Raw genomic sequence first — 72,089 nt, 5'->3', positions numbered from 1 at the left:
AGAAAAGGGGCGGGCCGCCACCACCGCCACCGCTGATCCGCTTCCACGACCTAGGGTTTGGACCGCAGCATCTACGCCCAACGCCGAGCCTCCACCACGACCAATGCAACTAGATCTGGCTACGGGGGGAGGAGGGGTAGGGGATGGGGAGGTAGGCGGCGGAGGGGCTGGTGCCAACGGCAGAGGGGCGGCTGACAGCGAGGTGGAGCCCGTCAGACTAGGGTTGGAGGCGGCGGGGTCGGGTGCCTATGCGTGTAGAGAGAAGCAAACTGAGAAATAGAGACAGAGACGATGGGATATGAGAACTAGAATGATGCGCGGTGGCTCTTTGACGTGTCCGTGGTAGCAGCTGTGCCAAACGATTAAATGACGGTCGACCAGAAACAAGTCAATCTCCTACGACTAAAAAAGAATAAAGCATGGACATTTTTTAGTACACATTTGTTTTGGATCTGTCTCTCTATTTTAGTGCGACAAAAGCTTCGCCTCACCTTTCTGCCGCCCGTGCGAAAAAAATTCTTTCGCACGACAATCGTCCTATCACCTTGTCGGTCCGCCCCCAGCGATCCCCGCATATTTTCACCTCGCTTCCCCCATGCGATAGCTGGCCTGGAAAAGGAAACCGCCATCTTGTCGCTCCCCCAGCGATTCATCCGTGAGACCCGCTCCTGTGACCCATCTCCTCCAATCACTCTCTATCTCCTCCTAGGATCCCGCTCCAATCACACAGGGCCGCCGCCGCGCACGCCGCTACCAATCCCCGCACCCTGCGGCCGCACACGCCGCCGCTCCCCGTCACCGCACCCCGTGTCCCTGCCGTAACACCATCCCCATTGCTCCTCGCCCAGGTCCAAATCCCATGGCTTGCCTTGCCGTGGATCCTGGTGGAACTAAGCGGCAGCAGCGGAGGACGCACATGGTGCGTGCTTGGTGGCCTCCATCTCGCCATGCTTCTCGATGTCGGCGGTGAAGCGGAAGTGTCACTTAGGGTTCTTGACGATGCTACAGAAGCAGTGCCAGCGATGGAGCCTCCTTGCAGGAGTTCTTGGCCTACAAGCCCACGAACCACATCTCCAAGTGGCTCTCCATCCTCCTCTCCGTCCTGTAGGTTCTCTGGGTCCTCCCTCCGCTCCGCCTCGGGTCATCCGATCAAGCACCAATCAGGCGTGCTCGTGTGGTATATGACTGACTTGTAGCTGAGCCTTTTTCAACATCGTTGTATGTATTAGGCATTTTATATTTAGATCTATTTATGTGTGAACAAATGATTGTTGTGGAGTCTAGAAAATTAAACAACAATTATTTCTTGGATCTGCTTTGGTTAAACACTATGAACATCTAATTTTTTTTAGATTGACATAATGAATTTGATGTTGATAATAAATCATTGATAAAAATGTACTGTACATTTTTTAAATATTTGTTAATTATTTTGGAGTCAGACATTCTTGTTTCCAGTTATGTACTATGCAATGATTCAATGGTTCGTCTCATCCATATTATATTCCTACTACGTAGAACCAAAGAGAGTGGTTTCATTAGACATTCTTTACTAGACTATACTTGTGCTCTATATTTTTTCTTTTAGTATTGTAAAGTATTTTCTGTGGCATTTACGCCTACAGTTTCCTTTCTTTTTTTTGAACTGCCCGCAGCTTCCTTTCATGCTTGTCATGTTCTTAAGGTAATTATAAATTGAATCACTAATGGTGTTATTAGGCATCCCAATGTAGTATTGCTCATTGAATTATCAAAGAAAAAATTATGGTGAGGGAGTTATCATATGATTTTAAGTAGCATGTTTGATGTGCATGGTCGGACTATTATTAATGGGCGTGTTGAACAGGTAGCAATTAAAACTGGTGAAGATGTTGAGATCTTAGGTTTGACACAGGTTAGATCTTAATTTTTTAATGCCTGAGATCGAATTTATGATACTATTAAATTGTTGCATGTTTATCCTACTTTCTAATGTTTGAAGTATGAGATCTTAATTTTTTTAATTGAATGAGTTGTTGGTCTATCAAATTCAGCATGTTAGTAGTTAACAGGGACCAAGATGCCTTAAATTCTAGAGCTGCCCCGGTCACTGTTTTGGTTAATGGTCATGGCCCTCATGGTGCAAGTGCAAGACATGGAGCTCCAACTTAGTATACAACCTACTTTTTTCTTGACTGTATAGTTTTTTGGGTGATTTATTTGTAAATGTTATAATAACTAAGCACAAGACCAGTGCTATTATTAGTACCAACTTAGTATACAACCCACTTTTTCCTTGAATATTTATTTTTTGGGTGATTTATTTGTAAATGAAACCCATAGCTAAGCACAAGAGCAGAAAGTTCTAATTTTCTATTTTTCATTTTTGTGATTTAGTACCCACTGCAACGACATGTTGTGATGAAATTTATTCTTGGTCGTATAGTGGTCCCGGAAGACTACAGTTACAATGGTGGAGATGTTCAAAAAGATACTAGACCGTGGAGGTCCGTGAAGACCACAGTTACCTGCAAAAGAGATGTTCAAAAATATACTAGACCATGGAGAGATAATGATGGTGAAAGGAGATTGTGCCAGGTTTTTTGTTGATCCAGTGTCATACATGCAACTTGTGTGCAGGCTGGTAACACCATTGGTCTTCTTCTTCATGGTCTTAAGCATGGTGATGTCGAGCGTGGCCAAGTTAGCATTCCTGACTTTTTTTAATAAACAACATTCCTAACTTCAAAGTGCTATGAGAAGTTTTAGAAATATCCATTTGTTTGGAAACTGCCTTGCATCATGGTACATGGTTGCGTGATCACCAAAAAATCTGTACAATTCTTTTATTCGTAATCTTTAGTCTTTGTTACACAATTTCTAGGTCTCCAATATCGAGATTGAACAATCTCTAATGTTGATGCACTATCATTTTGTACTGTTTCAGGTGGTGTGCAAACCTGGTAGTCTTAAGACATAAAAAAAGTTTGAGGTAGAAATATACGTCCTGAGAAAAGGACGAAGGTGGCCAGCACACTTCCATGTATGTTGTAGTTTATAGATGGAATTTTCGAAAAGTCAAAACGTCTTGTAGTTTGGAATGGAAGTTGTTGCTTATCACATGTAACATATAGTTTTTCTTGATTGATGGAGCACACATGTAGCACCGATAACATATGGAAAATTATTTGACGATGTGAAAGTTTCTAAACTGATTTGTGTTAGTTGATGCATATATTATTCAAAAGAGGACATTATGATTTCATTTATTGTAATCTTCTATATTTGTTCACATAAAAAATATGAACTATTATATTATATTCTAATTATTCATGCTTTGTGAGAACTCATATAATATTGATGATTAGCTAGGGTGTTGCGAATATCATGTTCAAAATATTGTTTTTTAATAGTATATCACACATTTAATTGTGACATTGTTTTTCCTGTCACCCGCTAGGATCTTGTGCCATCATCATCATCGTGGGCGGTCCTCGCCGTCATCGCCATCGCCATTGACGTCCTTCATCTTCCACGCTAGCCGATCCATCCACTGTCGGCCATCGCGTGCTTTAGATCCGTGTGAGGTGCGCTGCAGGAACCGCTGCACCAACAGGCAGGGCGCCACCAGACACCCAACTCGGCATTGGTTTGGCTCGATCAGGAGGCGCCATGAGTGTTGGTGCGTGTCCTGATCCTATTCATCCCGTTTCTCAGGTCTTTTCCTAATGCAGTTGTTTAACCGAATCGAATCTTCTAATTAGATTGTTTTTGGAATTGTGAGTTGATAAGGTTCTGAAAGCCATACCCTTCCCTTACGCCATCACCACCTTTAAGTTCGCATCTGGATCACTCATGTGGCTGCTCAATCTGCATATCAAACTGAGACTCCCTCAAACAAGTACTGTGTATAAACAAAAATTAAGATTACTCACCTTTGTTGTGGCCTGCAGCTATAAAGATATTAGATATTAGTACAAGATAACTAGACGCTCTAATTGACTAAACTGCACCGATGTAAAACTCGTTCACTCATATAACTGATGCGATGAATTATTATTTATTTGCTGATGCAGTATGCAAAGCTCCTGCCTTTGGCTTTGATCCACATGCTTGGAAATGAAAACAACAAGAAAATTCTCGTTCATAAAGAGGTGAGCTTTTTGCTCTTATAATGTTCCCTAACTATAGATTCACAACAGTTCAGCATGATATATGTTGTGCACACTGACCCCAGCACGACCGATTCTTCCTCATCTGCAAGGACCAATTCCAGTTGGAAGCCCGCCGACCAATTCCTTGACACTAGGACATCACCTCCCTGGAAAGCTAAACCCTCTTCAGGTATTATCCCCTCCCTTCAATGTTTATTCCCATGTAAATTTAGATCGGTGAATTATTTTTGGTAATATCAAGTTTCTTTCCATAGAAGGGCGGCCCTGGTGCAAGTGGTAGAGTCTTACCGCCTGTGATCGGAAGGTCCCAGGTTCAAGTCGCGGTCTCCTCATATTGCACAGGTGAGGGTAAGGCTTGCCACTAACACCCTTTCCTAGACCCCGCACAGAGTGGGAGCTCTCTATACTAGGTACACCCTAGTTTCTTTCCACAATTTTGTGGGATCTATCAGGTTCAATTTTGTTTCTATCAATTTTTGTCATGCCATGGCAACACCTGCAAACATGCATCCATGTTGTAATTCTTCTGATGCTCTCACAGTTCACCAAATTCACCATTAATCCTCAATTAACCTGTTGTTTAGCTGCATCTTGAATTGATTAAATTTGGCTATGTTCAATTGCAATATGGCTCAGTTGTGCCATTGGATTATAAATAAATTGGAAGCTATTTTGGTGAGCATAATCTTTTTTATGATTTCACTAAATTATGGTAGTTGTGTAGCGGTGTGTTGCCATGATATATATATTAGAATAGTAGCTTAATTAGATGATTTCATATGTATCTCAATATGTGCCCTCTGAAAATTATATGTGTGGTTAACCCCATGACCAGGCTAGATGAAATTTCAACATATTTTGCTCATACTGACCAAAATATCATATATTCATACATGTGAGATTGAGCCTGGCCGTAAAGTTTAATTTTTTGGTGTTCATTGTTAGTATCCACAAAGTCAGAGCGCCAGACTATCTCTAAATAATTTTTACCTAATTGCTAAATTTACTGATCTGTTGTGGTCACTGATCGGAAATATGGCGTGGCCCTATAGGGTGAGGCTAAGATTCATGGATTTCCTTGGCTGGTTTGGCCAAGGTTTATTCTTACTGCAAAAGCCATGTGATTGTCTTTTCCCACCTTGCAAGCTTCATAAGTATCATACTTCAACAAAAGTTAATATGTGGACTTAATAAGCAGGTTTATCGGTCTAAAAAAATAAGTTTGTCTTTGGCCAAGCTCTTTACCAATCATGTGTTTATTTCTGTATAACTTGGATTAAAATACTTAAGAGAGATCAAATTTGGCATTGGATCATATGCAGGGGATGTTTGCTTCATATGCAAGAAGAAGGGTCGCCCCTATAGTTTTTGTTTTTAAGACTTAAATGGCCTAATAACAATAATCCTCCTATAATATGGCAATGCTGATCAGAGGGTGTGCTGAGGTAAGTTCCTTTTTATATAGTTTTATAATTGTAATACATTCAAAGCTTATTTGTTTATGGGAAGCTACATGGTAATATAGGCACAAACAACTTCTGAAGTTCTTCGTAGAGCCACTGCGGGCCTGGCAAGTCCTAATACAATGGACTAAAGAAGGGTCATGATACCTCGATTATCTTCTCCTGTCATTGTTACAGCTGCAGACACATCATTGGTGATCTTTTTTCTCTGCCATTGCTTCTATGTGCTGTCATATGCTATGCTCAAAATGTTCTTGAAGGTATTTGTTAGATTCCATGCTTTTACACTTGTATGCTATCATTTAAGTCCCCTAATATATACTGGTTGCAGAATGAACAAAATATTTTTCTTGTAGTCTTATTAGAGGGTGGAGGTATGCATAGTGCACGACAGTTTAGGGTACCTGAGGCATTACACTGTGCTGCAGTTGTCTTTCAAATTGTTGATGTCACATTTACATCCATTACAGCTTATTCTCTTTGGAGCGTCAATGCGTGAGTGAAAATGGAATTAGCAAGTTATGGATAAATGTTGCAATTAGCAAGTTATTTAAACTACCAATGTATACCAAATAATCATTTGTCATACTTTTTCTTAATTGTTTTTGTTGGACTGCAGATTTCAGGGTCAACCGGGCAAGTGATATGTGGGTGACTGGTAGTAGCTCAAATTATAATTACTTTTTTTAACTAAAAGTATTGAGCTTTGGAGGAAGAAGGCTTGAAGGGGGTGTTGTTGAAACCAACAAGTAATTGTATCATGAACTTGCTTCTGACAATTTGAGCAACACACTTTACTAAGCGATTCATTTTTGCTGGACGTGACTCTTTGCTTTTTTGGTAAATTGATTTTTATGGTATATCAATTAATTATTTTTCCAATAATGATATCAATTAATTATTGGACCACCGACCTGACTCAGATCATGTTTATTGATATTGTCAAGATTGTTTTGCCGTTACTATTGTCATGGAAATTTCTTCTTGCCAATATAAAATATTATCTTAGCCGCATCACGGAAAGGTCTATATAGTAGAGTTTGTGAGCTTACGACGCCGTGCTCTCAGTGACTGTTAATTTTACAAACTTTATTTTTTGGATTAAATGTCACTTTAACGTCGTATTTAATTTCATAGTATTGTTATCTTATCGTGCGATCCATGTGTTTTTTATTACAAGGATTTAGCTATCCCATAGCAATGCATGGGCACGAACCTAGTTACCATTTAAAAAAATTGGAACAACTTTTTGAAAAAAAACTCAATCTGCGAGGGAAAGATAGTACCTAGAATTGTATTAAAAAAGACCCGTAGCCGAGAAAACCTCTGAATCTCTGCCACACCCTTACACATCAGCACCGTAGCCTATGTGAGAATAACTAGGACCGGAGTGGGGCCTTAGACCCGTGCTTTGCATGGGATAGACGATGAGATTTTTTAACCTCATCCTGAAAATTACTGTAACATCCCTGATGTTATAAAGTACTTAAAAGGTGATCATGTCATCATTATGCATAATCATCATGTATCAACTCATGAATGCATTTCATGTTTAATTTATAGCATGTAAATGTTGTTATGAAGTGTGTTATATGTTACATGAAATAATAGTGATTAAGAAACTTTGTGAATTTTAATGTGGGAATCTATTAAACAATTCAAATTCTTCCTTAATAAAAGTTTAATAATTTTTGTTGCAATGCTTGGTGTGAATATTGTTTTATGATATGTGTTGACTTGTATGGATGAATCAATTTCAAAACATTTGTGTTTAATTAGATTTCCGAAAACCCGAATTTCCAGCATTTAAAGTTTACCCTGGAAAACCTAATTCAAAATCTAAGCACATTTTGGGGTTGAGCCTAAAAGCAAAAGTGTAGAGCTTGTCGAGTTGTACAAAGTTGGTTTTTGGAGTTTTCAAAGTTGTTTTATGAAATTTGAAGTAATTTGAAAAGGCGTGATTCTTTAAATATTCCCTTTTTGAATTTAAACTTGCATTTTAAAATGTAGACTGAATTTGGGAATGGTTATAAAAGCAAAGTTGTAGAACTTTAAATTTTGAGCAACTTTTGTTTTTGGAGATTTTTGAGTTGTTATGAAAATTTGGGAGTAATTTGGGATTTAAAGCGAGTGGCAGTTCTGTAATTTCGGTGAACAGTACCCGCGGGCGACACCTCCTCGTCGGCGTGCTTCGATCAGCTTCTGGGCGCGACTGTGGCCGCCCTCGGTGTCGCGCTGGCACGGAGAGGACTCCTACGTGGTTTCCTCTTGCTTCCTAGCTGTCATATATAGCTTGCGCCATCACCGTTCTCCTCCTTTTCATTTCCTTTGTTCGCCGTCGCCGTCGTCCATTCTTGCCGACGCACACCACCTCCACCGCTCATCCTCTGGCCGAATTGAGCGCGCTGAAGCTTCGTCACATCCATGCGCAGCAATTTGACTCGCTCCCGCCGTCCAACGTCGTCGGAGTCATCAGCGAGCCGTTTTCTTCCTCGCGGCCGTCCGTCATGGCCGTCGAGCTCGCCTCCGCCGTGGCCGGCCTACTCCGACTGCTCTCACTCATTTCTCTCTCTTGTTTTGCGCTTACCTCTGTGCCATGATGCTCACAAGCAAACCAGGACACGTCGGAACGCAGCTTGCCGCCATGTCCGCCGCTGTAGATCACCGGTGCACGTGGGCAGCCCTTCACCGGCCATCTCCGGCAACAATTCGTCCACACACGGGTGTGCACAGGTCCTTGCTTGCTCCAGCACCTCTCCTTCACCGCCTGCGAGCATCATCCGTCCGAAAATCGAGCTTCTCCGGCGTCCTCTGTTCTTTAAAATCGCGACCAGGGACTTCGTCTTAGAATTCGAGATTTGTGAGGGGCTTTTCTGTGAACCGCAGACTCATATGAATAGTGCCTTTAGGACCTGTTTGCTTTGAAATCGGCTGGAACTTTGAAAATTCATAGTAATTCATAGGAAATTCGTATAATAGCAAATGAGGACTTTTTGGAATCCTTGTAAAATTGTCTATGCAGTAGATCTATAATATAGCATGTTTTAGTTTAAAGTTTTAGCTGCAAAAATAGATTTGTGCAGTAAGGTTGTAATGCTAGTTGAATTTGTTATTTTCCATAACTACAAATCTAGGGCTCCAAATGAAGTGAAATTTTTGTGGCATGCTACTCATGTGATAGTTGATGTGTGGTAAAAATTTCATGAGCATTGGATGAAGTATGAGTGAGTTTTTGGTTTATCTCGCTCTCACATGATTTCTTGCAATAGCAAATTGTCATTTTCATAGAGGCAGCTATACTTATGCAAATGGTATGAAATTTGTACAGTAGACTATTGAGAGGATATGTGAGCTACTGTAATTTTTGTAGAAGTTATTGTGTATTTTTGGTATATGTTCATAAATACACCTTGATGTCTAAATAAATGAAGAAATGCTTTAAGAAAATTTATTTAGAGGTGAGCACCATGCTTTCTGGTATTCTTTAGTCATGTGTGAAATGTTGGTGAAGTTGGTTTTGCCCAATTATGTGTTTGCAACATAAGTTAATAATTATTTTCTTGCCGATGTGGTTTATGGACAGATCTGGTAACTTAGCAAAGTTCTTCATGATAATGTGCTTTGTTGTGAAACTTGTTTATACAAAAGTTGTAGATAATTCATGTATCTATCTGCTGTTAAAATTTGGTGGTATTTGGCCTTGTGGTTTGTGAGTTATGCCTGTTTAAAGTTGGGTTTCAGAAATGGCTGCTCTCTGTTATTTGGGGACCAGTTTCTATAAATGGGTATAATTGACTTAGTTAACTTGAGAATCATGCTAAGATGATTAAAGATGAGTTGTAGAAAATTTCATAAGCTTTCCAGAATGTCTTGTTGCATGGCTATTGGATTTGTATAACTCTAGTTATGATCCAAACATGAAGCTGTTGTTTCCAGTCCTGAAATAGACATATGTTAGTTAAATAGTAAACCTTGATGACTTAGGTTTTGTTTGAAATTTTGATTGAGTGATGACCTTGGGTCATTAGCATAAGATGATTCTTGGTACTTAAAGTAAGTAGTTGGGTTTATAAAAAAGGTTTAGTTAGTTTTGACTTGTAACTGTACCGTGAAGGAAAGTTGTATTCAAGTTAGTTAATCTTTTATGCTTTCACCAATGCACCTCCATGCATCATGTCATACAATCCATCATGCTAAAGCATGCATTATTTATTTACGTGTAGTGCATACGTGAGTGAGAAGGTTCGCGTTGACTAATCTTCGGATGAGTGTCATCATTCAATGGTGCTCGCGTTGATCAAGTGTTGGAGAAGGTTCATCCATCAATGGTGATGCTGTCAAGTCTAACTCCGTAATCTCTCTGTGGAACTAACCTTTTCTGCCGACCAAGGCAAGCCTCGGATGCATTTAAACCCTACCTTGTGTTTTACAAATTGATTTCGCTTTTGCTTTCATATACTGCATTAAGTGATTAGGAGTTAAGTGAAAACCTAATTGATGCATGACCAACCTTGTTTTGTTCCATATCTACCTTGTTACCAGTTTTAATTCGTAAATACCTAGTTATGCTTAGTCATGCTTAGATAAATAAAGGTCGGGTGATTACCTATCACCTGCGAGTTTTAAATAGAACTTTGGTTACTTATGTTATCATGTGATATGGGAATTTGGAGTAATAAATCTAGACCGGGCGGACTCGGTGTGTGTGAGCCACAAGACCTGGTAATGTCTTGTGAGTAGGTTCTTTCCACCAGTGTCGATTAAGGCCATACCGTTGTTGAATTGCATGAGGTGAGAATTTGTAGTACTAACCACATACTCCGGTAAGCCTGAACTTGGCAATTCTATTACGAGAATGGCTACTCGTGCACTGGGAGTGGAGAGATGGCGGGAATAGCATGTACCCACGTGGCAATGGGCTGGATTGGTGGAGTACTATATTCTTGGGTGGCGCAGACCCGTTCTTGTTTTAGAGGATCCGAGGGTAGGTTGATATATGTGAGTCGGGGACCTGCATATGTCGTGTGGTCTAGAATCCCCAGCTGGGTTTAATCGGTTCGAATCATCGTTGCTCCTTGGTTATGGAGACTCAACTCACTGTTCATCATCATAGTAATAAATAACTGGAACTTGAGGATGGTCTATGAAGGTGTTGGTTATGAAGTTTCATGATCTCATTATGGATCATGTCAGCTTTGTATATGATCTTATGAAGTTTTAAATGTTGACAAAAAGAATTTCGTTAAAGAGCTTTTACGCAAAAGAACTTTGATTATTGCTAAAGCCATACCTTGAATCCCTGAGCCTACATTCCTGAGTTCTATCAATTTTTATTTCGGTTAAGTCTTGTTGAGTACTTTTGTACTCAGGGTTCGTTGACCCTTGTTGCAGGTGAGCCTCATGAGCAGGTCTGTTTTGGGCCGTGTTGCATGACGGTTGTTCGATCCGATGCTGACCAGTAAATGTGTGGCCCTTGGGCAGGGCAGTATTATTGTGTGTTTTGTATTATGTTATAATGCCACTCCGCTGCTACCGTTTGTATTATTAATCGAACTTAGTTTGAAAGGTTTGAAATAAATGTTTTGTAAACTAAGTTATTGTAAGACTTCCGCTATATTACTCTGATGTATGTATTTGAATAAACTGTTGTAATACTGCAATGACTCTGTAATGTGATCCTGCTCGGAAATCGTGGATGATTCGGGGTTCCATGGGGACACCCGACAGTCTTCTTAAGTTACTAGGAACATATGCATAGTCGTCAGAGGTCGTTGGACAGTGACAGGTGCATGTGGGTCCTATAATTTAGGAGGTTCTGCCACAATTACTCCCACGGGGAATCAAACTGGCCCGAGAAATGCTACTCAAGGCCGTTAACCAACTCATCAATAGCCCTTTTGCTAGGACAAATTTTAGACAATATCATTATTATTCTTCAATAAGTTGCAAATACAAGTTTGAATTATTTCTATCGGTGTTTGATGACCAGCAACCCATCATGAGGATACCTGGGACACTGTCAGAGGGCTTTGGCATACGCAGAACTCGACGGTAAACACAAAGAGGCGATCAATTTATACTGGTTCACACCCTCTTGTCAAGTAATAGCCTTTACGTCTGGTCGACGTGTAGCCTTTTGCGTTGGATGGATTGTATGATTGTTAGGGTTACACGGGGCTACACCATACCTCTTTTTATATAGGGGAGAGGGTAAGGGCATGTTTCTAGTCCTAGTCGATTATAAGAGAAGAGTCCTAGTCCTATTACAGAATCTAGCTTTCATAGTAAGCCAACTAAGTCGACCTGGAGTAGCTTGAAGTCCATGTCACCTTGTCTCGCATCCTTCAATAGATCATGGGCCATCCTAGGGCCCATCCAAGTAGTACCCCTATGGGGAACCCCTAGGACCCTGTTCCATCAAGCCTCCAAGTGTGTCATGGTTGAACTTGGAAGTCTTCTTGTTCCTCCTGATCTTGCCGAGTAGGAACAATCGTTGTCCAAGTACTTTCATGAGTGAAGCCATGAAGTGCTCTACAAAGCCTCCAAGTGATGTGCACTTCTCAAAGAAGTGCACTCACTAAATGTAGCCCCTGAGCCTCTTGTTGTTTACAAAACAAAGAGTTAGAGGGTTTAAAAGAAAAAAACATCCATAGAGGATATGTGTCCGAGTACTTGTACTCGAGATAAGGATCTAAAAAGAAATATACTTTGAGGATGAGAGTGTCAGCAAAAATTATTGTCCTGTCTGCTTGTACAGGAGCAGGTAAGACATGTCAAAGTCACATGAAAGGCTTTAGTACAGTTGGTCCAAAGATGCTCAGAATATTCATGGGAATATGCCATCAAAGGTGCTACCGAGTGTACTGTGACATCACATGTGCTGGAAAAAGGCCGCCTATACACTAAAAAGGTGTAGTGAGACACACTGTACCAACCTGTGTAAGCATTAGTAGCTTGTCCATATATTCTGCATGAACCTGGTCTATAGATAGCACCGAGATGCCTATAAAAACCCTCCTGGCAAGCACTTGAACCTCAATTGTAGAAGTGGCAAAGTAGCTTAAAAGTTTTGAAGCTTGCAAATATGGTGGTGAGTGAAGTAAACCAGCCCTCGAGAGTACTCGGTTGGTATAACCAAGAGTTGTCATGACTAGAACAATTCTTGTAAGAGGGTTTAGAGGTAGGCTAAACTCGTAGTTGTACATAGTAGAGGAGTCTGTAACTACAACTAGAAGAAGTGTTGTGATGGCTGGTAGGGTGGCACATCCAGCAGTCCCATACTAGTTCTTCTAGGTGTCTATCGATGTTTGTCCATGAAGGGTCATACCCAGACCTGAATGTGTACAAATGGCATCGGCTAGGTGGCAAGATGTGCGAATAGCTCATCCTACATACTAGCCTGCATGCTTCCTCTTACAGTAGCTATGCTACCAAGGGTAGTCAGCCAACAAATGTTCGTAGCCAGACAATCTCCTACAACTAAAAAGAACAAAGCATGGACACTTTTTTGTGTGACATTCTAACATGGGTCCATCGTTCTGCCTACTGCGTTCCCGCATCCTCGCTCTGATGCGTGGCTGTGCGGAATTTTTTTCCATATCCCCCTCACCCCCGATGCCTCCCACCCCACACTCGACTCTCCCACTCCCCCAACGCCTCCCCTCCCATGCGTGCGACTCATCCTCCTGTCATCTCTCCCCCATGGACGAGGCACCAGCCCACCAGGCGAGAGCGCCAGCCAAGGATGCGAAGCCACCGACCGCCGGCCACCAAGGCATAGGGCCCGCATGCACTCTCTCTTGTGGCGACCACAGACCATCGTGGCAACCCTACACCTAGGTGCCTAGGTTTTCATCGGGCCCTTCACCATGTCTTTGCTGGACCCTTCGTCGGACGACGAGCACCAATAGGTACGCCCACCCCTTCCCTGCTCTCCCTTCTATGTGAAGCCGAGGACCCAAACCCTAACTTAAGCTATTTGGTGTACTCAGATCTGATCTAATATCAAGCCTACCAAATTCGATTTTGTTACAAAAGTTATCAAGCGTGCATATGTCCACCTGTGTCCTTTTACTGGATCCGCCCCTACTATTGGTCTTGGTTTTGTTGATTTGCTCTGTAGTGATGGAGGGTTTAGGGAGGAACTAACTTGCTAATCCAGCATAAGCAATTGGACAGTTTGGTAAATCTACTGGCAGAGGCAAGCAGGTAATGTTGCTATGAACCTTTCGCTCAGTTTAATAATAGCAAAATTGCTGGTAATTTTGTCTCGTCGATATGTGATGCTCATAATTTCTATCGGTGTATTACTAATTATAGCTATAGTGATATAGTATCTGTAACAGTTAGGTTTGTCTATTGGTTCATAATTTCATATGGTATGATAACTCTTCTCAGGTTCTACCGCAAAGCATATAATAAACAGTTCTCAGGTGTAACTACTGAGCAGGAGCCTAAATCGTCGACTAATACTCCTGAGTGGGTGGCATCTGTTCTTAATGCTTCATTCGAGATAGCCAGAATTGTTCAAGGACCTGGTGTCCTGCATCCATGGACTAGTTGCTGTATTGGTCAGTTTGCTTATTTCCCCTTTCTTTTTTTTCATTATGGATTTTTGAACTATGACTCCTTTAGTGCTGTGAGTTGCTACTTGTATTTTTAATTGATCACAAAACTACTTACTGCAATGCAGGCCATACTTTTGATTCACGATTGAAGGCTCCTCACTTAAGCACCTCACCGTGCCCTACTGGATATCCTCCTGGTATTGATTTTTTTCTTCCATCTCCTTCTTAGAGTTATGTTTCATGAACTCTATTTTATTTGTTTAAGACACAGTTAGTTGGCCATGTCAATACTAACTGCAAACGAGTATAATATTTGCAGCTTTGTTTTCAAGTTAATTTGAGCTTAGGAAAAAAAATAGAGCACTGGAAGTTTGATAAATTGCATATAAAATATGTCCTAATTGTTTGTGTGGTTTTCGTTAAGCACATTCCCATAGATGTTGTTATGTTATTAAATAAATTATATCATGCTTGAACTATCCTATTTCAACAAAAATTACATGGATCATGCTTCTTACTATTACTGCATCGGCTATGTGATATGACATTATAAGCAAGGCATTTCGGTTCTAACCAATACTCTATGTTTGTTCTTTGAATAATATTTGGAGTGTAGGTGGTGCCATTGGCAGCATATTCACTAAATGATGATCTAAAGGGATAGTAAATTTGCTCAATATAAGACAATGCACCATACTACCATGACACATGCTGGACTCATCCTTTCCATTCAGCTCTCATCCTGCGACAAGTATCAGGTAAAATGCATAGTTGTTAATTGCTATCTATTTCAAGGAGAAAACTCAGAAGTCTAAGTTGCATAGTGCAAAATTACTTCAGTTAAAATATTAAGTGTTCATGCATGAGAATGACTTGTTCTGTATTTTTTCCTGGATGGTGGAACCCTCCAGCCTATTCAAGAATATATTGTGAAATTCAAAGAGCTCTTCTTCCATGGTTTCAATCTGACGCGGGTTTTGGTCCGTTTGTGTGTCAGTGGGGTTGCATAGCTGGTGAAGGTGCTGAGCAAGGTGTGCAACTGTTGGCGTGACTGGGAACCAAGCACTGCGGGCCTCTGTAGCTAGCCTCCATGAACAAGAACGTAGAGTTGTGCTGGTTCCTGATCAAGACTTGCGATGTTGATGCGACCGATTCAGATGGTAGTACGGCGCTAGTAGAGGTGTTTTTTTTCTTTCTATGACAATAGTAAGGCATGAATGCTCCTCCAGTGCATCATGCAGAGATTTTATTTGCCTAAGAAATATCGACTGAAGCTAGCTGGCTGTGCTCATGTACTGACACAAAATTGTGTAATATTTCTATATACCTGTATGATTTTGCAAATTGTGATGAAGCAGATGCCGGTGAACTTTTAGTAGCATTATTTTTATGTTTCCCTTAAGCACTAGGCACTAGGTTGTTATGATCAATTTACCATTATTCTTGATTCATGAAAGATGTGGTTTTGCTTGATGGTAGATAATGGTAACATTGTTATTAGTTGTAGAAACACATTTACAATTTTTGTGTCGGGCAAGCTTCTTTTCTGCCAAATGTACATTGAAACTGGAGATGAATGCAATCCAATAGCTATATTTTGTTGCCTCTTGTGAGTTTGGATAGTGCCTGCACCAAAAATTTTGAAAGGATATGCATTGATTTATCAAATGAGAATAGGTTGTAGTTTTCTGTTGTTACATTTTGAAAGGATATGCATTGATTTTTCTATAGTTACATTTTGAAAGGATAAGCATTGCTTTTGTCTTGCTCATCTTCTTTTTAGTACAAGCCTGAGTCTTGTACCCTGCAAGCACACAAAGGAGACAAAATTAAGAATCATTATCGTGTAAGTATATGATCTATATACCTTTTTAGCCTTGCCTATATTTTCCACAATGATTTTTCTAATTACCTTTTTAGCCTGAGTCATGTACCCTGCAAGCACACAAAGGAGGGGAGGCATTGAGGGAGTAGGAGAGTCGAGAGCAGGGTAGGAGGCATCGGGGGTGAGGGGGATGCTGAAATTTTTTTCGCACAGACGGCAGACGGACTGACCCGAAGATAATTGTCGCACCAAAAAATTGTCCACTCTTTAGTTTTTTTAGTTGTGAGAGATTGCCTTTATCAGAAATTATGCATCATAAGTTGTAGTTTTGACATATGTGTATGTTGCTGTGCTTTGGAGTTATATAATATGAAATATTTTGCTAATTACTAATCTGGTATATTTTGTACTTGAGTCTACCCATGTTAATAAGCTGCAGCATGATTCCATTTTGAGGATGGCTAGGTTTGATGATATTAACCATTTCAAAAATTTATTGAACTAACTTTGTGGTGTTGTTACCTTCCATTGTGGTGGCTTCACTGTTGGGAGTAGTGTCATTCCCTCATGCCTTTTCCTCCATTGACAGGAAGCACGACTTCACTGGCATCGACCTCCATTGGTGGCTTTGCACTGACTGTACCGTTTTCTCCCCTTCCATGGATGCGCCCTCAATGTGTGTTCAATTTTTTTCATGTGTTTGTATGAATTATCATAGGATTAGCCTCTTGAATGTTTCTTTTCTATAAATATTCTAAAAATTCATATATACCTACCTATTTGTCCTATCATTGTTTGGTTCTGAATGTGCTAAAAATTCAAGTAGCGCCAGATTGCCTGACTACTTATTTACAAATTCATAGAGCACAAAAACTTGATCTACACAGAGAAAAAATGACTATAGGGAATTTAGTTCATGGTTGAATAAAAAAATAATCACCGACGCATAGTGCAAGCTGATATAATTAGGCTACCTACCATTTGTACATATAATGAATTGGCTTGCCATTTTTAGAGTAGGAGCATTCTGAACTGGCTTGCCATGCAACATTGCTATGGCTTTGACTAGCCATTGGTTACACCTTGCTGGCAAAGAGGCCAAAAGTGAAAGAAAGGTCAATCCTAACTTCTGAATGTTAATTTTATTTATGTTTGATCTCATATGTACCAAAGAAATAACAAAATGACATATTGAGATCTCAACATCATTATCAAGCTCTGTTATTTCTACCTATGAGCATATTGCTGTTGTGATCATATCTGAGTATGCTACTGCTGTCAGCATGCTGTTTTTTTGTTCATCTCTGAGATCATGTCATATTCAATTTTTGTCATCCTCCATAGGATGTTGCTTCTGTGATCATATTTTAGATAACAATATATTTTTGTTATCTACTAGGATCCTTGTCAATTTCTACCTATTATGAAGTAATTAATCCGGTCCATGCTTTCAAGCCAAACCCAAAGACCAATTTGCAGGAGAACTAGAGAATAGAAGAATAGTAGATTTCTGCTCTCACCACCCAAAGAGCCTACACGTGTTTTCCTAGCCTTGTAGAACTGGTAATTTGTCATATGCAACTCTCTAGAATGTATGAGCTATGAAGGTTGGATTTTTTTATCAGAGGTGAGACCTTACTTCTCATAGGTACATGTACTCTCTGAATGCCATTTTTTGCTATGAAGATAGCAACACGTTTGGGGCTAATGCAAAAAAAGTTTCATGCAATGTCTTGTCATATTAGTAAAACAATAAACTTTCAGAGCTCAATTCAGTGAAAATAGCTTTGACAAAACACAATTAGCTAAGTACTTCAAATTTGATAGAATTAACTTTGGACTTAATGTGGCCGTAGCATTAGCACGGGCAATATACTAAAGAGCTAAAACGAAACTGCTGCTACTGATTCAGCCTCAAACCTCGCTCCTGTGATTTAAAAAGGAAGGATCACTCCCGTGAATCATCCGCACGGCTACGCATCCACCGTGCCCCATCGTCAGCCCTCACCGCGCCGCCGCCGCATGCGCCCATCTGGCTCCCACACCCACTCAGCAGCTGGCCATGCCGCCACCTATGCCCACCCGTGCGATCTCCTCCCTGCTCTCCTCCAATCCTCCCCAGCAGCACCCCTCCGCTGATCTACCTCACCAACACCTGCGACCCCCATGTGACCAGGGAGCCAGACTGTCGCCACCCTAGGACTGCTGCCACGCCATCGCTCTCCGGCTCCTAGTTCTCGCCGACGATCCGACATCCACATCGGTGTCCGTATCTGCGTCCCTGATCCGGCTCGCCCGCATCTGCCTCACCAGATCTTCATTCGGGCCCTTCACCGGCGACGAAGACCCAGTAGCTACTGAAGCTGGGAGGGTGCCCACACGTCCCTCCCCCCAATCCGTCTCATGTCTTCGTTGGTCCTACTATGCTGCCAAATCCTCCGCTCCTGCCACACTTCCACCTCCCTCCCATCCTGCGAGGAGCACCACCAGGTGTGCCAATCCCTTCTCTTCCCTTCCTACTCTGTGAAACCGAGCACCCAAACCCTATCTAACTTCGATCTAATTAAATGTGTTTACATGTATTATGCCTGCTAACTTCAATCCCTTTCGAAGGTTATCATGAGGATTCAAGTATTGTGTACATTTCTTTGCACTGCTTCTCAAGAGGATTGTTTCTGTTTATCACTTGACATAGGGTTCCTAGGTTGACCTTTCTAGATGTGTGATTCTTTTTAACTACTAATTTTTGTTGTGTTTTTGAGGGATTAACCCATAGCAAGTTATGTCCTTCTGATAAGGTACTCTATCAGCTTCAATTACTGCATGCTTAGATGCTAAATGAAACTATCCTGCTATGAAAATAATTGTATAACTATCATCATTCACTTCATCACTTGATCAGAGTTGTAGGGCATAACATCTAAGCACTTGGGTTTACTGTATGAGATCAATGTTGATGTTCAAGGCATCACAAACATTTTAGTTTACCATTTTTGTTGTCTAAAATGGTTTTACTAGTAGACTTACAGTGCATTAGTCTATATTATTCTGTATATTACCATACCCATTCAGCCCAACTTAGAAACTGGTTTCTAAAACTGATCATTACCTAATGCACTGAATACAAAATAATATTGACCTAAATGATTTTTTATCAATTTAGTATATTTGTCTAGAGCAAACCTACCTATGTAATAGTTCCTGCTACTAAGTAATAGTTCTAAATTTAGTATACTAGTGCATTAGCTGAAAATATTTTTCTCATGCAGTTACTAAATCCATTCAACCCTACGACTAAGTAACAGTTCCATGACCTGTCTATGGTTGATTGCCGCTGCCAGAGGTAGGTTGCAAGGGCAGCGGCTGTGGCGTGGCAGAAGGATGGACCGGTGGCTGCGCTGCCTTTTGTAGCGACGACGGTAGGATTAGGCACGAGTACTCCGAGTTCTATATATCGCTAATCATGAATCTTGTCACATACACTTAAGTGGATATCTTATTGTACAGTATATGTCTACATGGAATAGACCAAAAGCCACATATATTTATACGGTGAGTATAACACTTTGTTTTACGTTTTTGTGGAAGATTTTTCAAGAGACGCAGTATTACTCATGCGATAGGTACTAATATTGACATATATACTCGTGCTTGTGTACAGGATGGTATGGAGATGCGACGGAACTTATTCATGGATTTATTGATGCATGAAAGAAATGGGTATCGGAGATTTGTTTCTGCCGATATAAAACATTATCTTAGGCGCATCACGGAAAGGTCTATAAAGTAGAGTTTGTAAGCCTGTGACGCCGCACTCTCTGTGACTATTAATTTCACAAACTTTGCTTTTTAGATTAACTGTAACTTTAACATTGATATTTAATTTTTATAGTATTGTTATCTTATCGTGTGATCCATGTGTTTTTAGTATAAATTGTTAGCTATCCCATAGCAACGCACAAGCATGCTACCTAGTCTACCCAAGGTTCTAGAATAGGACAGACTGCACTTCTGTTATCTACCCAGATGCATTACTCTTCTCTCGTGGATCCAGGTGCATTGGGTACAAAAGTACTACCGAAAAGCACTTAGAGTATGAGTACTCTATTTTATCCGAGTAGGTGTTATCTTTGTTATGGACTGAAAAAATCTTGTATCCAAAACTTGTAGCTCTCTAAATAAATAGTCGCATATTATTCTGAGTGGTTTTGAATCTTCTAAAGTGTGCAACTTTGTATCCATTTAACTATTGTTGAATAAAAAATCTTCATTTGGGTACTGCAATGTTTAGTGCATGTTGTTAGACAATTGTCTGAGTACTGCGTTAATCATCCGAGTACTTCATGATGTGGCCATGTAAATAACAGTCGTAGTGTGGCTAGTACCCGTAAAGGAAAAATCCAAAGGATAAGTCTGAACATAATGTGACATGTGGGAAATCCTAAAAAGGCGTGCAACCATCATTTCAACTGCACAACCACATTAAAATGGAAGGAAAACTGAAACGCCATGCCCGTTGGCGTGATTATCAGGCCACATCATGGTAAAAAACCTATAAAAAGGGAACCGTTCCTATGCAGCATCTACCACTGCACCATTTGCATTCTGCCTAAGCCCCCAAGCCACTGTGAGCATTGTCAATCTCGCATCTTGAAACCCTAGATCTGTAAAAAAGCTTTGCTTGATGGGTAAGGGCAAGAATACGAGCGCCACCACCTAAGAAGACTACTGAGAAGAGGGTGCTAGAGGTACGGAAGATGGCCGCCGCCGCCCAGATCTGGCCGGCACCAAGCATGGAGCCAAAGCACCTCTAGAAACTCCGCGAGCAGGGATATTTGCCAGATCAGAAGCTTGGTGAATGGAAAGCACCCGGTGAGCACCGTATTCCTAATCTTGAGCTGAGGGAGATTGTGCTCTTTGTACCGTTCATCTAGCATGGGCTAGGGTTGCTAGCTTGTCCCTTTTTGCTTGGGGTTTTGCATTATTATGGCATAACCCTAAATCATCTAAACCCTAACTCTATTTTTCATCTTTCCATTTTTGTTCATCTTTGCAAAACTTTTCTTGGCATCCCCTATCTATCACTCTATTTTGCTACTTTTTCAAACTAAAACCACACCCGAATGTCATAAGCCCATGTGTTTTGGGGTACTGGTATTCAATTTCATGTGGGGAGGAAGAATGAGTATGTCCACTATACCCTTGTGTATTCTGTGAAGAACTAGAGGGCCGAGTGGTTTTATGCGGGGAGCATGTGGCCCCCTAGAAGTGCATAGCAACACCACACCAGTGCCCAACAACCGTTGGGATAAGGAGACACTGAGTGTGATGGGACTTGAGGGTATTCGTCCTTTCCTCAAACAAATCCGAGCCATGAAGGACCAAGGCCTTAGTGGAGTTGGAGTAGTTGCTAGCATCATTAGGCGCCGGGTACAGCCACTGCAAGAGAGGATTCACTATGGGTTCGAGTACACTGGCCCAGAGGACCCAGCCTAGGTAACCACTGATGAGCTGACGGAGGGTGAAGTTCTAGAGAGAATTCATAACGTGCTTGCATCGGTACAAGTGATACCATATGAGTACCAAGAGCATGATCATCAGAATCCGCTAGCCGCTGTAAGTATATTGACATTGTGATTTGTAAATATCTTAATACGGTGGAAAATTGACCCCTGTGTGTTGATTGCAGGAGTTGGGGTAGAATTTTAATAATTTGCCTGCCCGTCCTCCACGTCCTGATTCTAGAAGAGTTGGCAGAAGCAGAGCGGCATCTGGCAGAGTAGCCAGAGGGAGCACCGCCTCCGCCATCACTATGGATCAGGAAGCAAGGGGAAAGTCTGAAGAGACCCCGAACATCATCATAGTCTGGGCAATCCCGAGTGCCAGGCAGGGAGCCACTGGCAGGGAAACGGTCGTTGTAGGCCGATGTTGCTAGTCGGGAGTGGGACAGTGCCCAAAAGGCCCCGTTGAGCCTACACACTGAGACTAGGTAAAAGATGTCTGAACTATCTTTGAGTAGTCTAAATGTTACCTTGTGCTAAATTCGATTCATGAACAACAACTATAGATGAGGTTGTAGAGGAACAACCAGAAGAGGTGGAGGAAGACACCTCATTTCCTATTAGGCCGTAAGTATTTTTCCAAGTAAAATTCTATTGTTGAATTCTTCACATAGGTATACTTGATAAAGTTTATTTGCTTTTGGTAGGATGCCACCACCAGACCTGTTGAGCACCCGAGGTGCCAACTCAGGGTGATGGGATCCCGCTTGGACAAGGTGCTAGCAGTGTGAGTCATCAGGAGGACTCAGTGCTGTCAGCATCTGTATCAAGCCTAGAGCTGGGTGGATCACTTAGTGGTATATCACTAGGAAAGCCCACCTTGTAGAAGAAATCAGTGCCAAGTAAGTGTTGAAGTTTCCTCTGTATGTTACTTCATTCCCTAGGGTATCACATGACTGCTGCTCATATCAAGGTAAAAAGGGCCCTGAAGTACTTGGGCAGCAGAATGAAGAGCCCTAGGTTAAAGAGAGCCTGCGTACCGATGATGATCGAGTGGAAGAAGGCCAGACAAGCGGGTCCGATGTCTCTACCTAGGTTCACTAAAATGCCCTTGAGCGTAGGGGCCAACATCCGCATAAGGTGAGGCAGGAGCAACCTACGTAGCCGGGTACCACAGAGAGTGTGGAGGTGCCACAGTCACAGGTAGCGGTGCCTATGGGTGATGAAGCACACCATCCACCAGGGCTGGAGCCTACAGAGGCTATTGCTGAAGAAGTATGGAGCGTGAGGGCTGACCCAAGCATTGCTACACTAAGTGCTCCTGCCCCGAAAGTGTCGACGATGAGCGCCCAACAAGCGAAGGATGATGACATCGTCTCAGTTACTAGACCAGGTACCCTAGCTCCAGGCTTATAGTCTGGAGTTCACTTGGTTGATGAAGTCATGGTGCGAGCTACTAAACTAGGCTTCCATCTTCGATGGCTAGTTGAGGGTAAGTAAGCGCATTTTGTCATTTCCTGCTATAAATAACTTCCAAATTCTCATTCCAGAAACAGTCATATGCTCAGGGCGTGGAGCTAAAAGCCTCTATTGAGGTCCAAAAGATCTAGGTAGAGCTCATCAAACTAATTGAGGAGCAGGCCATGAGGGAGGCCGAGTAGGAGTCTATGCAGAAGTGCCATGAAGAGACCCTCTATATCCTTCGTTCTCAGATTAGTGAAGCTGAGCGACAAAAAGCATCTGCCGGAACAAGGAAAAATGATGCCTTTGACTCTTTGTTGAAGATGATAGAGAAGGGCGAGCTCTTTGATACAAAGCTGGAAGGTAAAAGACTATTTGACTTCTCTGTAGTTCATGACATGTAGTAGTCGGTGATGATGATGATGATCATTTATGGTCCCTTTTTTGTTTGCAGAAGAGCAGATTAGAACCCGGTGGTTGGAAGGTGAGGTGAAGGAGCTGAATGAAGCCCTAAGAACCCAGCACAACCAATCTGAAGAGTTAACTGAATGAGAGAGTGAAGAACTTGCTCAAGCTAAACTGATAAAGTGGGGAGCTGATCATGATCTGATGTAGGCTATGAAGTCAGTGACTGATATGAAGGCCAAGCTGGAGAGAGCACAGTCAGAGCGAAACACGCTCTAGGAAGCTGTGAAGCCACTCGCCCTCCTCTTTCGCAAGCCATAAGATGGTGAAAAGAGGTGGGTGGATATAGTGAAAGACATCCCCAACTGCTTCGAGGGTTATGTGCGTGGAGCCACCAAGGTTTGCGTCGGAATGTACTCGGTACACTCCGAGTGCTATACCCGGCTGTGGATCTCCATCAGGTGGCCATAGAATATGATGATGAAGGCCATCTTGCTACTGTGGAGAGAGCTAAGGAGGAACTTGACGGACTCACCACCACCATAACCAATGAATTAGACCTTAGGATGGAGAAGCCTGATGAATAGGTTATGTAAGTTTTAAGAAAACTTGTTAAGCATGTGTGCCGGGTAGGAACATTGTAAGAAACAATGTTCTTTTGCTTGTGCAGGCTGCTAATTTAATGAAAACTTAGCCTGTAAGTAATACGTCTTGTTAGGGTACTTAAACGCCAAAGATGGGTTTTCAACTTGGTTAGACGTGGTAATCTTTTAAGTAAGACTGTAGTCTGCTTAGGCTGTAAATTTGTCTTGTGGAGTCCTTTAGAAGGGCGTGTAAGACTGAATAGCCGAGTAAAGAGTGATCAACATAGTTGCTATGATTAGAATCATGTTAGATTCTTCCGTCGATGTTAAGTGCTTGAAATCACTTGTTTCAAGGAAACCTTATAATGACTATTTGTTGTTAGGATCCCGTCCCGTAGCCAATGAATCAGGTTACCTGCATCAGAAAATCACCCTACCTAGGACGACATGCAATAGTTTAGACTAAATGTCAGTAGTTAGCTCCTAGCCTAGGAGATGTAAGCCATCTGGGTTGGAGGCGTATCTCGTATATTATAGCCTAGTACTCGGTATACAAAATAAAAACTGTGTGTCGAGTAAATTTATCATCTTTTGGAGATGTGTAGCTGTGCAATTAGTCTGATGTATATCTCATATATGATGTAAAAAAGGCTACAACAAAAAGAGAACTGGAATAGTTGTGTATCTAGTATAAAAGTAAAAAAGATAAATTCGTCTAGCGAAGAACATTGACTCTGTATTATTATCAAAGAATCTTAAGTACAGACGCTAGAACACTAGATTTACTTAAACAAGAAAATTACTTAAGCATAAAATCTCCATAGCTGATCGATGTTCTAGGAGTTAGGAATAGGATCACCATCCTCTATGATTAACTCGAAGGAGCCTGGTCGAGTAACTTTGGAGACGATAAAGGGGCCTTCCTAGGGGCTGAGTAGCTTGTGTCGTTCTAAGGTATTCTGGATACGTTTGAGGACTAAATCTCCAACTTGAAAGGTACGGGGGTGCACATTCTTATCATAGTGACATCGTAGGCCTTGTAGGTACCTGGCAGATTGGAAGAGTGTGTTAAGCTTGATTTCTTTGGCACTATCAATTTCTAGCCGCCGAGTTTCGTCCGCTTCACTCTCATTGTACTGTTTAACCCTGGGAGAGTTCCATATCAAATCTGCTAGTAGAATGGCTTTTGAGCCATAAACAAGAACAAATGGGGAGTACTCTGTTGCTCTGCTTTGTTGAGTGCATAGTCCCCAAACTACCTTGGGTAACTCGTATATCCACTTACCATCATAGTCTTTAAGTTTGTCGAACAGCCTAGGCTTTAGCCTAGCTAGAAGTAGTCAGTTAGCCCGCTCCACTTGGCTGTTTGCTTAAGGATGAGCTATAGAAGCATAGGCAATGCTGATGCCACAATCTTGAGCCCAACTTTTGAACTCAATGGCAGTAAATGGTGAGCCGAGATCTGTAATGATCTGATTCGGCATACCGAACCGATACATAATGTCTTGCATGAACTCGACTACCTTTATAGCGTTGAACTTTACAAGTGGCTTGTACTTTATCCACTTAGTGATCTTATCAATAGCCATGAAGATGTGCTCGAAACCACCCAGTGCTTGTTTGAGAGGTCCAACCATGTCAAGCCCCCAGCATGAAAAAGGCCATGATGGAGGGATGCAGATAAGGTTGTGAGCCTGAAATGTGGGCTTGCTTGGTGAAAAACTGACAGCCCTTGTAGTGTCGTACTAATTCTTCTGTGTCTTTTAATGTTGTAGGCCAATAGTACCTAGACCTGAAAGCCTTGCCAACTAAAGTCCTAGAGGCTGCGTGATTACCACAATACCAGAGTGAATTTCCACTAAGATCTTCTGCCCTTCTTTAGGTGTAATGCATTTGAGGAGAACACCAGATGATGCGCCCCGCTGGTAGAGCCTGTCTCCAACTAAGACATAATTCTTGCTACTATGCATGATTTGCTTGGCTTCTACCTTATCATCGGGCAACTTATGGTCTCGGATGTAATCAATAAATACTTGTGTCCATACTGGGTTAACCACTAGTACTTGGACATAAAGAGTCGCACTACCGGTGGATGTGGAGGCTTCTTGTTTGATTGAAGGAACTTGGAGTTCCTGAACAAATACATCAGGGGGTACCTAGGCTCTGTCTGATCCCAATGTGGCCAAAACATCAGCCGCAACATTGAGATCTTGCATAACATAGAGGATTTCTAGACCTTGGAAGTGTTTCTCAAGTTTGCGGACTTCTGTGCAATAAGCGTCCATGGTTTCCTTGGTATAGTTCCAATTCTTGTTCACCTAGTTGATGACCACCTGAGGAGTCACCATAGATGAGCAAACGCTTGATGCCAAGTGAGACTGCTACTCAGAGGTCATGAAGGAGGGCCTCGTACTCGGCTTCATTGTTGGTAGCAGGCCAAAGTATTTGTAGGACATATTTAAGCTGCTTTCCATCTGGAGATATAAGGAGAACGCCAGCGCCTGCGCCTCCTAGTTTGAGGGAACCATCGAAATACATCTTCTAATGGTTGAGGATAACTTCAGGAGTATGTTGCTAGGCTTCGGTCCACTCTGACAATGAAATCAGCCAAGACTTGAGATTTGATAGCCTTGTAGGAGATAAACTCCATGTTCTAAGCTCTGAGTTTGACTGACCACTTGGATATGTGTCTTGTTGCATCCCAATTGCATAGGACATCGCCAAGTGGGAAGTCGGATACCACTATTACCTTGTGTTCATCAAAGTAGTGGTGTAGCTTGCGTGAAGTGATCAAGAGGGAATAGAGGAGCTTTTGCACATGTGAGTATTTGGCCTTGGATTCGGATAGCACCTCACTAATATAATAGATAGGTCATTGTACCTTATATACATGCCCTTCTTTGGCCTGCTCCATGACTATTGTCCATGCTAACTACCATAGTAGTAGCTGCAATGTAGAGTAGGAGTGGTTCATGTCTCTCGGGTGGAGTAAGTATTGGAGAGGTGGACAAGTACTTTTTGAGTTTCTGGAAGGCTTCAGTCAGCTTCAGTTGTCCACTCGAACTTGCCTGATTTTTTCAACAACTTGAAGAAAGGTACACCTTTTTCCCTGATTCACGAGACAAAACAGTTGAGGGTAGCCATGCACCCTATCAATTTCTGAACATCTTTGACGTAGTGAGGTTGAGTCATCTAGGTGATTGCTTGAATCTGTTTTGTTCTAGCTTTGATACCCCGATGGCTCACAAGGAAACCCAATAGTTGTCCGGAAGGAACTCCAAACACACATTTTGTTGGGTTAAGCTACCACTTGTACTTATGAAGACTGCCAAAGGTTTTGCTTCAAGTCTATGAATAGAGTAGAGGGGTTCTTGGTCTTGACGACAACATCATCCATGTAGGCTTCTACATTATGACCGATCTGTTCGCTTAGGCACGCCTAGATAGCCCGCTAATATGTTGCACCGGCATTTTTTAACCCAAAGGACATGGTCATGTAATAGTAGGCACCAAATGGAGTGATGAAGGATGTCTTGCTCTGATCTTATTTATGGAGGGCAATTTGATGGTATCCTGAGTAGCAATCAAGGAAGGATAGAAGAGCTGACCCAGTCATAGAGTCTATGATTTGATCAATGCGAGGTAAGTCGAAGGGATCCTTCGGGCAATGTTTTATTGAGATCTATGTAGTCCACTGCACATGTGCCACTCTTTCAACTTTTTTTTGGATGAGTACAGGATTGGCTAGCCAGTCAGGGTGAAAGATTTCCCTAATGAACCTAGCCTCCAAAAGCTTGGTGATTTCCTTTTTGATTGTTGCTTTATTATCTTGTGAAAACCGTCAGTAGACGTTGCTTGACCGACTTTGAGCCTAGGATTTAAATCCAATTTGTCCTCAGCCAACTCCCTCAGAACACCTGGCATATTCCATGTGAAGATATCTTTGTTTTCCTAGAGAAAGTTGGTGAGTGTGAGTTTCTATTCTTTAGAGAGGTGGATACTAATGATAGCCATCTTAGAGGGATCACCAGTACCCTAGATCAATCTCGATGGTATCCGTCTTAGAGGGTGGTGCAATGATTCCTGCCTTCTTAGTCGAAATCTCCATGTCTTCTAGCTTGGTCTGCTATGCAATGTTAGCAATCTCCTGTGCTTCATAGGCTTGCTATGTTCTGGCTGCGATCTAGACGACTTCCGTGTCGCAGTCATATGAGCGCTTGAGGTCGCCTTGAAAGGAGAGTACACCATTGGGACCTAGCATCTTGAGCAAGAGGTACGGGTAATGTGGTATGGCCATAAACTTGGCCAAAGCAGGTCGACCGAAAATAGCATGGTAAGATGATTCAAAGTCAGCCACCTCGAACTTGATGAACTCCATTCAGAAATTATTTTGGGTGCCAAACGTTACCGGGAGTGTGATCTGTCCGAGTGGCATGGTAGCCTTGTTGGGCACTATCCCATAGAAAGAGATGTCAGTGGGGGTGAGTAGGCTGGTAAAGTCTAGGCCTATCTTCTTTAGTGTGTCTACAAATATTATGTTTAATCCTGTGCCACCATCGATTAGGACCTTGGGGACTGTCATGCTGGTGATTGTTGGACCCAAGATAAGTGGATAATGGTCGGCGTTAGTCATGCTAGTCCATTGATCTTTTTCTGGAAAACTAGATCAGGTACTCGGACCAATTAAGGTACTTTGGTGTTGAGGGCTCTCCTGCCATGATGTCCCGATGAGCCAACTTTTCATAGCTCTCGTTTGATGAAGTCGGTAGACTATGAAGATTACTGTGAATTGGCCTTAGACTATTGAAAGCCAGGGTCAGCGTTGTCATCTCCATCTTTGTTGCTATTAGCTTTACCCTTGCCCTTGTTGCTTTTGGCGTAGAAACCCAATTCTTGGAGTTGTCTGTACTCAGCTGTCGTGTGCTTGGCATTCTCATGGAAAGGGCAGGGTAAATTCTTGAGGTCTTCGAACTTCTTGTTATTCTTGTTAGACTTCTTGGACCTATCCATGGAAGCAAGGGTGTTGTCGGGTCCTCTCTTTCTAGCGGATTGCCCACCCTAATTGCTTTTGGGATCGTAACCTTTGTCTTGTTGGCCACATAGGAATAGTTTGCAAGTACGTTCTTTAGATACAATCATCCTCTGTACTGTACGCTTAAATTCCTCAGCGGTCTCTGGATTATCGTCGCAAAACTTTTCAAACTGCCACTTGTATTTGATCCCATTGGCAAAGTGATCTATCACCTCCCTATCTGTAATATCAAAGACTTGGGCTCGTATTTTAGTAAAGCAGTGATAATATTGCTGGAAGGTTTTGTTTGGTTTTTGTTTGCAAGTTCTAAGCTCATTCTGGGTACTTGGGTGGGTGAGGACGCCATAAAAATTTTCACAGAATTTGCGTTGAAGCTGTCCCCAAGTATCTATGGAGCGGGCTCATAGTTTATCAAACCAGGCGAGAGGCACAGTGTCGAGTGCCATGGGAAAATATGACACTTTGATGTCATCGTTGCCACCTGCCAACTCGATGGCTGAGAGTAGATGCGCAACCATTGGTTGGGTTATATCTTCTTGTCGTACTTGGTATGGTTGGATGGCTTAAATTTATAGGGAAGCCGAACAGAGAGTAGTCTGTCAGAAAAACATGGGAACCTATCTGATGGGATGCTGGCTTATCTATACTTGGACTCACCCCTACCTTCCCTATTGCCATATTGGTGCCCATGATAGGCCGACTGTGCGACACCCTGATTCCTGTTCTGGTTACCCTATAGCCCTAGACAGGAGTGGGCTGGTACTCACTATTCTCCTCCTTGGTTGCCCTGTGGTCCTAGACAAGAGTGGGCTGGTGCCCGTGCCTCTGGTCCTCGAGAAGGGTTAGCTTGGGATATTGCCTTTGCAGCCTGCATCTGAAGGACTGTGGATTCCAAAATGACTTTGAGTCATTGCTGATCTGGAGTAGGGTTTTCTATGGCTGCCATCTCTTCTACCAGGGCATAGACATTGGCGTAGGGCATAGTAAAGACCTTGTGGCTAGCTACTTCCATGAACTCAGGCTTAAGGTTGCGTGATGCATAGGCTCTGACGACATCATGGTCTTGGCGCTATCATTCTGCTTTATCCCATAGATGTTGTTCATATGCTGCTTCTGTAGCCAAGCATCATCTTTCAACATCTCGACAAGCCGATTGATACCACTTCCACTCCTCCCTACAGTGTTGTGTGCGGTTGTGCCAAGCCTATCGAGCTTTGTTCTTCCTTTCCCTAGCCGTCTTCTGCTCACCCGTCTCTCCGTTGGGTGGCATAGTGTCCGGGGAGATGTCAGACAAGGTTTTCTCTCCATCGTGGATATCTAGAGGGTTAGGCTAGGGATCTAAGGTGGTTGCCCAGCCATAAATACCTCTCTAGAGTGACTTGTGGCCAAGTGAGTTCTAGATTCTATAGTCATCACAATGTCCAAGATCTCTATAGAACCGTGATCATTGTTGTCTGCTGGAAGAGTTCTGCCATCCTGATAAGGAAAGAGTTCCACCATGCTAACTAGATGAGATGGACCAGTTAAAGAAGTGCTAGGTCAAGCACCCATCCAATGGATGATGCCTCCTTTAGGTGTGATGGATAAAACCAAACCTCTATGGGCACCCATAAGAGGGATCTCCGGCTCCGACTGCATAAGGTAACTGATCGTATCTTGATGGATTGAGGATGAATTCTTGAGTCCGAGTGGAAAATGAACTGGGTCTTCATGTTGGACTTTAGATAGGATCTCTAGCTCGGACAAAGGTAACATGTCCAAGCAGGAGTCATGGTTGATGGTGACCTCCTGAGCTCGAGTTGAATTAGAAATTGAGAGGTGCAAAAACTTCTCGGCAAGTTGATCCATCATGGTCGTCGAGACGTCTGGTAAGGCTTGAGGCATCAGCATTGATGAGGACATCAACACCAACGATACATCCACACCGACACGAGTACCAGTTTCTAGTCCTATTACTCACGCCCGTGCTCGTCACATTAATCATCAAGTAAGTTCACTCTTGAGTTCCTGTCCATCATATTTAGACCATGGAGACGTGTGCACTCTTGTTTTGGTTAGGAACCAGGGAGAGGACCGAAAGGGACAATGATTCGTGGAGGCTGAATTCGGACTCTAGGACAGCTCCAACTTGTGATGGTCACCACGGTCGCATACGGACTCAGATTGGGGCGTTTAAGTACTTCATGGAATCCTTATGAAGTCTATTTTCATATGGATCTAGAATCAAGTCCATATCTATTTTGAGGCAGCCACAATGACTGAATTACGACTAAGAGCTTGTCTGTCCAAAGGTGCTGCGTCACCTTAGTTTGGTCCAATGGGCCGTGTATCAAGTTGGGTCCATTAGGGATGCGTCCTAGGGTTGGAGAATGACCCCAACACCCCCCTGGTCGTCCTTCCACCTTCATATACTCCTTAGCCACCACCAAGAATAGGCGGGTTTTGTTTAGATCAAGTTTAGCTCTCGCTACTTGCTTGTAAGCATGCGTGCTGGATTAGCCGCCCGTCTTCTTGTCTTCGGAACCCCACCTTAATTGAGATTGAGTTTGAAACTTTCATCTACATCTAGTAATTCAGTACTTGCTATACTTGTTCTTGCTAGTTCTTTGATTGCTTGCAGGACGAGTGCCCTATTGGCCGGGTGACGCGCTCCACAAGATCATGGTAGCCATTGGAGGTGGTGTATCGGTTGCTAAGGCGCAGCTTGGAAGGCTGTAGTCGGGCCGTGAACGTCGTCTCCACCCATCAATAAAGTTATCCCACACCTCTCATCAAAAGATTAGGAACAAACCCTAGCGGGATCATATCAGTTGGTATTAGAGAAGGGTTTATCGGTGAGAGTCTTCCAATCCTTCATTGTTCTAATTTTTTCTATAGTCCAGAAAAGCCAAAAAAAATATAGTAGATTAGTTTTACCGTGATCCTATAAACCCTTTGAGCCTTTGCTAGCACTGCTTAGTTAGGGCTTGTTGAGTCGTCGGCTACATCGGTTGTGTCAAGTTGCTGGTCTTAGTTTTTGTCCTTTAGAGTTTTGAGTTCTTGTCACGTTCTAGTCACAGCCGTGTGCTAACATATAAACCTTCTGTTGGCTGAATCCGAATAATCCTTGTGTTCAAGACCGAGTAGGAATATGAGTTTGAGATCGAATCCCATGTGGTGTTGAGTTCGAGTTGGAATCAGTTTTTAGTCCGAATTGACAGCTGCCTAGTTGCTGTTGTGAGACCGAATCTGAGTACATCTTTGTGCAGCAGTAGTCCTACTTATACTCAAACTCTCCATGACCTACATATACGTTTTGGCTCGGTTTTTTACTCTAGAGAGAGAGAGAGAAAGTTTTGGCTCGGTTTTTAGTCCGGAATACCCCTATCCTTCGGAAAAAGTTTATGTGGTGTGTGACTCCTATGAAGTATTTTTGTTTATATAATCAGTTTTGAGGATCCCCAGAAAAAAGAAAAAAAAAGAAGAGAAAAAAGAGAAAAAAATAGGAAAAAAAGGGGAAAAAGGGGGGCTGTTCGTTGTGTTTCTCCATTGTTTTCGGTGGTGTGTTGTGACCTCCTTTGTGGCCAGGCTCGTGTCTCTAGCATGGTCTAGGCTAGGACCAGCATAGTACCACCGTTGAACGATTATTCAGCTTGCTTTTGTGACTAACGTGGTGCTAGTACTTCCTTGCTTCAGCCCACCTATAGCTCCACATATTTCGACTATAGCTTGACAGGTGTTGTTGTTGCGGCACCGATACACTTCATTCCACGGTTGCAGACTTGTTGGTTGTCGTTCCCTCCTATTGAGCAAGGTAAGAATTAGTAAGAGCTTTTGTAATAGGTTGAGAGTGAGTGCCTTGCATTAGCTACATCCTAATAGCTGTAGGGCTTTTATTTCTTCATCTGTTTTCTTATTGCCCTTGTCTTTTAAACCATGTCAGGATCAGAGGATGTTAACAAGAGGCCACAATCTCCTCGCACCAAGGGCATCATTCAACATTTTACAAGGCAAGTGCAGCTGCATACAGAAGGACTTGATCAAGATTTATAGGTGACCAATGACAAGATTCGGCAATTGGAGGCCACCCAACTTGCCTCCACCACCAAGCTTACAGGATTGGAGGCATCTGTTGCCCGTATGGACAGAAGCCTTGCTACTCTTCTGAAGCATTTTGATGACTTCCACACGAAAGACAAAGAGGAGCATAACGAAGACAACAAGGACGAAGAGCGACTCGAAGATAATTATGATGATGATTATACTGCTAATACTGAACATGATGCTCATGACACTCGTGACCGGCGTCGCCTACGCCATAATCATAGAGGTATGGGTGGTCACCGCCGACGTGAGCTATCCAATAATAATGATGCTTTCAGTAAGATAAAATTTAAGATACCTCCTTTTGATGGTAAATATGATCCTGATGCATACATTACTTAGGAAATTACCATTGATCAAAAGTTTGCATGTCATGAATTTCCTGAGAATACACGTGTTAGGGCTGCTACTAGTGAGTTTACTGATTTTGCTACTGTTTGGTGGATAGAACATGGCAAGAAAAATCCTAATAACATACCATGAACTTGGAATGCTTTGAAACAAATCATGAGGGCCAGATTTGTTCCTTCTTACTATGCACATGATTTGTTAAATAAATTGCAACAACTGAGATAGGGTGCTAAAAGTGTAGAAGAATATTATCAAGAATTGCAAATGGGTATGTTGTGTTGTAATTTAGATAAGGATGAGGAACCTGCTATGGCAAGATTTTTGGGTGGGTTAAATCGTGAAATCCGGGACATCCTTGATTATAAAGAATACACTAACGTAACCCGTTTGTTTCATCTTGCTTGTAAAGCTAAAAGGGAAGTGTAGGGGCGATGTGCCAGTGCCAAGAATAATATTTTTGTAGGGAAAACTAATTCATGGTAGCCCCACATGACTACTACTCCAACTACACGTGCTCCTATGCCAACATCCAGTGACAAACCTCGTGCTACTTCTGCAAATTTAGTGGCAAAGACGACCTAGAAGCCTGCTGCGAGTGCTTCATCCATGGCATCTATAGGTAGAACAAGAGACATTCAGTGTCACCGGTGCAAGGGATATGGACATGTGATGCGTGACTATCCAAGCAAGTGTGTTATGGTCATCAAAGATGATGGTGGGTATTCCTCTGCTAGTGATTTTGATGAAGATACACTTGCTTTGCTTGCTGCTGACCATGTAGGAAGTGAGGAACAACCAGAAGAGCAGATTGGTGCAGAGGATGCAGATCATTATGAGAGCCTCCTTATGCAGCATGTGCTTAGCGCACAAATGGAGAAGGTGGAGCAAAATCAGCGGCATACACTGTTCCAAACAAAGTGTGTCATTAAAGAGTGTTCGTGCTGTTTGATAATTGATGGAGGTAGCTACAACAACTTAGCTAGCAGCGATATGGTAGAGAAGCTTGCACTTACAACCAAACTGCATCCACATCCATATCACATTCGATGGCTCAACAATAGTGGTAAGGTTAAGGTAACGAGATTGGTACGAATTCATTTTGCTATTGGATCATATCATGATGTTGTTGAGTGTGATGTTGTGCCTATGGAAGCTTGTCATATTCTGCTAGGTAGACCATGGCAATTTGATACAGATTGTATGCATCATGGTAGATCAAATATGTATTCTCTCATACACCATGATAAGAAAATTGTTTTGCTTCCTATGTCTCCTGAAGCTATTGTGCGTGATGATGTTGCTAAAGCTAAGAAAACTAAATCTGAGATCGATAAAAATGTTAAATCTGTTAGTAGTAACAAAGATGAGATAAGATTGAAAGGACATTGCTTGCTTGCTACTAAATCTGATATTAATGAATTGGTTGCTTCCACTTCTGTTGCATATGTTTTGGTATGCAAGGGTGCTTTGATTTTAGTTCATGATATGCAGCATTCTTTGCCCCCTGCTGTTGCTAACATTTTGCAGGAGTTTTTAGATGTTTTTCCAAGTGAGATACTAGCGGGGCTGCCACCAATACGAGGGATTGAGCACCAAATTGATCTTATTCCTGGTGCATCTTTGCCAAACCATGCGCCATACAGGACTAATCCAGAAGAAACAAAGGAAATTCAATGACAAGTGCAAGAACTACTGAACAAAGGTTATGTGCATGAGTCCCTTAGTCCTTGTGCTGTTCCTGTCATTTTAGTGCCTAAGAAAGATGGAACATGGCGTATGTGTGTTGATTGTAGAGCTATTAATAATATCACCATTCGATATCGACACCCTATTCCACGATTGGATGATATGCTTGATGAACTGAGTGGTGCTAATGTGTTTTCCAAAGTTGATTTGCGAAGTGGGTACCACCAGATTCGTATGAAATTGGGAGATGAATGGAAAACTGCTTTCAAAACTAAATTTGGTTTATATGAGTGGTTAGTCATGCCTTTTGGGTTAACTAATGCACCTAGTACCTTCATGAGGTTAATGAACGAGGTTCTGCATGCTTTCATTGGAAAATTTGTTGTAGTCTACTTTGATGATATATTGATTTACAGCAAATCTATGGATGAACATCTTGATCACTTACGTGTTGTTTTTAATGCTTTACGAAATGCACGTTTATTTGGTAACCTTGAGAAGTGCACCTTTTGCATCGATCGAGTGTCTTTTCTTGGCTATGTTGTGACTCCATAGGGAATTGAGGTTGATCAAGCCAAGGTAGAAGCTATACAGGGATGGCCTGTACCAAAGACTATCACACAAGTGCAGAGTTTCCTAGGACTTGCTGGTTTCTATCGCTGATTTGTGAAGGACTTTAGTACCATTGCTGCACCTTTGAATGAGCTTACAAAGAAGGGAGTGCCTTTTAGTTGGGGCAAAGTACAAGAGAACTCTTTCAATATGCTAAAAGATAAGTTGACACATGCACCTCTCCTCCAACTTCCTGATTTTAATAAGACTTTTAAGCTTGAATGTGATGCTAGCAGAATTGGACTGGGTGGTGTTTTGTTACAAGAAGGCCAACCTATTGCGTATTTTAGTGAAAAATTGAGCGGGACTGTTCTAAATTATTCTACATATGATAAGGAATTGTATGCTCTTGTTTGCACATTAGAAACATGGCAGCATTACTTGTGGCCCAAAGAGTTTGTTATTCATTCTGATCATGAGTCTTTGAAGCATATTCGTAGTCAAGGGAAATTGAACTTAGAGATTTAGTTTGGTTGCACTTGAGAAAGGATAGGTTTCCTGATTTCAGAAAGTCTAAATTGATGCCTAAGGCTGATGGACCATTTAAAGTGTTAGAGAAAATTAATGATAATGCATATAAACTCGATCTGCCTGTAGAATTTGGGGTTAGTCCCACATTTAACATTGTAGATTTGAAGCCATATTTGGGAGAAGAAGACGAGCTTGAGTCGAGGATGACTCAAATGCAAGAAGGGGAGGATGATGAGGACATCAACACCAACGATACATCCACACCGACACGAGTACCAGTTTCTAGTCCTATTACTCGCGCCCGTGCTCATCACATTAATCATCAAGTAAGTTCACTCTTGAGTTCCTGTCCATCATATTTAGACCATGGAGACGCGTGCACTCTTGTTTTGGTTAGGAACCAGGGAGAGGACCGAAAGGGACAAGGATTCGCGGAGGCTGAATTCAGACTCCAAGACAACTCCAACTTGCGATGGTCACCACGGTTGTATACGGACTCGGATTGGGGCATTCAAGTACTTCATGGAATCCTTATGAAGTCTATTTTCATATGGATCTAGAATCAAGTCCATATCTTTTTTGAGGTGGCCGCAATGACTGAATTACGACTGAGAGCTTATCTGTCCAAAGGTGCTGTGTCACCTTAGTTTGGTCCAATGGGCCGTGTATCAAGTTGGGTCCATTAGGGACGCGTCCTAGGGTTGGAGAATGACCCCAACACCCCCCTGGTCATCCTTCCACCTTCATATACTCCTTAGCCACCACCAAGAATAGGTGGGTTTTGTTTAGATCAAGTTTAGCTCTCGCTACTTGCTTATAAGCGCGCGTGCTGGATCAACCGCCCGTCTTCTTGTCTTCGGAACCCCACCTTAATTGAGATTGAGTTTGAAACTTTCATCTACATCTAGTAATTCAGTACTTGCTATACTTGTTCTTGCTAGTTCTTCGATTGCTTGTAGGACGAGTGCCTATTGGCCGGGTGACGCGCTCCACAAGATCGTGGTAGCATTGGAGGTGGTGCATCGGTTGCTAAGGCGCAGCTTGGAAGGCTGTAGTTGGGCCATGAACGTCGTCTCCACCCATCAATCGAGTTATCCCACACCTCTCATCAAAAGATCAGGAACAAACCCTAGCGGGATCATATCAAGCATCTCTATGAGACAACTTTGGAGCTTGTCATTGTCATCAGCCTTGTAGATCTAGGAGCCAAAGATGAAAGTGACTCCCATCGAGAAAATCATGTTATCGAGGTCCACCGAGCTCTTGATCGTGAAGTCACCGAAAGCCCCTACCTGGCGCGCTAGCTGTCGTTGTTTGATGACCGACAACCCATCATGGGGTACTCAGGATGGTGTTTGGAGGGCTTCAGTGTACGCAGAACTCGACGGTAAACGTAAAGAAACGAACGATTTATATTGGTTCGGGCCCTCTTATCGAGTAATAGCCTTTACGTCCAGTCGACGTGTAGCCTTTTGCGTTGGATTGATTGTATGATTGTTAGGGTTATAAGGGGGTGCATCATACCTCTCTTTATATAGGGGAGATGTAAGGGCACGTTTCTAGTCCTAGTCGGTTACAAGAAAAGAGTCCTAGTCCTATTACGGAATCTAGTTTCATAGTAAGCCAACTAAGTCGACTTGGAATAGCTTGAAGTCCACGCCACCTTGCCATCCCAGGGCCCATCCAAGTTGTACCCCCGTGGGGAACCCCTAGAACCCTGGTCCATCAATTTCTAACGAACATTTTAATTTTTTTTATCTATTTTCAACTAGTATGATGAAATATATGTCCTTTGATATATTTTGTGTGATTTTTAATTGAATTTGAGGCCATTTAGTTCAAATTTGAGTTAGTTTCAGTAAGCATGTTTAAATTTATTTTAACTACAAAAAAAATAGTAAATTTGTTCAAAAATTGTTGAAACCCTTTTACAACAATTTATACGTAATCTGTTACATTAAATTATGGAGGCACAAAGAAGCATGGGGGAAAGAGCTCGGCGATAGTGCGGAGGAGCGCAGGGAGAAATAAGATGACACCGATGGATCATGGGTAGAGCGTAAGAAGGACAACCACCGATGCGAGGAAAAGGAGCTTGTCGACAATGTAGATAAGCGTGAGAGAAAGAGCTTGATGGTGGCGTGGAGGGTGAGTTTGAGGAGGAGGAGGCCAGTGGTGGTGTGGAGGACGAGCCATGGGAGGAGAAAGGAGGAGGTCGGTAAGATGGGAGAGAAGAGATTAAGAGAAACACAGGGCTTGGTTGAGGAATTAGTGTTAGGCCCTGTTTGGCACAACTTCCTCAATAACTTCATGAGCTGTTGTGAGTTGTTTGGTAAATTAAACGTGTAGGAGAAGACGATGGGAAGAAAGAGAATGAAAAGAAAGTAAGGGGATTATAGTAATTTTATTCTTTTGGTCCACTGTGTGAAGTTGTTTTGCCAAATGGGTCATGAAAATAGCTCAACTTCACCAAGAAAGCTACTCATGAAGATATAAATCCAAAAAATGACTTTAGTGGTGAAGTTGAGCTATGTCAAAGGGGCCTTATTTTTACCAAAATGCTCCCTATAGGGCATGTGGAATGATGGATGGACCAGACCACTCCGCGCCCGCCTATGCTAGGCGCCGCACGCCCCAGCCCGCGCCCCCCTGGAGTCGCTGCTCCTACCGTGGTTGTTGTGCTCCATCCACTGACGAGATGCCTGTGCCGGACCTTCATGCCATCGTGAGCTCCATGCGCCGCCGTGAGCCCTAGCCCAAAGTCGTGCTGCCTGCCGTGGCTACGCTCCATCCACCGGTGAGATACCCGCGTCGAACCTCTATGCCACCGTTGACCTCCGCGCCACCACGAGCTATATGCGCCATCGCCAACCTCCGTGTCGCTGCGAGCTCCATGCGCCGTTGCTGACCTCCGCACGGTCACCTACCTCCATGCCAACGCAAGCTCCATGTGTTGCCACTGACCTCCACGCCGGCGTCGACCTCTGCAACGACGAACCTCCATTCATCCAGACATCAAGGTGACATTATGCTCAAAGCACATGTTGCAAGCATATGCTTCGAGTGTTTCAGATGTTTCAGAGGTATGTTGCAAGTGTTTTATACCGATGTTGGATGCAAAAGTAGATCGGGATGTTGGACATGTTCCAATCGCTATACACGTATGTGAAAGGATCAAGATGCCCAAGAGGGGGTGAATTGGGCTAATTCTAAAATTCTTTGCAATAATTAAACCCAACACTTAGCCCACTTCACCCCTTGTGCCTAGAATGTGATTCTATTGATCTACCACATAAAAGTTTAGCACCCTAAGTTTCAATCCTACTTTAGCACGGTAATTCTAAGAAAGTAAAGACAAGAAATGAATTTCTCAAAGTAAAGAGAGGAGAAGAAACACGACGATGTTTTGTCGAGGTATCGAAGAGTCGCCACTCCCTACTAGTCATCGTTGGAACACCCGCACAAGGGTGTAGCTCCCCCTTAATCCGCGCAAGGATCAAGTGCTCTCTACGGGCTGATTTTTCGACACTCCATCATGGTGAATCACCCACAACAGCTCACAACTTGAGTTGGGTCATCCACAAGCTCCGCTAGATGATCACCAAACTCTCGATCACCACCAAGCCGTCTAGGTGATGGCAATCACCAAGAGTAACAAGCACGAACTCTCACTTGACCACAACAAGCCTAATGAGAAGGGTGGATACACACTTGTTACTCTCCTTGCACTAATGAGGCCTTAATCTTGTATTATCAAATCTCAATCACCTCACTAGGCTCTTGCTCTCCAAAGCACTCTCAAGGATGTTTCTTAGCTTATCAAATGGGCAAGAGACCTCCCTTGGATGAATAGAGGAAGTATTTATACCCGCTCATTCAAAACAAACCATTAGGAGGTTGCGTCAGCGTTCTGCGGGGTGACCGAACGCTCTGGTCAAGATGACCGGACGCTCCTATCAATTATCCTCGCCACAGAGCCGTTAAGTTGTGTCCGGACTCTGACCTACGTCCGGTCAAGAAAACTGCTCTCTAGAACCTTACTGATGTTGACCGGACGCTGGCACCCAGAGTCCGGTCACTTTGTTGTTCAGCGTCTGGTCAGTAACCGAAACCTGACCAGCGTCCGGTCAGCACTGACCGGACGCATCCGATCAGCACTGACCAGACGCGTCCGATCAGGATTCTCCTTCTCTGGGACCTTATTGGAGTTGACCGTACTTTGACACCCAGCGTCCGGTCACATTTCACTCAGCGTCCGGTCGTAACCAGATGGCTTCTCCTTAATCAAATGAATTGATCGAACTCTACAGCCAGTGTCCGGTCACAACTGGACCAGCGTCCGGTTAACATTTGACCATCCATTTACTTCCAACTCGAAATCATATGTGAACGAAGTTTGCTTCAATTGATCTTAGGGCTACTCATGAGCTATTTAGTGCTAGATGTGATAAGTGTGCACCACACCTAACCCACTAGACTCACCTAGGTCAAGCTACTGATGCATACCTCCCTTAATAGTACGACCAAAGGAAAAACAAGGTTCTAAACAACTCTAAGTGTCTCTTCAACACCAAACGACACCTAGAACTAGTCCATCCTTAACCTTGTTGTCCATCCTTTGAAAACTGAAATGATTTCCATCATAGAGACATGACAACCATGATTGTCCAATCAATTACCATTACCATGACTTAACCTAATTGCCTCTTCAAAACACACGTTAGTCATAGTAATCTAGTATTGTCATTAATCACCGAAACTCAACTAGGAGCCTAGATGCTTTTCATTATGTTTCAAGTGTATGTTCCAAATGTTTAATTTGTTTTTTGATGTATGTTCCAAGCATTTTATTTAGATGTTGTAAAAGTAGATCTGGATGTTGCATATATATGCAAGTGTTATACGTAAGTTGCAAGTGCTTTTATCTGGATATTGCAATGTTTGCGATGGATATACACATGTTTTTAAGTTTTTTTTTCTAATGTTTTGCAAGTGTTTCAGACGTATATTGTAGGTGTTTCGGCTGTTTCGAACGTATGTCATAAGTGTTTTATTTGAATGTTTTAAAAGTAAATCAAATATTACACATGTTGAATATGACCCACTTATCACAGCCACTTGCTGCAGCTATTTGGGCGCTGGGCGAACGGTCCTCGTGCACGGTTGGGCGGTGCGGGAGACATGCGGGCGGTGTGGCCAAGCAGACACGAGAAACAGGGTGCGGGAAAATGGTTCAGCCGTCCGGAAGCTAGCATCTATGTTACTCCCTCCATCCCAAATTGTAAGTCATTCCAAGAATCTTGGAGAGTCAAAGTTTTTCAAGTTTGACCAAATTTATATAACAAAATAATAGTATTTATCATACCAAGTAAGTATCATTAGATTCTTCATTAGTTATATTTTCATATTATACCTATTTGATGTCATCAATCTTTGTGTTTCTCTCTATAATTTTAGTCAAACTTGAAAAAGTTTGACTTTCCAAGATTCTTGGAATGACTTACAATTTGAGATGGAGGGAGTATTTTTTACCAACCTTCCACTTCAAATGTAAACAATGCATGGGAGAAGGGAAAGGCAGAGTTTGAGTCTATTTCTCTGATTTTTATTTTATACACGGTAAGTTGAGGAGAATTCCAAACAGGCTCTGGCTCTTTCCTTGTACCCCGATGGCCCAACAAGGCCCAATGGCCCAATATTTCTGCACCTTGACAGTTTCTGTTTCTCCCCCACGCGCATCGCTCTCCTTCCGTCGGCCGGCTTCTGCTTCTCCCTCCAAAATCCCAACCAAACCTAGCGGGCGGCGGCCTGTACTCCCTCATCCCTCCGGCGTGCGCAGGGCCAGGCAAGGGCTCTGGGCGCGGGCGTCTGAAGAGCGCCGGCTAGGAGGACCACGGCTGGGCAGCGGCAGCCGGTACGCTGCGCCTGCGCTGCCCGTGGCGGGCGGGACCGCAGCCGGCAGCGCGACTAGGCGCCTGCGCCTCGGGGTTGCGGCTGCCTTGGCTGCTGAGCGAGTGTAGGACAGAGCCTATGCTGGCAGCAGCACTTCAGCAATCTGCAGAGGCACTGAGGAAGGAGAAGGTCTGACCTATTAGGGTCTTCAGCAAGCCACCAACAGTGAACCAAATTTGTAAGATAGTTTGGTCAATTGGCTTTCCATTTGAATGTATTATTGATTGCAATTTGTGAATGTTTGTGAAAACACTGGAACTACTATACTATATGGCAAGTGAGCATTACTTTACTTGTGAAACACGGGCAGCAAGCCACCCCTGTGCACGGCTCCAGTCTCTCTGGCGTGGTCGCCGGTCCAGTCGGCGCCTCTCAGATGGCCCGCGGGTTGTGGTTCCTCTCCCGCGCGGTGGGTAGGCTGCGGCCGCTGCTTGTCCAGGGGCCGATGAGGGGCTTCTCTGCCTCCGCACCGGAGCAGCTCCATGTCTGCGTCGTTGGCAGCGGCCCCGCCGGGTTCTACACCGCCGACAGGGTAGGGGGTTTCACGACTCGTGGTCCGTTTTTATGTTGTTGATCGCATGGTTCTTGCTTTGAAGGCCTTTGTGTTGGCTGTGCTCATCCATCCTCCATGAGTATTTGCTTCTTAGTAGTTGATGATTCCTTTAATATTTAGCCATGATGTGTGCTGCATTCCAGTTTTAGTGTGTGTAGGAATTTCAGTAGTAATACTCTTAGTTCCATATGCTCTGGTGGAATATTAGTTTACCAATCTGCAAAATTCTGTATAAGGTTCAAATGCTAAAATAACGATAAGGTCATGGGATTCAGATTTATATGATCTCACTTGAACCATATTTCCTACCCACTACTTTTAAGGCATTTCTGTTGGATATGTGTTCTTCAGAGTTATTTTTATTAATATTTATTATGTGTTTTTCTGCGTTGTTGATTGGGTGCTCCTTTTGTGGATTAAGCAGATGTTGAAGGGTCATGAAGGAGCACAGGTTGATATAATTGATAGGCTACCCACACCATTTGGCCTAGTCCGTTCTGGAGTGGCTCCAGATCATCCAGAAACAAAGGTGGGCATTTACCATTGTTGTTGTCTAATTTTGGAACTGAAAATCAATCAACTTTTTATCTTTCAACAACTGCAACTAAGTGAAAAATACTGGTTTAGAGTTAGTGACGTGTTTCTATTTAGTCACTTAGTGTTGTGTAATCTGATTATAGAAAAATATTGTTTCATTCATGAAATGCAAAGACCTTTTGCTAATCAATTAACTAGTGCTTGGGGCATGCTAGGAACAGCCTTGTCATTATTTGATTGTGCCTTACTTTCCAATCTTTTGTGCTTATGACACTACATAAGCTGTTCATAAATTTGCCTACTTAATTTTACCTTCAACTTTCCAACAGATTGTGGTGAATCAATTTTCTCGTGTAGCTGCAAATGGACGCTGTTCATTCTTTGGGAATGTAACTCTGGGAAGGGATATATCTCTGTCAGAGCTTCACAAAACATATCATGCTGTAAGTTTTAACCTCAGATCAAATTTCCGTTACCCATGAGGATATCACAGTATCACCTTTCTCATTTCTGTTATGTAATTTTTATCCATAACTTACATAAGTAAATGGTTGAGATTTTATTTATTGATCAACAGGTTGTTCTTGCTTATGGTGCAGAAAGTGATAGGTCACTTGGTATTCCTGGAGAGGTATGACTTTTGACTACTATTGTCAATCTTTATGCCACAGCTCGTGGTGGTTATTCAAATATTGCTTATGGTTCAATAACATCATTCTAACTGTAATCTTATTGCTATTCGCTATATTTAATCAAATATTGCAGTAGCAAGGGTTTAGTAGTGAGCAAGGTGGATGTGGCGTTTACAATGCTAGCATCTTAATTGTCTACATTCTTGTGATTATCTCACTTTTAGATGGATCTGTTTACTTCTAGTATCATCATTGTATTATAGGACCTGAAAGGAATTCATTCAGCTCGAGAGTTTGTCTGGTGGTACAATGGACATCCAGACATGTGCGACTTGTGTCCTGATTTGAAAAACACAGAATCTGCTGTTGTCCTTGGTCAGGTATTTTCGTTTTTCGATTTTGCTCATATGTAATAGCATTCAAACAGAGTACCAACATCTTGGGGCCAAGAGAACTTTGTCACAATGACACTTTTATTTAACCTTGATATACAGTTGATCTATAATTTCATTTGAATTTGTGCTGCTCATATACCTTAATTTTCATTACTTTTTCTTGAAATACTTTTATGAACACAAGTTGCTGTAACACGATTAATTGCAGGGAAATGTTGCTCTGGATGTTGCTCGTATTCTTTTACGCTGTAAAGCTGAGTTGGCTACTACAGACATTACTGATTATGCATTGGATGCTCTACGTGGAAGCACGATAAGGTATCTTTTCACTTTAATAATGAACCAGACTGACATTTTACTTTATGGTTTACTGATAGATAACTTTTACTGATATTACATAATACTTAGTTCTCAATTAATGTTGCATGTAAAGGAAGGTATATTTGGTTGGGCGACGGGGTCCAGTACAGGCAGCTTGCACAGCAAAGGAGTTGCGTGAAATTTTAGGTATTTAAAGAATAATTGAATACTTGCAGTGTTTGACATTTGACACATGGTATTTTTATATTAGTCTATCTCATTGTCATGTTGTCATACTAAGTTTGACATAGTGTCCATGCAGGTTTGAAAAATGTTCGCATTTGCATCAAGGAAGCTGATCTTTTGACCACACCTGCGGATGAGGTTTGTGTTGTAATGTGTGTTATTACCTGTAGCATGGTTTACCTTTTCATTTTAAGCTGTGTAAGTGATCTCTCTCTCTCTCCCCATCCTGGGTTTCTGAAAATGGCTAATTTAGGATCAGGAGTTTCTGCTTTATCGTGGCAGTTAGGGCCATTTTATGTTGTCTTGTGTTGATTTTAGGCATTTTTTTGTGTAACTAGTATTGTATTGATTATAGGCAAGTGTTCGTACAGCTACCGGTATGAGATATTGGTTGCAAATGTTATGAGCTAATCATTTGCTGGTACTAAACCCACAGCAATTATAAGGCTGCTGCTTCATAATGTCTCACTATTTAAATATTCTGCTTTCAACAGTCCTATAAATTGATTTACCTAGTTGCCTTTCACCTTTTCTTTGCTTCTGATGAAGGAAAGCTTGCTATCTGTTTGCAGGAGGAGATGAGGAATAGTAGAATCCAAAGAAGAGTTTATGAGTTGCTGTCGAAAGCTGCAAGTGCGCATGGGGGCAACAATTACAATGACCAAAAGGAGCTTCATTTTGTGTTTTTCAGAAGGCCTACCAGGTTCATCCCTGCAGAAAATGGTTCCACGATTGGTGCTGTTCAACTTGAGAAGACAGTTTTAAAAGGTCTGACGTAGCGGGTATTGAAATGAATCTTCTTTGTCATTTTCCTCTTGAGCTTTCTCATAAGTATTCTTGTTTGTTATGTAGGTGATGAAGTAACTGGGAAGCAGGTCGCTGTTGGAACTGGTGAGTTTGAAGACCTAAAATGTGGGTAAGTGCTTTGGCTCATGTTTATGCTTTCCTGTTCTTTTTTTTTGACTGCTTAACCATAGATTTTTAAGACCCGTCTAATCTGCTACCTTCTTCTTAGTCTGGTCTTGAAAAGTATTGGTTACAAATCCTTGCCTGTACAAGGTTTGCCTTTCGACAAAAACAGAGGTGCATAAAATTTCATTTTTCTTTTTCCTTATACCTAGGAGCTTGTACACTCTTTCTGTTTTTCTTTTTGATCCATCAAGAGCATATGCAATTATTTTTGCATGATGGCCTTTGTTTAATTTTAGGAGTTGTGCCAAATTTAAGAGGAAGAGTCCTGAGCAGCGAATCAGAGACTGCCACAGTAGAAAGAGGCCTGTACGTGATAGGATGGTTAAAGAGAGGACCAACTGGGATTGTTGCAACAAATCTCCACTGTGCAGAAGAAACAGTAGGTACCTTTGTTCCATTGCTATCTTTCATTCTCTATGTGGTGGACCCATGATTTTTGAGGAGTCACCAAGGTGTACCCCCAGCACCACTGGACGCCACAATGCCTCAGAAACCATGGGTGGACCCAAGGAACTTAGTTTGCTAAGCTTTGCAAACACCCATATCAGATTGTTTTTGGTTCTTTTCTGACAAACTTACATTGGCAATTATATCTTGAAGTAGCTTGATTCTGTTCAGGACCAACATTTAATTGTGACACAGAATGTTAAGAATTATACAATATACAGTTTTATTAGTATTGTTGGGGGAAGAATAGTTGTTTTTCCATGTTCATGACACAGAACAGAAACCTCAAGACCGTCAAATTGAAATGTTTCACATTTGAGGTTGTTATTATATTTAATGGCCATTTTTATAGGCTATTATGACTTGTTTGGCTTATGGGTTAACAAACAGGTGGCTAGCATTCTTGAAGATGATAAGAAGGGTGTATTAAGGCCCCCATCTGATTCGAAGAAGCATGGAAGGACAGGACTTCTTGAGATCCTAGAACAAAAGAATGTCCGTTTTGTGCCATTCAGTGGCTGGGAGAAGATTGATTCCATGGAAAGGATGGCAGGGCAGCTGAGAAATAAGCCTAGAGAGAAGATCACAACCTGGGATGGGCTCCAGAAAGCTGCAAACGAGTAAAAGGATGGCCCTCCGAACGATTTTGTCAACATATATGTTTTGTATGAAAAGAATCACATTAACAAGAGAGAACCCTGTACTTAGTAATAAAAGATAACGTCAATATATCTTCACTGGACAGCTTACTCATGTACAAGCATGCAGTAAAGGAATATACTGACAGTGATCGAATTTTATAAGTCCAGACTATGCTATTCCTTGTTGCAGTTCTGATAATATTTGGATGCATCATGGTTATTACTTGTTGCCTGAATAGAAGTTTTATGTACCAATACCTATACCCATTATTGAATATATTAGTCTGAAAAATTGGCACAAGATACTTGCACATGCACCATATACTATAAGCAAGTGTGGAGGTTATAAACCATCATATATTTTGTATGGTGCGGCAGATATGCAAATCTTGTAATTTGACGTCGTGAATTGGCCTCAGGAGGATGGCTGTTGGGCAGATTCTGTTTGTGAATGCTTGATGTACCTGCTCCATTGTTGGCCTGGCTTTTGGGCAGACTTGCAGGCAAAAGCCACCAGAACGAGCAGGATTATGTCTTTCTCCTCGTCGCTCTTTGGTTCTATGATGCGCTTGTCCAATATATCGTCGAGCTTCATATGAATCTCTGTTTGGCAGAAGAATGGAAGTAGTAGATCACCTGGGTGCTTACCCATGACTACTTCCATGACGACCACACCAAAGCTATAGACATCACATTTCTCTGTAAACACCATGGTAGATGACAGTTCTGCGAAAATAAATAGAACCATGAATCAGCATATATATGTAACAAAACTGCATAATCAGGTGGATTTTGTATGGTGCAGGACTGACGGTTTGTACCTGGGGCTATATAGCCACATGTCCCTGCAAAGATGGTACTCCAACTTGAGCAACTGTGCTTCTTCAACTTCCTAGTCATACCAAAATCTGAGACACAAGCCTTGAAATCACGGTCCAACATGATATTGCTACTTTTGATATCACGATGTATAATGGGTGTATCACATAGGAGAGAGCTTGAGCCACGTCTTTCACAATGGCGATCCTTTTCGACCAGTCGAGCTCCTTGGCAAGCTGTTCCTCCTGCAAATTGGATGCTAAACTTCCCCTTTCAATGAGATCGTACACAAGGAATTTGCACTTTGAGTGTGAACAGTATCCATACAGCTTGACTATGCACCGGTGCCTTACTTTTGTCAGCACTTGGATCTCAGCATGAAATGATTTCTCATTAGTGTAGTCTTCAACAGAGTGGAGGAGTTTGATAGCATAGATACTCCTTCCTTGGAGCTCAGCCCTGAAGACAGACCCGTATCCTCCAACACCGATGCAGTATTTTTCATCAAAACATTCTATTGCGTCTAGTATGTCTTGGAATGCAATCTTCCCATCAAAATTCCATATGGAGACCATACCTTGAGATTTCTTTTCATCGATGACTTTGGAAAATTTTCTCCTCCTATAAACAATTGCCATGCATCCTAGAACCACTAGAAAGATGAAGCAAAAGAAAGCAAAAGTAAGAATTAGTGCCATAACATGCTTATTGGTTTTTTCTTCCTTGATTCTTTTGTCAAACTCTGTTGCGCGACATGGCTGGTATGAACCCGCTAGGGTGAATCCCGATCTTTCGATGAGAGAAGGTGGATAACTCGATTTGGGGATGGAGATGACGTTCACGGTCCAACTACAACCATCCAAGGATGCTGCGCCTTAGCAACCGATGCATCACCTCCAATGACCGTCGCGATCTTGTGGAGCACGATCAACCAAACCACTAGGGTAATTCCTGCAAGCAATCGAGGAACAAGCAAGAACAAGTAGAACAAGCAACTCAATTGCAAATATGGAGATGAAAAACCAATCTGAACTCACAAAGTTGGGGTTCTGAATCAAGTAAAACGGATGGTCTAGTCAACACTCGCGTCTACAAGGAAGTAGCAATGGCTAAACTTTCAACAAAACAAAACCCAACTGTTCTTGGTGGTGGCTAAGGGGTATATGAAGGTGGAGGGATGACCACCAGGGTATTGGGGTCGTGCTCCAACCCTAGGACGCGTCCCTAATGGACCCGACTTGATAAACGGCCTATTGGGCAAACTAAGGTGACGCAGTACCTTTGGACAGAAAACCTCTCAGTAGTAATTCGATCATTGCGGCTGCCTCAAAACAGATATGGACTTGATTCTAGATCCATATGAAAATAGACTTCATGAGGATTCCATGAAGTGCTTGAACGCCCCAATCTGAGTCCGTATGCGACCGTGGTGACCATCACAAGTTGAAACTGTACTGGAGTCCGAATCCAGCCTGCGCGAATCTTTTTCCCTTTCTGTCCTCTCCCTGGTTCCTAACCAAAACAAGAGTGCACGCGTCTCCATGGTCTAAATATGATGGACAGAAACTCAAGAGTGAACTTACTTGATGATTAAGTTGATGAGCACGGGTGCGAGTAATAGGACCAGAAACTGGTACTTGTGTCGGCGTGGATGTATCATTGGTGTTGATGTCCTCATCAACGGTGTCAAGCCATACTCTGGGTCACCACATATATCCATATTGTGGTCAAGCACAACCCTGGTTTTGACTGAAAAGGTAATGGTTCTGCCACTCAAGCTGTTGTATGATAAATCCAGATTGTGCAATTGCTGTAGCTTTGAAAGAGTCACGGGGATGGCACCACTCAAAATATTTCTGCTCAAATCCAACCCACATAACTCAGAACAATTCCCAAGCTCTTCTGGTATTGGTCCTGTCAGTAAGTTATTTGACATGCACAAAGATGACAAAAACTGGCATTGTCCTATCTGAGGTGGAATGCTTCCGGTAAGCTTATTGCTACTCAAATCTAGATATGAGAGATTAGATAGCAATCCTACCTCTGGTGGCAGAATACCATTCATCTGATTGGATTCAAGTGCAATCTTAGTTAGAGAGGTCAATTTCCCAAAGGATGAAGGTATGCAACCACTTATTTGATTGTTGGAAAGATCCAAGAGCTCTAACCTTGTTAAATTTCCTATGCTTCCAGGAATGGGACCATTTATTTCATTCCTAGAAAGATCCAAGAGCTCTATGGATGCTGGGACATATCCGGAGAGAAAATTATTGGAGAGATCCAAAACAGAGAGCTCAGACAAGTCTGCAAAGTGGAGCTGATCCAACGTGCCCTCAAGGTAACACCCTGGAAGGGATATGTTTGTCACAACCTGGCACTACCGGATCCGGCTTGTTTGCCGATGGCCCGCAGCCATCGGCGAAGTCTGGATTGCCATCGGCAAAGGCTTTGCCGATGGCAATCCGACGTGGCCGTCGGCAAAGAGCCATCGGCAGACATTTCTTCGGCAAAGGGAGGTTTGCCGACGGCCAACTGTCAGGCCATCGGCAAAGCTTTGCCGATGGCCACATCAGCAATCGGCAAAGGCGCCACGTCAGCCGACGCGCCGTTAGGCTGACGGCGGCTTTGCCGACGGCTGACGCGGCACGGCCATCGGCAAAGCGTTTTTTATTTTTTTTTGGAATTTCTATGGCGACGGCCACGGTCGTCGGCAAACTATTTTTGCCGACGGCCGGCCATCGGCAAAGTTATGGTCATTTTGCCGACGGCCTAGGAAGCCGTCGGCAAACCTGGGATTTGCTGACAAGTAATCTCAGGTTTGCCGACGGCTAGCCATCGGCAAACCTGGGAATTTTTTTTCATTCCTTTTCTGTTTTGCTTGCATTTCCACGACATTTCAACACATACATCACATATATAGCATATGACCCACATATATAGCAACAAAATACCATTTTCATCCGCACATCACATATATAGCATGGTACCCACATATCCTCCAAGTCATCCATACACAAGCGACAAATGTCGATCGTCATCCATACATAGTCATCCATACAAGGTCCAAAAGCGACAAGTGTAGTACCTAGCTCGAGGCGCCGTCCCCAGGGGTCCCAGAGCCCCCACCACCTTGCTCCCACGGAGACCAACTCGGAGTCGTGCCCCCACCTTGCTCCCGCTGCGACCAACTCGACTGCGGGGCCAAACCGTACTGCCAGTACTGCCCAGCTGCTGCGGACAGACGCCTGGAGTCCCGTAGTGCCCCTGCTGTGGCCAGGAGGAGTACCCCTGCGACTGTGGAGGAGGCCAGACGTACGGCTGCGTGGGGAAGCTCTGGTAAGGTGCCCAGCCGTGCGGTGGAGAAGGACCCAGTGGAGGGCTACCACTTGGAGTCGGGTTCGAACCCGCCGACGGTGCCTGCACAAAGACCAAGTGATGTAATTAGTACATGTAGGCTGGCCGCACAAGCTAAAGCGACAATCATTGTACTCACCTAACCAGGTACAGGAACAGGCAGTGGAACTACCGGTGGTGGAGCGAAGATCGAGGCAGGAGGCTCCTGCATTCCCGGGATCTGGGCCCGGAAGTGTAGGGACAGGTCCGCCAATTGTCTCTGGTAGTGCTGCGTAAGTGCCAGTAGCTGCTCCTGATGGGCCGCATCCCGCTGCGCCTGGATAGCCGCCTGGGCTGCCTGGGCCGCCTGCAGCTCTTGGACCGTGGCCTGCAATATTACACCAGAATGGTTGATGGTATTTGAAGGCAAGGTACATCATGCGTGAAACGAGTGAACGACGAATGAAACTCCACTTACCTGAAGTGTTGTCATCATCTGCGCGCTGCTCTGCTGCCGAGGCGCTATGGGGATCTGCGATCCGCCCCCCCTTTGCCGGTCTTCTTTGCGGATCTGGCTCAGCGTCTGAACAGACGACGGGTCGATGACGCTGTTGGCCATAAAGTACCGGCCGTGCTGCTTCCCTCCTCCAATCCTCATCACGAGGTCAGTGTCCAGGGGCTCGGTGGCGGGGTCGTAGTCATCGCCATGGCGCTTTCGAGCTGCTGCGGCGTACTTGGTGAGCTTGTCGTAGACGACCGGGCTGGTGTACTTCTCTGGCCCGAGCGACGAGCTGTACACGGTGGGCCCGGCAGCTCCTGAGGTGGCCACGTGGCCTGTCTATGCCGATGGCCGCAGCCGTCGGCATAGCCTTCCCTTTTGCCGACGGCCTGACGGCAAGGCCATCGGCAAAGGGCACGGCGTCGGCCGGCGTCTGCCCTGGGCCAATTTTGCCGATGGTCAGACGTTGCCGATGGCCTGGCCGTCGGCAAAGATTAGTATTTGCCGATGGCTCGGGTTTGCCGATGGCTTTGCCGTCGGCAAAGGTCGGCTTTGGCAATGGCCTGTCTTTGCCGATGTCTGGACCGTCGGCAAAACATCTTTGCCGATGGCTCTGCTTTGCCATCGGCAAATCCTGTGGTCTGCCGATGGCTTATTCTCTGGCCATCGGCAAACCTCCCGGCCGTCGGCAAATAAGCCGTTTCCGGTAGTGTGGATAACATCACTTGGACCACGGCCGTGATGCACCATAGCACTGCAGGTAACGCCAGTCCAGTTACATGGGCTGGTGTTGTTGCTCCATTTTTACAGGCAGCCACGGGAGTAGGGGTCACCCAGCACCAGCAGGCTTGATTTCCATCGGAGCAGCATGTCTGCTTGATGATCCAGTTGGCTCGCCATAGAAATTGCGCAAGAGAGAACGTTTGGCAAGACAAGAAGAAGCACTAGGGACATCTTAAAGGCAAAGAGACTCATCTTGTGTTAGTGAGGCTCCAAACGCCCATATGTTGTTGTACCCACCCCAGTGGTCTTGAATTATATACATACATATGCAGAAATAGAAGAACCGCATGCATGTACCAACCAGCCATTGACTTAGGCCGTCAACAAATAATTACCGCACAAGGATTAAAGAGACCTTGACTCAGCCACTGAGGTCATCGGTATTATTTCGTTCATTCAAAAGAATGTCCCAGACTTGCATGGACCGTGTAGGCACGGGGCCAGTGCAAAGTAGAACTTATTGGAAGAGGACCAATTTGAATCTTTTCGTGCTGGTCATCAATACTTTTTCTATATAAAAAAGTGAACAATGGGAAAGAGGGTCAAAATTCGAGCCCATTTTTGTAGGCTTAGTGGCTACCTGCCTACCTGGCTTGTCAACATCTTCAATATTATGGACGAGCTTGGTGGCACTTTTCAGCATGATCGGCTGGGGCTGGCTGGGCTGGCCAGCCCCCTCACATGGACACTGTTTCAATGAACCAGCCAGCAGTACTTCTCTCTCATATAAATAAACCAGCAACGATACGAACCAGCCAACCGAACAGGCTGAATTATCAGCAACAACTTAACAATGTGCTCTTGCTACAAAAACACTTATCACCAGTGAATTTTTGGTATTTGAGTTTTAACTCTTGAAAGTGCCAAGATGCTCAAGAGTCTCTCTCTCTCTCTCTCTCTCTCTATATATATATATATATATATATATATATATATATATATATATATATATATATATATATATATATATATATATATATATATATATATGTATATCTTTGTATATATGTGTGTGTGTGTGGAGGGAGGGGGTTGATTTTGAATTGGGCGAATCTATTTTTTTATAGAAACTGAACCTATCGCTTAGCCAAGTTCTACCTATGTGCCTATCAAGTATTTTCTATACGCACCGCACAAAAGTTTTACGCCCTAAGTTCTAACCTTACATTAACATCGCAATTCTAAGAAAGTAAATGTGGAAAGTAAAGGGGAAATGAACACATCGATGTTTTCCCTAGTATAGGAGAGTTGGCATTGTCCGCTTGTCCTAGTTGGAGCACTAATGCAAGGGTATCGCTCCCATTTGATCCGTGCAAGGACCAAATGTTCTCTAGTGGTTGATCATTCTCCACTCCGGAACAACGGATATCATCGGTGTCATGTACAACAACAACTTGACCCTCTCACAGTCACCACTGAAAGATCACCAAGCTCCACAACATCACTAAGCCATCTAAGTGATGGTGATCACCAAGAATAACAAGCACAAATTCTCACTTGACCTAACCAAGGCTAATGAGAGGACTGGATGCACACTTGCTACTCCTTAAGTACTAATGGAGTCCTTAATCTTTGATTATGAATTCCAAACCACTCCAATAGGCCTGAGCTCTCTCTTGGAACCCAATATGTGTAGCTAACTCCTGAGATGTCCAAAAGAGCTATAAGGCATGAGAGGAGAGGGGTATATATATGCCACACCATGAAAACTAGCCATTTGAACTCTACTCAGCGAAATTGCATGCATCGGAGATATCCGGTGCGCATTTGAGTTTTGCACCGAAGAGTTCCAGTGCGTCCTTCGGCTCACATTCTGAAACTAGCCTTTACTATATAGTCACTCCGGTGGGCTCCCAACACCTCACTACGGTTAGCACCAAACACCTCTCGAGTAGTCTCTGTGCATACGCTCTGATGCGTAGCTTGTTCTGAGTCACCCATTTGTTGTACACTGTTTCCTAATCTCTGGTGTGAGCACTCCGGTGCACATCGGAAGATAAGATGCATGTAGTCTATTGTGAGTTCAACAGTTGCACAATAGGTAAGCTTCGGTGCCCACCCCACTCCAGTGCCACATCGGAGTGCTCCGGTGCCTTACTAAAAACTCCAAACCCTTCCAATTCTAAATCCTTTGAGTTTGGTTTTGATTTCACTGATCATTGGGTTCATCAGAGATACCTAGTGCGCTAATTTAACATGTATGCATCACATCCACTCACTAGACTCACCAAGTTCTACATGCTCATACTGTGGACCTTGAAGCTGACCTAGAGTGGACCTTGAAGCTGGAGATGAAGGTGGCGACGGTCGCATGTTAGCAGTGAGGAGACCTCGGCAGTCATGTATCGAGGGCGAGGCAAGCAGAGATGAGGCAAGGAAGGCTGTGCTGGCGATGGGGGCCGAGGCGGCGGGGCCGACGTCGATGGAGGTGGGCCGAGGATGGCAGCGATTGGCCTAGGACGCGTCGATGGAGGCGGTGGTAGGGCGAGGACGACGAGCAGCGGCGGAGGTGGGAAGCTTTGTTCGTCTCCATGTCGTCTAGCGTGGGGAAAAGTTGCCTAGACCTAAGCGTGCGGGAGGAGCTGCCCCACGGAAAAGGCACGGCTTGGATTGAGCTCCCTCTTCGCATGGGCATCCAAATGCAGGGAAATCTAGCCGTGGCTAACTTCCACACGGGCCTTGTCGCCCGGAGAAAACGCGGGGACATCCACGGGGATTTAGGTTTCCAAACGAAGCTTGATAGAAGAAAAGGTCAAACCAAAGGGGGTTTATGCACGGGAGTATCTCCAGTTCAGCTGGCCACGGGGCACTTGCCACTACTACAGAATGGACCTGTTGTCCCGGGCGGTAACAGCCTTTAGTCCCGGTTACCGCGCCGGGACAACGATCCCGGGACTAAAGGTGGAACCTTCAGTCCCGGGTCATCGAGCCGGGATTAAAGAGGGACCTTTAGTCCCGGTTGGTAACACCAACCGGGACTAAAGGCCCTCCAGCCGAGCGAACCTGGCGCACCCTTTAGTCCCGGTTGGGGTTACCAACCGGGACTAATGGTTCACCCTTTAGTCCCGGTTGGTAACCCCAACCGGGACTAAAGGTTCCTTTTCTTTTTCTTTTTTTTTGTTTAATTTGTTTTCAGTTCAGTTACACGTATTTGTTTAATATATAATATGTTTTTATGTACGTATTCTACGTTGCTAATATAAATACACGCATGCATATAATTACATCTAATTCTCATCTTGAGCATTATTATATTCGAATAAAGTATGAAACTATATATATTATAGATATATATATATATGTATATATACAACACTTTCATAATCTTGTTCTCGAAAATAACGATATCAATAAACATTTAATTTACATCATTTATTCCTTAAGATCAAAGTAGAACTCGCCGTTGGGATTTAGCACTTTTTCTAGAAGATATCCTGCTATTGACTCTTGAACTGCTTTCAGATGGTCTTTTTGCATGACCCTTCGTTTCAACCATTCAGTCTTGCATTTGAAATAAAAGGAAAAGTATTAATACACATATATGTATATATATTCATTTAAAAATAAATAAAAATTGATATATACGTACTCTGAGGACATCTTCAGGAGTTCTTCTTATGTGCGCAGTGATAAATTCACAAACGTAGTATCCACACAAGTTATTACCTGGTTCCTGCCGCAAACACCACTGTACGAGAAGAAGATTATTCTCATCATCTCACACGTAAATTGAAGTACGATATAGTAATTAAACACGTGGGGAAGTGTATATAGTACAACTTACTGGTATTTCAACTACATTAAGTGGTGCCTTGCAATCCTTGCGATGTTGCCGAATAAACTCTTTCCAAACCCTGTGCGACCAATAATGTACGATCGTTAATAAATTATGGCAAAGTCTATTCAATAATAGTTGTGCGCGAGAGATCGAAATTACCCCTGGATAATGTCTATCATATCTTGGTATAGTGCACGTTCTTTTCTCAACGAGTCAAAGATTAGTAACCGACTTGAGTTTAACTCAATGACAATGAGTATCCAGTGAAAACTGCATTGGTTTATACACACACGTACATGCATATAAGTTGTATTGATATTACATAAAATGTGTAGACTACATTATTATTAACACTTACTCAAAGTTGTACGGGAAAAGTATTGTTGTCTTGTCGTGCTGCTTCACAAAGAACTTCATGATATTCGTCTGTGCTTCAGATACCCAGTGGTCCTTGACAATAATATCGGTTTTGAATACGATATAAGGATCAATGAAGCCAACACTGGTGTCTTGTATTCTTTGGAGCTCTGACATCTAGAATCTATATATAAATATAAGTTACATGTGAGGATAATTATATACACGTACGCATAGAAGTGAGTTTATTAAATAAAAGTAAGAATCACTTACAAACAAAAGGAGCTCATGATTGATTTGTCCAGAGCGTCCAAGTGGAATAGTTGATGCAATTCTTCAAAACTAATATGTAAGATGTCATCGCCACGGAAGTAATGATGGTCTCTAAATCTGACAAAGATCCACTGCTCACCCCTGCCACACGCCTGCATGTACCACTTGTTGAGCAAGTACATTTGCGTACCCAATTCATTCAGAGCCGTAGGGTTGTATAGACTTTTGCCATATTTATAAGTCTTCTAGGTATCAACTTCCAGGTTCTGGATTGGAGCTTTGCCCGTCAATTGATCCAAGGTTAAACCAGTATCTTTAAAAAAAGCATTAAGGGCTTGAACCGACACTTCTCCAGAGTTGTCTGGTCGATAGACTTCTATGTTGGAACCATATTCATTAGCAACAACAAGATTTTGCATTGGTTGCTTCTGTTGTCCGAGCTGTGGGACATCCTTCCCTGATGCTCTTTTCCTTTTCTTATCTGCATCATGTGACTTCACGAGGGAGCGGTCATAGTCTGATAGTGGCGAAGGCTTACGAAGTTCAATCATCTTTTTCTTGTGAGCATCGACCTTCTGCCTCAGCACATCTCGTGGTATGTAAAAGTACGGCTTCTCCTTAAGCTTTGCTTGACTCTTGTTTTTGATATCTATAAAAAAATCTTTTACTTTTTTGTCTTCTTCAGCTGCTATTTGCTCATCAGTCTTTTCAGGAAGTATTTCTTGAGAAATAACTCTTTTTCTTGGGGTCTTCTTTGCCGCCGGGACCTTAGACGTCTTTGTAGTGCGTCGCTGTGGAGGGGGTGGGGGCGGTGTTGGAGATCGGCGTGGAGGCAATGAGGCCAGTGTTGGTGGAGACCGGCGTGGAGACGTTGGAGATCGTTGTGGAGGCGGTGGGGCCGGTGTAGGAGTTGGAGATCGTTGTGGAGGTGATGGGGCCGGTGTAGGAGTTGGAGATCGTTGTGGAGGCGATGGGGCCGGTGTAGGAGTTGGCGATCGCCGTGGGGATGAAGTCGTCTCGCCCCCCGCGACGCTGTGATGAGATGGGGAATGAATGATTAGGCTAGGCTGGGGAGAGAGCCTGCTATAAAAACAATTTGTGTGTCAATTATTTTTGAAGCCAATAGAAAATTAATGGAAAATAATATTTCATTCACTTTCATTCGTACCTAGGGTGAGGTAGGGGAAGCGGTGGCGCCCCAGGAATGATGATGAAGCGTTTGCGCCATTGAAGAAATGTCTTCTCTGTTTCTCCTAGTGTCTTCTCCCCATCACCGCCTTCAATGTCAAGAGGAACATTGCTGTAACCTTTGAGCACTCTATCGACCGAGACGCTAGCATATCCAGGTTGAATAACTGACCCATGGATTCTTGGTGTCTTCGTTCGGTCTATTGGAGATACAACCCCGACAGCCACCATGATTGATGCATTACCATCTGGAATGTGCAGCTCACATTTTGTTAGAGGCTCGGTAATGTCATCAACAGGGAAGCGCAACCCAGCGTCGTCTTGAATAACTGGCAGCTCCGTAGAAGCACAACTGCTTTTCATCTGACCAACGGGGCTAATGGTGACTCCCGGCGTTGATTGCGATTGCATTTGACTCATTGCTAGCTGCACTTGCCTCTTGATCTCCTCCTGCATTCTTGCCTCAAGAGATTTTTCTCGTTCACGTGATTCAAGCAATGCTTGTCGTGACTCATCAACAAATTGCTCCAATGCACGAATTCGTTCTGCCTCCTCATCCTTCTTTCTCTGGCGGCTTCTGTAGGTATCCTTGTCTGCTGGGAATGCATGTAGCCACGGAACCGCCCCATAGCCTCTTATTCGACCACCGTGTTCGGGATTCTCTAGGGCATATGTCAATTCATCCTTCTCTCTGTTGGGCTTGAAAACACCACTATCAGCTTCTTCCCTAGCACGAGCTAGTCTCTGTGTTGCTCTCTCAATTTTTTGGCCAAAAATTAGCTTGCCAGTGTCTGGGTCTAGGCTTCCCCCATGAGCGTAGAACCAATTCTTCGCGCGTTGAGGCCAGTTCTTTTCTATTGTTTCAGGTATGATTCCCTTGGCAGTAATCTCTGCTTCTAGGTTCTGCCACTTGGGAATAGCACTCCTATAACCACCTGATCCCATGTGATGATGGTATTGCTTCTGTCGGGCATTCTACCGATTCCTCATCACACGTTCCTCACTGTCTTGAGATGTCTTGTATTCTACGAAGGCATCCCAATGGGACTCCAACTTGATAAACGCCTTAGCATTGAAATTCGGCGTAGCATTCTTCAAGATAAACTTTTTATACAATGTCTTCTTCCAACTCTGGAACAATGTTGCCATCTTCTTCATTGTCCAATCCCTCACTAGCTCCTTCAAAGCATCATCTGCTTGTAATGTGAAATGCTGAGTGATATCTCTCCAAGCTAGGTTCTTATCACGATCAGATACAAAACTAACATTAGGAGCGGATATCTTCTGCTTCCATTCACGAGCACTAACTGGGATCCTATCCCTTACAATGAACCCACATTGATTGACATATGTCTGAGCATGTGGTCCCAATGGTTTGCCGGTGTCGGTGTCGAATTCTGATATTATGAAATGGCCCTCTAATGGCTTTTTTGGCCCTCGGACTTTCCTACTTTTGTCGGTGGTTGATGTAGATCCAGAGACCGGCTACATGAGTAGAAACACAACGATTAACAACAAATATACGTACGCATGCATCTATAAGAGATGATAGATAATCGAATATACCTCGCCAGTATTTTCTTGCACGACAATTTGTTGATCTTCAACCACCGGCATATTCAGGATATCCTCATAATCAGCAAAGTACTGACTCGTGTCATCTACATCCACATTGGTGCCGGCGTTGATAATATCCGCCATTATGTCATCACTCAAGTTATCATCCGGAGCAGCCATTTGTATCTTCAAGATAACACATAGATAGAATTATTATGGTACATAACATAAGTACATGTGATAACACATACAGAATTACTAAATCCAATTAAATATAATAACACATAATATTTCATAAGGATAAACAATAATAAGGTATAGGCTTTGGAATCGAATCAAAAACACTTCGATCCAAAAACATGGAAATAAGTACATGTATATATATACACATAGAATGATACAATATATTTTCTCTCTCTCTCAACACATAGAAATAAGTGCATATGTCTATATCTCTAGATATGCATGTGATAACACATAGAATGTCTCTCTAGATACAATTTTCTCTCTCTCTCAACACATGAAAATAAGTACATGTATATATACATATAGAAATAATTAATTAAGTACCAACATATAGATATATATATATAGAGAGATAGAATATATAATTACTAAATCCAATTAAATAAATCTAACATGAAATTAGATAAACTAGTAATAGATAATACATTTTAATCTAACATATATCAAAAACTATAATAAAAAACTATCTAAAAAAAACTATCTAAATAAGTACTAATTAAAATTTAATACATTTTAATCTAACATATATCAAATACTATAATAAAAAACTATCTAAAAAAACTATCTAAATAAAGTACTAATTAAATTTTAATACATTTAAATCTAACATATATCAAAAACTACTAATTAAATCTAACATTTTAATCTAATATATATTGGCCGGCCGAGAGCAAGCAGGTAAGCTCTAGCAGGCTGTGGATCGAGGCGGATGGCGCGGGCCGGCAGGGCGTGCTGGCCGGCCACGCGCGGGGCCGAGCTGAGCACCTCGATCGCGCGAGGACGACGTACGGCGGCGGAGACGGCGGGGCTCGACGACGAGGCCGCCGGGCGCGCGGGAAGCGGTCGACGGAGGGGGCTCGGGTGCGGGCAGAGACGGGGCCGGGCGGATGGCGCGGCCGGGCGGGGGTAGAAGACGACGGCGGCGCGGCAGAGACGAGCTCGATGTACGGCCGGGGCTGGGGCGACGGAGGCGGTGGCGGCGGCGATGATCGACGTGTAGATCGAAAGGTAGAAGATGAAACCGTTCGATATATATAGGCCGGGACCCTTTAGTCCCGGCTAGTAACACCAACCGAGACTAAAAACCCTTTAGTCCCGGCTTGTATTACCAGCCGGGACTAAAGGTCCAACCCTTTAGTCCCGGCTCGCCTTACAAGCCGGGACTAAAGGGTTTTTAGTCCCGGTTGGTGTTACTAGCCGGGACTAAAAGTATTTTGGGCGGGCACCGAAATTGCCGCTCACCCTTTAGTCCCGGTTCTTGGTCTGGGCCGGGACTGAAGGCACCGAAAATTTTGGCAACCCGCCAGCGTAATTGGAAAGACCTGGGATTTTGATTTTGTTTAATACTAGGTTAATCAATTAATTCCATAGCAACTTCAATACTTTGCCATATTTATTTTAAAAAATTCTATTGATTAACTAATTATTTATTGTAAATAGGAAAATTTTGTAACCTATAGTTTTTAATTTCTTTTATGAATATAGAATATAAATGTTACTAATACTAAGTATTTTGTTAATGCAAAAATATATTTGTAACTTAAAATTAATAAAACTAATATTATTCGATAGGAAATTTATTATCACATTATTGTAACGTCAATGTTTCAATTTTTTCTCGGTTTTTGACCAAAATTGACAGGAAATTTTTGTTAAACCTATAAAAATAAAGAAAATATAGTATTTTTTGTTGTACAACTTTTTCAAATGAAAAAATGGCCTATATAAGGATTGTTGTTTTTTCAATTCGACCAAAATTAACAAACTTGGTATTCAAAACTTTTCAATTCGAAGTCATTTAGAGTCCATAATACTAGGGTCAAAGTGTTGTTTTTTCATTTGACCAAATTTGACTTGGTCAAACTTGCTCAAATGAGACACTAAATGACCTCAGATGAAAAAACTCTAAATACCAAGTTTGATCATCTCAGCAAGATCTACAATTGTTACATAGATCATTTTCCCATTTGAGAAATTTTTATCAAACACTAGTCACAATTTTCCTTATCTCTTATAGACTTTCTAAAACTATGTCACACACTTGTGAAAATTGAACTACATTTTGTTCAAGCTTTCTCAAATGAAAAAATGGTCTATATAAGGATTGTAGATATTGATGATATGAACAAACTTGGTATTCAAAACTTTTCAATTTTAGACAATCTAGGGTTCCGAAAACTAGTTTGTAGGCGTCGAAATATAAAAATCATAAATTTGAACCGTCCAAACTTTCTCAAATGGAAAGTTGACCAAAACAACAATTGTAGATCTTTTTGAGTTTAACAAACTTGGTATTCAAAACTTTTCAATTCGAAGTCATTTAGAGTCCATAATACTAGGGTCAAAGTGTTGTTTTTTCATTTGACCAAATTTGACTTGGTCAAACTTGCTCAAATGAGACACTAAATGACCTCAGATGAAAAAACTCTGAATACCAAGTTTGATCATCTCAGCAAGATCTACAATTGTTACATAGATTATTTTCCCATTTGAGAAATTTTTATCAAACACTAGTCACAATTTTCCTTATCTCTTATAGACTTTCTAAAACTATGTCACACATTTGTGAAAATTGAACTACATTTTGTTCAAGCTTTCTCAAATGAAAAAATGGTCTATATAAGGATTGTAGATATTGATGATATGAACAAACTTGGTATTCAAAACTTTTCAATTTTAGACAATCTAGGGTTCCGAAAACATATTACATAATATCCGTCTCTAAAACATAATATATTAAACATGCATCGTTGTATCATGCGGGCACAACAGTGAATTTCTTCTTGACGTATGACCCTTGGTTATGATCTTGTCGTAACCATGGAGTGTCTTCATCATTTAACATGATGCTTGGATCTTTCTTCACTATGAAGGGTGGAATTCGGACATTTCTTTCGTAATCTTCTGACATGTCTGACTTGTCTTCAATTCCTACTATATTTATTTTCCCAGAAAGAATTATGTGGCGCTTTGGCTCATTGATCATTGAGTTGATGTCTTCGTTTTTTCCTCTCTTTGATTTTGTAGACATGTCTTTCACATAGAACACCTGACTCACATCGGCAGCAAGGACGAATGGTTCCTCTTTGTATCCAATATTGTTGAGGTCCACTGTTGTCATTCCATACTCTTTGTCGACTGTTACCCCTCCTCCGGTCAGCTTCACCCATTGGCACCGGAACAAAGGGACTTTAAAATTAGGTGCGTAGTCTAGTTCCCATATCTCTTCTATGCGGCCATAATATGTTTGTATATTCCCATTTGGATCTGTGCCATCTATGCGAACACCACTATTTTGATTGGTGCTCCTTTTATCTTGGGCAACTGTGTAAAATGTATTCCCATTTATCTCGTACCCTTGGTACGTGAGGATATGCCACGATGGCTACCTAGCCAACAAATACAGTTGCTCATCAATATTGTCATCGCCTTGACATTCTTTTCGCAACCAACCACTAAAACTTTTCATGTGCTAACGCCTAATCCAAGCTTCAGTCTTCCCTGGAAACTTGGATCGTAAGAACTCCTTATGTATCTCGATGTACGGATGCACCAATGACGAGTTCTGAAGAACTGTGTAGTGTGCTTTATTGAAATAATCGTCTTCCATGCCAATATATGTTTTCTTCCCTAAAGTTCCTTTACCACTGAGTCTCCCCTCATGTCGTGATTCGGGAACGCCAATCGGAGCAATGTCAGGAATAAAGTCAACACAGAACTCAATGACCTCCTCTGTTCCATAGCCCTGGGCGATGCTTCCTTCAGGCTTAGAACGGACTTTCACATATTTCTTCAAGACTCCCATAAACCTCTCGAAGGGGAACATGTTATGTAAGAACACAGGTCCAAGAATACTAATCTCCTTCACCAAATGAACTAGGATGTGTGTCATGATATTAAAGAAGGATGGAGGGAACACCAACTCAAAGCTGACAAGACATTGAACCACATCGTTCTGTAGAGTAGCTAGTTCCACTGGATTGATTGCCTTCTGAGAAATTGCATTGAGAAATGCACATAGCTTCACGGTGGCTAGACGTACATGTGGAGGTAGAATTCCTCTTAAAGCAACTGGAAGCAATTGCGTCATAAGCACGTGGCAGTCGTGGGACTTTAAGTTTAGGAATTTTTTATCTGGCACATTTATTATACCCTTTATATTGGAGGAGAATCCCGATGGGACCTTGATGCTGCTTAGACATTCGAACATGCTGTCCCTCTCTTCTTTGCTAAGCGTGTAGCTAGCAGGACTTAAGTAATGACGTCCATCACCTGTCTTCTCTGGATGAAGGTTGTCTCGTTCTTTCATGCACTGCAAGTCCTGGCGTGCTTCAAGTGAATCCTTTGGCTTCCCGTACACACCCATGAATCCTAACAGGTTCACACAAAGATTCTTTGTCAGGTGCATCACGTCGATTGCGTTGCGGACCTCTAGGACTTGCCAATAGGGTAGCTCCCAAAAGATGGACTTCTTCTTCCACATGGGTGCATGTCCATTAGCATCTTTGGGAACAGATTCACTGCCTTGTCCCTTTCCAAATACTACTTTCACATCCTTGACCATTGCGAGTACATCTTCCCCGGTTCGGTTATGAGGCTTCTTCCGGTGGTCTGGCTTACCTTTAAAATGCTTCCCTTTCTTTCTTACTTGGTGGTTCAAAGGAAGGAATCGACGATGGCCAAGGTACACGACCTTTCGACATCTTTTCAAATATATACTGTCAAGGTCATCAAAACAATGTGTGCATGCATTATATCCTTTGTTTGTCTGACCTGAAAGATTACTTAAAGCAGGCCAATCATTGATGGTTACGAACAACATTGCTCGTAGGTCAAAGTGTTCTTGTTTGTACTCATCCCAGACACGTACACCTGGTTTGTTCCATAAAACTAGAAGTTCTTCAACTAATGGCTTCAGATATACATCAATATCGTTGCCAGGTTGCCTCGGACCTTGGATGAGGATCGGCATCATAATGAACTTCCGCTTCATGCATAACCATGGAGGAAGGTTGTAGATACATAGAGTAACTGGCCAAGTGCTATGACTAGTGCTCTGCTGTCCAAAAGGATTCATACCATCTGTACTTAAGGCGAACCTTAAGTTTCTAACCTCATTTGCAAACTCTGAAAATTCTCTATCTATCGCTCTCCACTGGGACCCATCAGCTGGGTGTCTCAGCATATTGTCTACCTTACGGTCTTCTTTATACCACCGCAACAACTTTGCGTGGTCTTTATTTCTGAACAAACGTTTTAAGCGTGGTATTATAGGAGCATACCACATAACCTTGGCAGGGATTTTCTTTCTAGGACGTTGTTCACCCTCGATGTCACCAGGATCATCGCGCCTGATCTTATACCGCGATGCTTTACATACCGAGCATTCATCCAAATTCTCGTATTCATTGCCATGGTAGAGGATACAGTCATTAGGACATGCATGTATCTTCTGGATTTTTAATCCCAAAGGGCAGACAACCTTTTTTGCTTCGTACGTAGTGGTGGGCAATTCATTTGGCTTCGGAAGCATCTTCTTTATGAGGTTTAATAAATTCCCAAATGCCTTATCGGATACACCATTCTTTGCCTTCCACTGTAGCAATTCCAGTGTTGTACCCAGCTTTTTTGCCCCTCTTCGGCCATCGGGTATAGCAACTTCCTATGATCCTCAAGCATGCGCTCCAACTTAACTTTCTCTTTTTCACTTTCCCATTCTTGTTGTGCATCACGAATGGCATCGCCAAGAGCATCACCGAGATCATCTTCTACCGCTACCTCTTCTTCATCTCCCCCCATTGTAGTATCATCAAAGGCACCATACTGAGCAATAATGTCATCAATGTCTAAATCTTCTCCTTCACCTTCTTCCATCATGACCCCGCTTTCTCCATGCTTAGTCCAACATATATAGTTTGACATGAAACCTGACTTAAGCAAATGTGAATGAAGACTCATTGAGCTTGAATATTCCTTTAAATTCTTACATAGGGCACATGGACAGCATATGAAACCATCCCGCTTATTTGCCTCGGCCACACCTAAGAAATAGTGCAAGCCCTCTATAAAGTCTTGAGAGCGACGGTCGGCATTGTACATCCAATGGCGTGACATAATCTGTATTACACGACAAATTATGAAAACCTTGAACATAATTAAGTATTTTATTACACAACATAAATGACACACACACGGTTGATTAATTAACTAAGCCTGGCTACAACGTAAGCAATCCCAACTATCACTAAACAAACTAAAACTACAATGCACTTCAGTAACATAATTATTTTGTGATCGTACGCAACTAAAACAGACAAATCATTCTTCTGTTGAATATCAATAAGCTTCTTCTACTGGCTCACTGCCTCATCAGCAGCATCCGCTACCTCAAGCGCACCCAAATTCTGCACGTATGTAGCATAATCTTCCTCCCAGTACCAACCAATTGCCCTCCCACTGAAATTAAAGCCAAAAAATATTTAGTCAAAAATATTCAAGAAAAGCAGGTCAATTAGCCATAATTATAAAATGCGTAAGAAACTCACATCGCGATCCGGGCACTTGTAGAAAACACGACCCTTGTTGGGTCCCTGTCTCTTGACTCGGTACTCCATCACAATCTTCTGCTTACACTTGCCGCAGATAATGAGAGGGAGTTCTGGCCTCAGTCGTTTCGCAACCGAACGAGAGGCCGAGGATCCAGTAACAGTTGTCATCTACTTTCTATACTTATTTTTGCAAACTAGTGTAAATTTCATATTTTCAAATATCCATCAAATTATAGCTCAAAAACATGTTTCAATAAATAACCATCCGTACTAGTTGACCTTGCTTACGTGATCATCTCGACGAGCATTTCTCCACCGGACGGCACCGTACTTGGCCAAGGAAGAGCTCCGATTCTACGAGAAAGGGAACACGGTCTTCCACGACCGTTGCCGCTCTCCCTCGTAGAATCAAAGCTCCTCCTTGACGTCCGATACCGCTCGGCAGAGAACATGCTCGCCGAGATGAACACGGTCCGCAAGTTCAACTAGTACGGATTTTCTATAATTTTCTAACAATTTTCTAAGTTTTTCATTTCATGGAAAAATTAATTCTAAGATCACGTAAGCCACCGGGGACGAGAATGGCGCGTGCTCCAGCGAGGACGAGCGAGGCGTGATTTTGATGAACTAATTTAACTTTTGTTTATCCAAACATATATGCAAATCATCATGTGATTTTGAGCTAAAAATGACATATAAAATCATAATAAAGTCCAACATATAAAGTTACACATGCATCTACATTGCAAAATGAGATAAGCTACTGATAAAACATAAGAGGATTAAGTTTGTTACCTCCAAAATCGAAGAGCAACACCAATGGAGGGGGAGAGTGCAAGAACAACAGCAAGCTGAAGAACAGAGGCAGTGAGTTTGAATAATGGAATGGCTCGGGCTCGGGGAGGAAGAATTGAGCAGAATTATAGGCCGGGATAATTAGTCCCGGTTAGGGGTCCAAACCGGGACTAAATATTAATCTTTATTCCCGGGGAATAACCCAAACCGGGACTAAAAGCTTTAGTCCCGGCTGGTATTACCAACCGGGACTAAAGGTAAACCTTTAGTCCCGGTTGGTAATACCAGCCGGGACTAAAGATCCCTGCCCCGCGGACGACCGTTGGGCAGGGACCTTTAGTCCCGGTTGGTATTACCAACCGGGACTAAAGGGTCCTTTAGTCCCGGGGGCAAAAAATGCCGAGGCTAATGCTAAATTGGGACATCGTTCTAAAGTCTGTTCTCTAGTAGTGTGCTGTTGATTGACACCGGAGGAACTGCAATTGAAGTCCCAACCTTTTCTTGTTCCCAAGCAAAATGAAAGATAAGGAAATGCACACAAAAAAGGGACAAACCAGATTGCTCATTAGAGTTGTATCCTAAGTCCCAACCTTTCTTGTTCCCAAGGAAACAAAAAAAGGACAAAACATGTTTTTCACTGGAGGATATGTAATCCAAAGTCCCGAAAGGAAAGATATGAACACAAAAAAGTATCTACGTCGACACAAGGATTTGAACCTGCGCGGGCAGAGCCCAGTAGATTTCGAGTCTACCTCCTTAACCACTCGCAGGCAGAGCCCAGACATATCGGCAGCTAGTGATAAATGACATAGAATATTTATATTAACGATTTTGTTTGGAAGGTAGCCCAGCACAGGAACCAAGTATTTGATAAGGTTTTGATATGGGACGACTGTTATCTTAAATGGTCATTTAATCATCTAGATTCAACACTACACAGTGGTACATCTCCATTTAATTAATAGTTTGTTTATCATGTTTAAATGGTTGTTTAGCCCAAATGAATGGTATAATTACTGTTTCTCCCTCAACTCCAAATTAATCATAAGACGTTTTGGCTTTTCTAAATACTTACACTACAAAATGAACCCCCCTCTTGCAACACATACATCCATTACAAAAATAGTATATTGCCCGTGCTAACGCCATGGTGGCATTGTAGGTGACTCAAATTAACAACCAAAGGCAGTTTGAAATAAAATAGATTGAAGATTCACAGAAAAATGTGCGATACACACTTACAGGGTTATTTTCCTTAGAGTTGTAGACATCCTTTAAAGGCAGAACAGGGTGAACTATGGGGATATGATTTCCAAGGCAGAACATACTACTTCTGAGTCCTTGTGTTAAATGCACCGGAGGTCCATTAACTTATGCAGGGGTTTCGGTTAGGTCCATCAACTCTAAAAGTTAATTTCTGGGTCCATAAACTTTCTAAGTCGTTCATCACAGGTCCAAACTAGTCCACGTGTGCATCTAGCAGTGACATGGCATGCAGACCGGACAACTCCCAAATGAGGCATTTCGTCGAGCAAGTCATGGATGCGAGAGAAGTAGCATGGTCACCAGCGCCGCACGCCGACTGTGCACGCCCCTGCCCCCACGCCGTCATCCGCATGCCGGCGTGCGTCCATGCCCCCGCGCATGCCGGCTGCCGCTCACGAGAGCGATAGCGACGCGTAGGCTCTTGGCCTCATCCTCGCTCTCTTGATGCTCCGCTTCACATCGTCGAGCTCCTTCTTGGTTTTCTACAGCATGGACTGGTTGTTCACCGTTGGCTTCCTTCGACGACGCAAGTGAACAGCTCGGCCCAGTGTCCCTTCAACTGCGCAAGTAGAACACAGCTCTGGGGAAGAAGGGTCAGGACTCAGGACACGTGACACACCATGGAGCGCGTGCTGCGAGAGGGCGACAGCGCAATCACTGCCGTCATGGTGTCCGTGGAGGCCCGCATGGTGTACGTCAGCTCTTCCGACGGCGTCGTCGTCACGCACTGGCAGTGGCGCCGGGGCTCCTCCGACGGATGCCGATCACTCGTGCCTCACCGTGCTGACGGTAACGGACCACAGGTGACCCATCAAGTGTGTCGCCATGGACGAGCAGGACGATCCGACGATGCCGACGGCGCCCCCCGCCGGTGGGTCATGTACAGAGACAGCCTCGATAGGTCCATCAAGGTGCGGCGCGTGTCCGACTCAGATGGCGTCATGGCGCCTGACCTGACGATGACCCCTGCACGCTACTGGAAGCGTTCCTCGCCGCCGCCGCCGCCGTGCTCGTGGGTGCCCTACACAGTGACGCCGAAGCCGAATCACATGGGCGTGGCACGAGTGAATGGGCACAGCGGGTTCTAGCCTCCTGGGACCTCGCGGTTGGCTCCCGCGCGCACATCATCGCCGTGACCGCGTCATCCGCGGCGGCCGCATGAAGGCAAGGGCGTGCGATGGTGCTGAGCCAGAGCAGGCGGATGGGGGTACGGGTAGACGTGGGTGCTTGTCGGGGGTGGCGTGTAGCAAGTGTTGCACAGCTCGTGGGGGTGGCGGCCGGCGTGCGCCGGAGCAGCAGGGATGAGCGCGGGCGATGGCGAGGGGGCAAGGGCTCATGCTGTCATGTCGGTGATTCAGATGGCGATGTGGTGTGTGCGGGGCATGGAAGAGTAGAGTTTCTTCTGAAAGCTTTCCAGGCCGAGGTAATTGGCTGCATACATGGAGTGCAGGCTGCTGTAAACGCAGGGATCTCCAATCTTATTCTGGAGACAGATGCTACGTTGGTGCAACAAGTGATCAACTCTGGAGACTACAGAGCGTCGATGGCTGGGAGTCTCCTGGAGGAACGGGATAGTTTGGTGTCTGCCAATTTTAATTCGTTTGTTTGCTTAGCAGTTCCTAGAGATTGTAACAAGGTTGCTCACGAGTTAGCAATCCTTGGGTGTGCATGTACTGAGCGATCTGAGCCAGTTTTGAGCTCTCTGGTCTCACTTAGATTATGGGATTATGGTAATAAGGAGTTTTGATCATAATAATTCACCATATATAAACAATAATCATGTTTAGATCAAAATTTGATGACGCGTGGCATGCATCGGTGCTAGGTCTGCACGGAGGCCTCCGTGGAGGGAGTCTGCACTGAATTTTCTTCCCCCCGACAGCGTGCATCTAGTTGTGACATGGACGCGAGAGAAAGCATCACCGACACGACAGCCTGCGCCCTTGCCCCCGCGCCATCGCCCGCCCTGCTGCTCCGGCGCACGCCGGCCGCCACCCCCACGAGCTGTGCAACACTTGCTGCACGCCACCCGCGACAAGCACCCACATCTACCCCGTACCCCCCATCCGCCTGCTCTGGCTCAGCACCATCGCACGCCCTTGCCTTCATGCGGCCGCCGCGGACGACGCGGTCACGGCGATGATGCGAGCGCGGGAGGCCACCGCGAGGTCGCAGGAGGCTAGAACCCGTTGTGCCCATTCACTCGTGCCACGCCCATGTGATTCGGCTTCGGCGTCACTGTGTAGGGAACCCACGAGCGCGGCGGCGGCGGCGGCGGCGGCGGCGGCGAGGAACACTTCCAGTAGCGTGCAGGGGTCATCCTCAGGTCAGGCGCCACGCCGCCATCTGAATCGGACACGCGCTGCACCTTGATGGACCTATCAAGGCTGTCTCTGTACACGACCCACCGGCGGGGGGCGCCGTCGGCATCGTCGGATCGTCCTGCTCGTCCATGGCGACACACTTGACGGGTCACCTGTGGTCCGTCACTGTCAGCACGGTGAGGCACGAGTGATCGGCATCCGTCGGAGGAGCCCCGGCGCCACTGCCAATGCGTGACGACGACGCCGTCGGAGGAGCTGACGTACACCATGCGGGCCTCCACGGACACCGTGACGGCAGTGATTGCGCTGTCGCCCTCTCGCAGCACACGCTCCATGGTGTGTCACGTGTCCCGAGTCCCGACCCTTCTTCCCCAGAGCTGTGTTCTACTTGCGCAGTTGAAGGGACACTGGGCCGAGCTGTTCACTTGCGTCGTCGAAGGAAGCCAACGGTGAACAACCAGTCCATGCTGGAGAAAACCAAGAAGGAGCTCGACGATGTGAAGCGGAGCATCAAGAGGGCGAGGATGAGGCCAAGAGCCTGCGCGTCGCTATCGCTCTCGTGAGCGGCAGCCGGCATGCACGGGGGCATGGACGCACGCCGGCACGCGGATGACGGCGTGGGGGCAGGGGCGTGCACAGTCGGCGTGCGGCGCTGGTGACCATGCTACTTCTCTCACATCCATGACTTGCTGGACGAAATGCCTCATTTGGGAGTTGTCCAGTCAGCATGCCATGTCACTGCTAGATGCACACGTGGACTAGTTTGGACCTGTGGTGAACGACTTAGAAAGTTTATGGACCTAGAAATTAACTTTCAGAGTTGATGGACCTAACCGAAACCCCTACGTAAGTTAATGGACCTCCGGTGTATTTAACTCTTTCTTTTTCATCTAGATCACTGCTACTTAAAAGGGGAAATAGAGAACTATAGGTAGAGGCAATAAAAGGAGACATGAAAGGATGGAATATATCCAAAGACTTAGCCTTAGATAGGAGTGTTTGGAAAACAGCTATTCACGTGCCTGAACCTTGATTGTTTCTGCTGGGTTTTAACTCTAGCCTACCCTAACTTGTTTGGGACTTAAAGGCTTTGTTGTTGTTGTTGTTGTTGTTGTTGTAGAGAACTATATAAGTATCAAACCATTATCTCAATGTTAATCTTTCAGTCATTCTACACTCCGGAAAGCAGAAAACTATATACATTACTTATATTTCGATCACATAGAGAGCAGCTTCTCTTATGGGCTTACCTTATGAAACAGAAAAATGTTCTACCACTCAAGATGATCCGGAGTAGAAAAAAGTGAAGTATATGTTTTGTTATTTCAATAAATTTGTAATTGAAATTCTGCAAGCAGATATGATCACTAAACAACAAAATTATAATCCTGAAAATATTCAGGGAATGACCAATATTTTATATACCTGACTACTTGGTTGTGGGCAGACCGTG

General features: G+C 43.4%; 1 protein-coding gene and 1 pseudogene across 2 annotated transcripts; one reads left to right on the top strand and one right to left on the bottom strand.

Moving 5' to 3' along the window:
• Positions 1 to 41,949: 41,949 nt before the first annotated feature.
• Positions 41,950 to 47,160, top strand: LOC136463218 (NADPH:adrenodoxin oxidoreductase, mitochondrial-like). Of its 2 annotated transcripts, XM_066462234.1 has the most exons (14): positions 41,950 to 42,325; positions 42,458 to 42,679; positions 43,125 to 43,229; positions 43,567 to 43,680; positions 43,815 to 43,868; positions 44,133 to 44,249; positions 44,473 to 44,582; positions 44,698 to 44,771; positions 44,887 to 44,948; positions 45,383 to 45,578; positions 45,663 to 45,726; positions 45,826 to 45,893; positions 46,019 to 46,161; positions 46,620 to 47,160. In XM_066462234.1, the coding sequence occupies exons 2-14, from the start codon at positions 42,524 to 42,526 to the stop codon at positions 46,851 to 46,853; spliced, it is 1,497 nt and encodes a 498-aa protein (XP_066318331.1). In that variant the 5' UTR covers positions 41,950 to 42,325; positions 42,458 to 42,523; the 3' UTR covers positions 46,854 to 47,160. The 2 variants fall into 2 exon arrangements, with proteins under 2 accessions (XP_066318331.1, XP_066318332.1); XM_066462235.1 differs by lacking the exon at positions 42,458 to 42,679.
• LOC136465504 (probable leucine-rich repeat receptor-like protein kinase At1g35710) lies at positions 47,045 to 52,947 on the bottom strand (annotated as a pseudogene).
• Positions 52,948 to 72,089: the final 19,142 nt, after the last annotated feature.

Source organism: Miscanthus floridulus, chromosome 7, assembly GCF_019320115.1.
Source record: "Miscanthus floridulus cultivar M001 chromosome 7, ASM1932011v1, whole genome shotgun sequence".
Lineage (NCBI taxonomy): Eukaryota > Viridiplantae > Streptophyta > Magnoliopsida > Poales > Poaceae > Miscanthus > Miscanthus floridulus.
This window is presented reverse-complemented; position numbering and strand designations above follow the sequence as displayed.

Excerpts from the sequence above, each read along its gene's own strand:
- LOC136463218 (XM_066462234.1), top strand. The coding sequence starts at position 42,524 with ATGGCCCGCGGGTTGTGGTTCCTCTCCCGCGCGGTGGGTAGGCTGCGG. Across the intron at positions 44,250-44,472 it reads CTGCTGTTGTCCTTGGTCAG|GGAAATGTTGCTCTGGATGT; the intron begins GTATTTTCGTTT and ends GATTAATTGCAG. Across the intron at positions 45,894-46,018 it reads GCCTTTCGACAAAAACAGAG|GAGTTGTGCCAAATTTAAGA; the intron begins GTGCATAAAATT and ends GTTTAATTTTAG.